Here is a 72,089-nt window from a genome sequence, read left to right on the forward strand (position 1 = left end):
TTAGCTCGTACTCTCATTAATCCAAACTTTGATAAGGATTTAATTCTATACACCTTAGGAGGTGAGTCAAATATTTTTGTTGTTTTGACTCAACTAAATGAAAAAAATGAAGAGCAGCCTATTGCTTTCTTTATTGAAGGACTCAAGGAATATGAAAATAAGTATAGTTATGTGGAAAAGTAGATCCTTGTGGTCATAAGATCCTTGAAGAAATTCAAACACCTGTTGTCTCATAACAAAATCCATTTGTTGGTCCCTCGTGCTAGTGTAAAGGATTTCTTGTTAAGAAAAGACATTAGTGAGAAAAAAGTTGGTTGGATCACCAAGGTAATGGAATATGATATGGATATTCAGATCACCAAACTGATAAGGGAAAAGGGATTGTGCAAACAAATGATCTCATCTCATGAGACTAATGAAGTTGTCCTGGTATTGGTGGAACAACAGGAGGCAAGAAATGTAATCCAAGGAGTTGGATAAATGATATGAAGACCTTCTTATCTAGGAATGGATATCCTCAAGGGAGGAACTGCAAGTTAGTGTAGTTTGTTTTGCACATTGTGATGTTGCTTCAGTGCTTTTCCATTACTGTTATGGTTTAGATAGTTAGATGCAGTTTCCATCTTGCATTTATTGTGCTCAAGTGTCTATACTTCAATTTGTGGATCTAGTACTTCTCGGTGTGGAGGAAATGTGTTTCCTTGCTTGCTAATGTGGTTCCTCATGCAAGATTGTACTCTCTTGTGTGAGAGTTTTCTATTTCACGTGGCTCCTTGCATTTCTTTGTGTGGATCATTGTACTTCCTCGTGCAATACTTGGCATCAGTATAGAGATTTTGGCAGTTGGACCAAGCATTCCTTCATGCGGGAAGGTAGTTCCTCGTGTGGTTTAGTGCACTTCCTTGCATGAAACTGTCAATTGTGTTTTCTTCCAAAGAAAAAAGGGGGTATCTCTACTATTTTTTGGAGAACGCAAATTGGTGTTTCAAGTACCCTTTAGGATTACTTAATTTTCTAGGCTTTGATAGACTGAAGATAATTCGTTTTATTGTCATCTTTGGCTTTCGTCTTTCTATTTGAATGTGTTAGTTTAGTAGTGGCATTTTGAGATTCATTGGATGTTAGGATTGTCAGTTAAGTCTTCTGTTGTGATCTTATTGATCCTTGTATGTTTATTGTCGTGTGCATCCATATTTATAAAATATATATATCTCTTGGCTTTTATTATTCCTTGTTCCAAGGATCTCTAGGTAGGTCATTACATAGTTAGGTGCATCCTGATAATAAGTAAGTTGGCCTTCTCTGAAGATCCAATCTCTGATTGAAAAGTCCCACACTTTTGATATTGTTTCCATGTTAAACGAGGTTGCTTGAGGATCATACCTTAAGCAAGGGTGCAGATTTTTTGTGTCAACAATTCGCTAAATTTGAACATGAGATTAAATTATCTACATAGAGAATCATGTAGAGTAAAATGCTTTATAGAGATTGATGATAACATCTAAGTGAAGATCTTGAGGAGATTTGGATGAACAAAATAAAAATATATTTTATCTTGGGAATGTTAGAAGAATCAAGATACATCTGACAAAGTAAAAATGTATTGTAGAAATTTTGAGACCAAGATGGATTCGAGAGGAAGATAAGGAAACCCTAATTTGGTCATGAAAAATTTACATAGATTAATAAAGGCAATAAAGGAGAGCACCCAAGTATGAGAGGGAAGTTAATGAGTTGATGGTGAATTGAACTGTGATCAAGGGTCAGATTACAAAGGGCTTGTAGGAGAAACTAGAGATAGAACACAAGACATCTGACAAGCTTTTAGGAGAAAGCATTTATAGGTCATTATTGTCTTAGAATACTAATACTTTTTTCAAGTTTTTGCAAAATCCCTTAACCATGTAGTTCCTAACATAACTTAAAGTTCTTGATTGGACTATTACAAATCATTTAACAAGGTGAACATTGTATAAGTGGGATAGAATATCTTAATAGTTTAGTTCCTAATAGGATTGTTGGATGCATCTAATAATGTATCAGTCACTTCTAACAAGGTGAGTTATTTAGGAGGTGACATTTATAGTTCTTAAATTAGGTATACCTTTTAACTATAGTGAAGACTTGTGGGGTGCCATCCCCACCACAATTTTCCCTTTTAACCAAGGGTTTGTGCAAGATCAAAAATCATGCACTTATGTGTGGATTCATGATTTAGTTTTGGTTAATGTGTTTACCATCTTTACATTTTAGTATAAGAAAGCCTACATTGCAACAATTAACAAGAAAATGAATGGTATTGGTTAATAGATTATAGTTCTGAGTATATGGTTAAAAGTTTGATTTGGTGAATTATTTGTGAGTATTGATTCAACCCCCCCTCAATACACACCTTTCCAACATGCTATTTTGTTAGCAAATCATGAGGCCAAAATGGAAGAAGAGATGGCCAAGATATGGAAGAGAGTTTTGGTATTATCAATGACAGGTATATGAGGAAACTAGATCATCAAATGTGGATGATACATTCACTGTAAATGTATTATTTGGAAATATAAAGGAGGAAGTGGACTTTACTATGGATCTAATAGATAATTTATAGAGTACATTAATGTCATATGTCATCAATCCTTGTCATGTGTTCTTGATAAGTCATCAATTTGTGTCAGTTAAACTCACATCATTTATCCTACCAATTCAATCATGATTTTGATCTATTTCAATATCATCACATTGATTTGCATTATCATTACAATCTTTCAAATACAATTATCCCTATATTTATTTCATCATTTTGGTCAATCAATTTACTAATTTTCTCTATAGTGATAGATAACCCATGGTTTATTCCCATGTCTTTAATCATTTAATTCATTTCATTTTATTAATTTTCCCTGTTTACTAAATCCTGCCAATTAATTAATATTTATTAATTAATTGTTCCATTTGCATGAAATTTGGAAATTTTCTATTTCCTTAATTCTAATTTCTCATTTTGAGGGGAATTATGAGATTTTGAATTTAAAAATTCAACTCTTACATTTTCCCCCAAAATGTGCTTCCACTTTCTATTTTCTAGCTTCCACTCTTACACCTTCTTCTTCCATTTTCTTACACTTTCCCTTCACCTTTCTTACATCTTTCTATGGACATTTTCTAACACATTGTCATATGTGTCATTTATGACACATTTTCCCATATTAACTTCTCTATCATGAGAAATTTCTAATTTTTGCAATTCAACTATTACACATTTCCAATTGCACACTTTCCTTTTGATTTTGCATTTTGGATATCAAAATTCTATAAATTTAGCCTTTATTCACTTGTTTTGGTTGACCATACTCCAAGTATTCTCATTATCATTTTTATCCTTTTTCTTTCATATCATAGGTGCATTTTGTCAAGACAAGCGCTACATCAACATCATTTTCAATGGAGAAGAAAGGAGAGCATAAGAGCTCAACTTTAAGGGGGTCTTTTAGTGTCTAACCTCTTTTATTTCAAATTGCTTTTATTTTTAGACTTGGATAGTTTGCATATTTTATGAGGCATTTTGGTTGACTCTTTTATGCTTACTCACTCTTCATCGAGGCCACATGCATCTTCCTCACCTACAAGAGGATATATATGCCAAAGGAACAATTACAAAAGAAATAATTGGTTTACCAAAAATAGACATCTCACACATGCGAGAGATGGGGGTTTGAATGGTGGGATCATAGCTATTTCCTCTGGGACAAGGGATAGGGACTTGATATGTCTTCTAGTGGAAGGGGGGGGGGTGGTTTGAATTGACCACCTCTTGTCTCTTCTTGATTCTCTCTAAAGAAATCTATTGAACATTGTGGGTTTTATGTTTAGGCTCCTAAGCCCCAAGTCAAGATTTTGGAGCTTAGGGAGGTTCTCATGTTCTTTAGGAATAGAATTGATAAATAGAGGGGCATAGGGCCATTAGAAAATTGATCTTTCAAACTATGTTATGAAGCTCAAATATCCTTAGCATTACTCATCCACTGAATGGGGGAAGCAATCTACTACTTATAACTCAAAATTTAAGGAGTTTTATCTCCACCTAGGGATGGCCTACCATTGGATTTTGAAGTTTTAATACTGGGAAGAGGAGTGGATCTTGGTTTAAGAAATGGGCATTCTTTCCCTTCCGGACCTTCCTTCCTACATGGGTAACGTGCATTAATTCCACCCAAGAAATTTATGAGGTAGAAAATGGAAGAGTCATCCAAGTTGAACTGGATGTTGTCAGGGATATCAATGTCAAGATTGATGAAGATTAAAATTGTAAAGTCTATTTTGGTGATAATAAAAGTTGATTGATCAATCCTGATAAGCCTTCCAATGGGGTTGAGCACTTAAGGGATAATATTCCACAAAAATGAAGGGAGATTGTAGATAAATAACCATCTATGGCTAGATAGAGCAAGGACCTCACAATGGCAATGTCGATAGACCAAGGTATGAATCAAAAATTCCAATAGCCTACCTTTTAATAACGTTTATCAACCATCAATTTATGAGAATTGGGATCGAAGAAGAAGATGACAAAAATACCCTTTTACAACATTTGACAAGAGGAGAAAGAAAAACCCAAAATTTGACCCTAAACTCTTTGCAACTAGTCATTGAGATAATTTCTAGATGAAAGCTTTTAAGTATCAAGAGTAGCAAAAAAATGGCACAACCAATAAGCCTATTATTTCCATGTTTAATTTCTATAGGAATTTAAGCATTAAGTTTAATAAGGAGGTTAAGAAGAGGAAAACCCTAACCTCGAACTTTGTCAGGCATTGGCTTTTCTTTGCATGTCGTCTTGTGTTTGATGAAATTGACACCACTAGGGATAATGCACTCACCTTGTACCACTTTCTTGAAGGAGTTGGGATTGGAGTTTCCCCATTTTTCTTCTCTATTAGAAAATCTCTCCACCATGGCAACCTTATCAACCACAAACGGATGTGAACCACCAACTAGGGCAATCAATGTTGTAGGAACTTTAGGGCTTGGTAAATTAGGGTTAGAGGGATGTGAAGAAGTGGGTTTGCAAGTAACATTGGAATTGCCTTGAAAACTCAGTGATGAGGAGGCCACAAATGCTCCTAAAACAAAGAAAACTTGATAAGTAGGCTCTATGTACAAAGAGGGAAGACCCTATGTGTCAAGTTGCAGATCCAAAAGTTTTAGTATTTTATGGTTTCTCATTTCAATTTGTATATTATGTCTTATGTTTTATTTGGATGGATTGTGATTTCTTTGTTTCTCATTAAGACTTCATAATTTGTTTGAAATGTATACCTTCTTATAGTTCATATTGACTATGTTTAATTACAAATATTCCTTGTTACCTTGTGTGTTCCTATATTACATATTTATAATGTGTTTTATACTACTTATGTTCTATGCTAAAGGTATCTAATATTCATTTACATATCATGCTTAACATGAGGTTCTTAAAACCTCCATGTTATGATTATGATATCATAAGTATGCTTATATGCTTAAGCATATGGATGATCCTTATTACACATATAGGTTATTATTGGAGCATTACTAAGTTAGGATGGAAACACTACTAAGGCATAAACATTACTAATTATTGTAGGGTAGCATTTTTATTGAACTCCTAGGTATTTTCATTTTCAACTTCTTGTATGTGAGGCTCTCCCTACCCTTCTTATCATTGATCAAAGTTCTCTAACTAACCTCTACACCTTTAAAAGGAGCCAACTTAATTTGATTAGATATGTCTTATGTTAATTTATCAAGATACTCAATTAGTTGTAGCAACACTCTTTAAGATAAAGTTGGTGTTACTAGGAGTAAACTCCATGTTAGCTCATTTAGTCTATTTAAACTAAATTTTGTTTCAAAAAAAGGTGACTTAAGTTGGTACCTCCTTTCTTAATAAAACATTTATCAAATTCAATCTTTTGTCAATCAATTTTTTTAAAATTTCATGATCATAATATTAATAACTCTAAAGCATCACATATATTTGAATTTGAACATTATTAAATTTGACATCAATATGGTAGCGCTAGACTCCAGGGACTCCAACTCAAATTTCATGGCTATAAACATATGCCTTGTCTTATCAATATTTATCACTCCTAATTCACATAGGCAACACACAAGCTCATTGCAGCTGGAAGTCTATGACAATGGACAAAGTCTCTTTGGACAGTTGCAACAACACTTTTACTAACATTTTGAAATGATTAGGACCAGTTTATTAGTCAGACAAATCTACTAAAATGTTCAAAATAATCAAGGAACATATTAAAAATTAAACCTAAATTTTGATATGCCATTATTACAACAAAGTTGCCTCTGCAATACTAAATTCATGTAAATAAATAACATGGATATTTCATGATTACAAATAAGTGTATTTTTTACATGGGATATTTCATGATTACGAAGAACTATCTAATTAGAGGTAGACAAAAGAAAGTTTTGTAACATTTTATTGTAAAAATTATCAAGTAGTGTTGCTTCATAAATGCAATCCATGTTAGATCGCAATGGTAAATTGTGAATCTTTTATTTTGGAAGTCTTGAATTGGAATTCATTCCAACTTAATAATTTATCTTACAATCTATCAAAAATTACTCTAAAATTAGATAACAAACAAACAAATCTCTTTGCAATTTCTTGGTGTTCATTTCCAATTGCCATTATTTGATGGTTCTAAAAATAAAGTGTGGTGCATTATACTCTTAAAAATCACATTTTCCTTCCACATACCTATGTTGCTTTCTTTGGAGCTTAAGAGTTTGCAAGAAAGCAGGTTTACACCTTTGTTTTCAATTAAATATAAAGATAGAGTCTATTTCCTCTATCTTATCAAATCCTTGGGAAGTTTGCAGATGAACATGTATAGCTTTTAGTTTTAATAGATTAATTGAATAATTAAACTAGAGCGGTAGGAAAGGGCATTCTACTTGAATTGTCCTTGGCTTAATTGTATGAAAAAGAAAATTGTTGTTCTTTCATTTCTTATAATGTTAGTACCTAGTTCATCATAAATTGTTTTATATTTTTTCTAATTTACAAAAAAAACTAATTCATATTAAAAATAAAATAGAAAAATAAATAAAATCCTTCATAAATCTTTGTAAATGTTTTATTATTATTTTTGCTAAAGTTTTTCTTTAAATAATTAGGAAATCTTTATGACAAGAGCAAATGATTTGCTATGGTCATTGCTGTTTATTTAGAGGGAAACATTAGCAAAATTTCTTGAAGACACAATAAAAGACCTTGATATTAAAATCCAAATAATTTTATAGCTACATTTCTAATAGGAAGCTTTGAAAAGAAATATCTAATTTAAAATAAAATAAAAAGTTGAAAAAAGTTCAATTTTAAAATAAACTCTCATCTTAGCATGGTTTCAACCCCTCAAACACAAACATAAACAGTTCCTTCTTTTTCAAATAGGAGTGGCACCTATTCTTGGTACCAGGACTGGAATTTGACGGTCACCCCTGCCTGTCATATGATTTTTTTATGACGGCAAAATTTTTTTTATGACTTTCATTCTACGTTTTGATAAAAAACTTGATTGTCAATTTTCATTTTAACTTTAAATATTCTATAAATTAGAAAATAATAATAGTAATTAGTAATATTTGCAAAACTCTCTATGAATAACTTGTAATTATAAATTAATACTATATACAATATCATAAAAGAAGCAGGTTTCTAAGTTCATGTATGTTACTTTAAGAGATTTTTAAATTTTATATTTTTAAAAATAAATTTTAAAGTTTATTATATTGTATTTCGATAAGATTATAACTTAATATAAATATGTATTCACCAAAATAGAAACATAACTAAACAAGCAAAAAAATAGAAACATCTATAATATAAAATAATATATATTTATCATACATATATATTATACAAATTATGAAATCACATTTATGTATAATATTAAATATAATACTAAATTACCTATAACAAATATTGATGATTTAGTAATAGATTTAGTTGTCATATTGATGGTTCTCTAAAAAATTAGCCTATCAAACCATACGGTCTTACAATTTTTTACCCTGTCATATACGATTAAAAAGTGCAAAAACAACCAATACAACCATCAAATTCCAGGCCTGCTTGGTACATCTATTTCTTATCAAATGGTGTTTTTTATTTGGTGCATGATTAATTGATTCTTATACAGTTTATGTCCAACAAATTAACTAGAAAATAGGAATTGTCATGATTGATTTTTAAAATTGTTTACAAAAAAACTTTAGCTTACTCCATTCACATTCGTCCATGAAGAACTAACAAAAACATTAGTTTCCTCTCTTGAGCAAATAAAATTTTGACACATATTTTCTTAAAAATGCATAATTACAAAAGAAGAATATCCCTAACATTGTCGTATTTGATTACTAAATTATTTTTATGAGCACTATAATTACAAAAGAAAACTATCCCTATCATTGTGGTATATGAATACGAATGCCTTGACTTTAATTGAACTCATCTATTTTCCCTCTTAAGAGTATGCATTTTTTTAAAAAAAAATTAATATGTCAACAGCCGGCCGTGCCTCTCAAGAAAAGAATATTTTGCCTTATTAAAATGGAATATTTAATAATATTCTTTATAGACTTCCAAGTCTCTTGAGAAAAGAATATTTTGCCTTATTAAAATAGAATATTTAATAATATTCTTTATAGACTTCCAAGTCTTCCGTCCAAATATTAAATTGTTTTAGACGATATTCATGGCGAGATTTTTGATGGGCCCGGTCAATGTCGTCATCTATGTCGAGAAGATTCCGGACTTCAAAAAAACTCCTCTTTCTTCGATGTTTTCCTTATTATGTGGGTTATTTTTGTCCGCTTGGCTTCAAATAGCTTTCGCCTTTAAATAAATGGTGATTTCCATCACAATATTGAATTCCGGTTATTTATCCTTTTTTAACTTTCATATAAATCAAGAATTTCTGTATAGGTTGTTTTTGCCTTTTAATTATGTGAGAATTGGTCTAGGGAGACATTATTTGATAGAATTTTGTTTTTATTATTATTTTAATAAGGATTTTATTAAGTGTACTTGAAAATTTTGTAGGATTGTGTTTCGAGATTTAAAGATTAGTACTATAGAAATATATGTGTCGGGCAAGAGTCTACAACACAATAGTAAATTATGTCTGTTATCTATTAGATCTTGGATTGTTAACAAATAATAATAATTAATCATATATGTCTTAAGTCACCTTAGCACGATCTAGAAGAGGGAAACCCAAAATCAAATAACCACAAGATCTGCATCATGACAATAATTTCCACCAACTAATTAAAAATAAAATTAATCTCTCCTATTAGTTCTCCCAAGATATTATGAGAAAATTTATGGACTTAATATTATTATACATTTGTACATTTTTGCAAGATCATGACCAACCAAGTTTGTTTTCTCTCCAAAAGTTCCTAACTCTAAATTTGACAAAATTTATATTAGATCTAGGGATTCAAGTGTCTTTTAATTGTGATGGTTAAGTCCTTTTATTCCAAAGTGTCTTCAATTTCCCATTTCTTGTAAAACAAATTGTAACACTTTATTAAAAAAATGTCTTTTTGGATAAATTTGTAGTCAATTTTAAGTGATTTGGTCTCTTATAAATACAATGGAACTATCTATTTCTTTCTCAGAGCCTCCATCTTTGGAGAATGTGAATGTCAGACTGACATAACACAAAAACTTGAGAATATGGATGTTGTGGTTTCCCCTCCCTCTATGGGTTGGGATCTTGTAGGTGATCTTTCTAGTATGGTATTGTATATTTCTCCAGATGGGCCTGATGTTGATGCTTTGGTTTGGGAGAAGGAGGCTTCTTTGGTGGAGGAAGGTTGGACAAAGGTTAAAGAAAAAATGCAAATGATCCCAATAGTCCTCTGATTGGCTTCTTCGATCACACTCTTTTGGGACTAAAGGGTCCTAAATGGTTTTATGAAGTTGTAATTTGGTGGCAGAAGTAAACTGTGTTATCTATGAGGCCACCCTAGTCACTTTTTTTGGTTGGTGACCTATTTCTCCTCTGGTCTATTGTATCTTTTGTTTGGGCTCCATTGAATTTTTTTGATGGGTAAAGGGTTTCAAGCACCCTTCAAAACCTATTTTACTTAATCAAAAACAAAAAAACCTTGAGAAGAAACTTGATCCTATTTGAAAATCTAAATATTGTATATTGGACTTGAATTGTCCTACTTCAGTGTCATACAAGATTCAACAATTAATTATCATCAACTTAAATCATCTTAAATTAAAAATAAAGTTATAGCTATATGAATTCACCAACATTTAGAAGACAACATTAAATTGTATATGTATATGTATATTTACATGAACATTTATAAACATTTATAGACACACACATAGACATAGATACATACATGTGAGCTTAAACACCATGGTGTGTGCTCACACACATACATGGCACAGGCATGTATATGTTATGCATAACACAAAATGATTAGTGTTAGAAAAATTTAGTGGTATGGAAGATTGAGTTTATATATAGCAATAGTTCCATCAAAAAGCCCTGACTTGAATAGTAAGAGACAAGTGACACCTAACAACTACAAGTCAACAAGTTGAATGAAATATAACTTGCATATGCTCTCGTCAATCAATGAGATGATGTGTACTTAAGTATATTTAAATTAAATAACTAGGTAAACTTAATATAAGATACAGATGGGATAATTAAACCAACCATGATTTTTATTGTTTTTATTTAAACAATATATAAATAAATACTTAAAACTATATGAACTTCTCAAGAATCTGTGGAAATCAATATGCTTACTACATCCATAAGAAATGATTGAGACCATCTTTGAATTACCAACTCTTTAGGTTAAATATTTTATTTTTAGTAGACATTTGATTTAATATTAGATATATCATTGAAATATATTAGCTTGTTTTAAAATAAAATATTTATTTGATTAGAAAATAAAATTATAAGATATTATGAAAATAAATAAATACTTACAAGCAATATTGAGTTCTCAAGAACCCATGGAAAGCAATATGCCTACTACATTCATAAGCAATGATATAGATGACCTTTTAATTGTCTAATTCTTTAAGTTTTTTTTTAATAAACATTGGATTCAATATTTGATATATCATAACAAAATACCAATTGCATTAGAATAAAAGATTTATTAAGCTGAGAGGCTTTCTATAGTGGCAACAATCTTCAATGTAAACATTTTCTATTTTGAAAAAAAATTGACATTCATTTTACATGTCAAAAAACAAAATAGAAATGTGCATTTTTTTATTGAATATGATTTTTTTTAAATCTGTACATGGTGAAATAAATCATTGTCTAAATTTGATTTGCTAATTTTTCAGTCTCATAAAACTTTATGTATTAATCTCAAGACATGTTCATTTGAATACATTATTTACTAAAGCTATATTAATTCTTTTGAAATTAGATACCTCTCGGCTTATTTTACAAAAAAATAAATAATTTTTTTAGGTATGCTAGTTTAATCACAAAACTATCTAATTAAATATGATGAAAATAAATACTTATAAACTATTTTGGCTTCTCAAGAACCCATGTAAAGCAATATGCTTACTACATTCATAAGCAATGATTTAGACCTCCTTTAATTGTCTATTCTTTAGAATTTTTTAAAAAATGAATATTTAATTTAATATTAGATATACCATTAAAAAAAAATACTAATGCTTCCATTAGAACACAAGGTATATTTGATTACAAAAAAAATTGACAAGATATGATGAAATATCACAGACCTTGTACAATCATAAACATTGAGTAAATAGAGAACTTTTTTGGAGAGACTATAAAAGAAAATAATGTGTGGAGTCTTACACACTTATGAAGAAACCAAGCTCTTTTTTTGGGGGGTGTGGAGAGGAGGGATCTAGAGATAGCTCATAAGTTGCCTTGTTTCAAAAGATGTACCCTCAAAATAAATCAATGAACATTCACTATCATGTTCTTGTACTTACACATACTAGTCCAAAAATTACTTTACTAATGCAAGACTAAATTCTATAACTATCTTTCTCTTACTTACAAATAATAGTATGACAATTACTTATTATACAAGAAGACACTAGTATAACAATTACTTATTATACAAGAAGACATAAAAAATAACTAGGACTTCACACCAAGGGCTTTCCGTGTAGGACCAACAAACAAGTCTTTAGATTTTATCATGCCAGGAAGGCAGCCACAAAATGTTCCAAAGGGAAATTGTCCCACCGCTGTATTTCTTCCCAAACTCACCATAGCCATAGGAGGACTTGCTTTGTAGGTCTTTAATTTGGTTTCCTTGGGGTTTCTAGAGAGCTTCTTTATATTCTCTGCAACAATTTGTGCATGTTTTTGGGCACAAAATCCTTGTTTAAGTTCCTGCATCAACACTTCAAATTATCAGTAGTATTTAACCTAAGAAAACATAATATATAAGTTACAATGATAGTGGCTATGCTTTTAGAGACCCAGCATATAAACTAATCACCAAATATCTCTCATCAACAACTATTAGGTCATCTTTAACTTGCTTCTAGATTTTGATTGCATAAGGAGATTCTACATTTTGGATCACATTTATGTATCTCCTTCCACTCTTGAAAATCTTAATTATTTATATCAATAAATTCAATGGGAATGTCAAAAAAATAGATATATGATCAAAAGTGAACCCATTTAGTTGTTGGCATTAGCAAATGTTGCATTTGTCTTATATCCAGAATTTGCCAGAGGTTGGATATGTTGATTCGGAATTAGGTTTTGTTGACCAAGAAAAATGAAAATGAAAATTTGATTCAATTCCGATTCCAATTGACAATTTCAATTCTACCTCTTGAACTGGAACTAACAAATCCTCATTTCGAACCAAAATGAGAATTCAAAACTTATTCCATTTCCAGTATGATGCATCTAAATTGAGAACTATTTTCTTTTCAAATTTGTTCCTACCAATTAGTTTTAATTTGCCTTAAACCTCATTATCAACAGAATTAGAACCAAGCATATTCTATAATGCTTACCTTGACATTGATGATATCCCCTGCAGCAAAAACATTAGTCTGCCCCTCCACACGCAGAGAGCTATCCACCTTGACAAAACCATGTTCGTCTACAGCGCCCGCAAATGTTGAATCCTTGAACCAAGATGTGCCCATTCTCTTGCCAATGCAAACAAAGTGGGAATCTGCATTGATGATCTTCTCACTGCTTGTAGTAAAGCTTGTTGTGGTCTCAGAAATGCTGTTCAAATCAATGCGTTCGTTGAGGTGCACTTCCACTCTCTTAGACTTGAGCCACGAGAGAGCCTTTCTTGATGCCTTTTCCCCCACAAATTCAAGAAGCCTGGAGCCAGCATGGATGAGGACCACTTTCTTCTCTGGAAAGTCTATCGCTATCTCTCCTGCCAGTTCCACTCCAGTTGGCCCCCCTCCAATTATCAGGACTGTTTTTGAATCCTTAATCTTCTTATTGTCTGCAAGAAAGATACATTCAAATTAGGCAACTGCTGCTTTTCTATGTAACAGCAAGTTCTTAATGAAAATTTAAATAAACTTAATATAAAGAAGCACATTCAAATCCACAATTCTCATTACCCACAATTTCTCATGACTGAAAACCCCCAATTTATAAATTCTAAACCTCAAATCCAGATCATATTTATCCATGAGATGTTTTGATTTAGGATGAGTACAAAACAGAATTCAAGAAAAGATACAATGACTGTAGAATGAACCATTCAAGCTCAAGACAGATGATTTTAGTGTTATAAATAAGGAAGATATTTTATGTAAACATACGAGGCTGGAAAAGACGAGAAAGAGGCAGGCTGGGTGATCAACTGCTAAAAAGAGATCAATAAAGCAAGCCATTTTTTGGATTCAAATTGTGTGTTTTGATGGCATCATGTTTCAGACCACACCATGTGATCTATCTTTTCACTTTTTCTAATCCTGAACTTTCTCATCCTGCTGATGGTTTACGTAGTAGTGTGATCCGTTATGTTGATGCTAAAAAACCGTATGTCCTTCTAAACCCTAAATCCAAATTATATTTGTCCATGAGATGTTTTGATTTGGCATGAGTGCAAAACAGAAATTTAGTGAAAATGTAAAGATAACCAGTTCAAGAAAAGATACAATGACTTTGGAATGAACCATTCAAGCTCAAGACAGATGGTTATAGAGTCATAAATAAGGAAGAGATTCTATGTAAACATAAGAGGCTGGAAAAGACAAGAAAGAGGCAGGCTGGGTTATCAACTGCTAATTATTGTTCGTCCAGTATAAAAAGAGATCAATAAAGCAAGTTTTTTTTGGATTCAATTGTGTGTATTTTTTAACATCAAAGTTTCAGATCACGCTGTGTGATCCATCTTTTTACTTTTTCTAATCCTACACTCTCTCATTCTGATGATGGATGTTGATGCTAAAAAATACACACAATCAAATCCAGAAAAAAATATGTTTTACAAATAGAGTGTAGAAGTCTGATAATATTAATTAAAAGATCAGTAGCTAAGGTGCCAAAGGTCCACTTTTTCCTATTTTCAGGATTGAAAAAGGCTTAGAAGTTGAACAATTCAAATCTAAAAAACTTCTCATTTTTTGGTAAATCATTTTGAAATTTTGCTTTTGGATGAAATTGAAGATTGATGATATGTTCGCATGAACCAAATTCCCTATATACTCAAGAACAAGACTAACCAAATGTTGTAATTTATATACCTTCTCCAGACTATTTTTTTGCAGAAGGTAATGTAGTTCAGCAATTCAAATCTCAAAATTTCTGATTTTTCTGTAAATCAAATTGAAAATTGATGATGGGTGAAACTAAGGATTGACAATATGTTCCTATAAATCTGATTTATAAATCTATTGGACTAACTGTTAACATTTCTCTTCAGAATTCATGATGTGGCTTAACCACTTAACGTGTTCTATAAATCATATGGTTGTATTGAATGTTAACAAGTCGATCTTTTGACATAATGGCAAAGATGACAGCTAACAGAATCAAATTCCCTGTATATACTCAAGAACGAGACTAATCAAATGTTGTAATTTATATTCCTATTTCAAATCGTTTGACTCTCTCTGCTTTTCAAAGGTTTGCAGAAAAACATTGTAGTTCAGCAATTCAAATCTAAGAAAATTTCATTTGCTGTAAATCAAATTGAAAATTGATGATGGGTGAAACTGAAGATTGATGATATATTAGCATGAATCAGATTTCCTATATAGATGCTCATGAATAGGACTAACCAATTGTTGTAATTTATATACCTGCTTCAAACTATCTGAATCTATCTGCCTTTTAAAAAAATAGAAAGCATCGTAGTTGACAAATTGAAATTAAAAAATTTCTCATTTGCTGTAAATTATATCGAAAATTTAACATTATCAGATTTCCACAATCTATTGAAATGTATGAATTATTTCTGAATTTGATTCTTAAATTCTCTCATTCTGATGACAGATCACAGAGTGTGATTCGAAATGTCGATGTTAAAAAAACATACACAATCAAATCCAGAAATAATTCATACAATTATATTGAAAATTGATGATGGGTGAATTGAAGACTGATGATATGTTCCCATAAGTCAAATTTCCTAAAAACACAAGTACAGTACTAACTAAATGTTGTAATTTATTTACCTTCCTTAAACTGGTTGAGCCTCTCTGCCTTTGTAGGAGGGCCATCATAAGCAGTTCCAGTGGCAAGCACCAGATAATCATACTTCACTTGTTCCCCTGACGAAGTGATGACAGCCTCCTCTGTAACACCTGTTACAGCAGATATGATAAGCTTCCCACTTTTCAAATACTCCTCATGTAGAAACACACTTCTTTCCCCGAAGCTTGGCTCCACCATGCATCTTAACTTCGCCCATGGGATCTCAAAATGATCTTTCCTGTTTGAGCAAAACCAAATCCATATGAATTGGCTTGATTTCATGTCTGCTACTAACAAAAACAAAAAAATTAAGGAAGACTTATAAGTTAATTTCAAAATAATCTTTCCTCTTTCATACACAGCAAAAATAAAACCTTATGAATTGCTTAATTCCATCTCTGCCATTAGCAAAGATGAAAAATTTAAGGGAGACATATAACATACGGATCAATGAGAGTGACATCAGCATAGCTTTCCAAGGCCTTAACAACATTGGCACCTGCTATTCCCCCTCCCACAACAACCACCCTCTTCTTGTGCATTGCTTCCATGATAGATATGTCTATATACTGTGTATGCTTCCTAGTGTGTTGATAGATATTCACTGTGTATACTGCAGGAAGATAATGGTGGAGGAAGAGAATGTTGGGTGTTAAAATAGCTGGAGTGAGCGGGGAATGCGTGTATTGGGGGTTCCTGACAGGTTGGCATGGTAGGCGTATAAAACCTAGTTGGTGTTCTAGATGGTCAGCGCCCCACTATACCTGCTTACAGTTATGGGTTGATGACGTAATCATGTAGGTCATTGAGATGGTCAATTTTAAGATAGCCGAGTCTAAAGCTACCTCGAGGGTATAAGGTTTCATTAAATTGTGTTCCCATTTATTTTCTACACCACTTAAAAAATTACAAATTAGCAGCATAATATAATGTGTTGTATTTTACTGTGGAGGTAGATTATGAAGATAATATTAGTGAAAAATTTTCATAAAATGTAAATTTGGATTTTCATGCGAATGTGGATTATGAAGATCATACTAGTGAAAAATTGTCATGAAATGCAAATTTGTGTTTTCATACGAACGTGTACTTATATGCTATTTTCTATGGAGGATACCCTGTCCACAAAATTGTGTGCTTCTTGACAAAGATCTTCAAAGAAAAATTGACAATGAAAAGAACTTAAAAATTGCTATCTATGTTGGTCTTGGTCCAATGGACTAATAGTCTCATGGAACTCAATAAAACACACTCATTCATTCTTTTTATAGTTTCATTCTTTTAACTAGTCTCAATTTTAGAATTGTATTAGTAGGACCAAACAAGCTTCCTATGCATTGTTGAGGATGTACTTTTGACTGTGTTTATTGATTAATTGAAAATTAGAATACAATATGTTTATTTTTTAATTAATTAACAAAAAAGGTCAAAGGTACATCTTGGATGTGCATAGATATTATTGATAATGGTTTTAAAACATGGAGATACTTGTGCTCTTGTCATGTAATCCTTATTTTATGGTTTAGTTGTTTGGTGAGTTATTAAGATTGATAGATGATATACTTATATGATAATTTTTTTAAAATGAATTAGATTGGTTCTAGATCAAGTTTGTCAAGTATAAGTTATTAGTTAGAATAATAATTTACACATTATCGCAATGAATTAAAAAATGAAGGAAGAATCTTTACAAGTAATGTTAATCTTTAATAAATTTCTTTAAAATAGACTTTGGAATTTCTTCAATATGATTATTGAACAATGTCTCAAGTCAAGATTAATCATCTAGACTTTTACTTTTAAACATGGTGGTCTTAATACCTTGATACACATAAATATCAATCAAAATGTTTTCATAAGCTTTAAGAGTTACATCAAATATTTATCAATTTAAATGAGTGAAAATTCAAGATGGAACCCAAAATTAGTACAGGATGGCAAATCTCTTTCCTTGTCATTTTATCACTAGACATGTTCTTAAGCTCCTCATAAACAAGATGAGCACTAATAGCAGTCAATCGATATTAGATTAAACCAATAAAGTAACACCCTTAGTTATGGATTTAGAGCATATTAGTTAGCATTTATGAATTATGGTAGAAGTCTACTCTCAAAATAAATTTAGAAAAGCTTATTAAAAATTTTCAATGTCATAACTACCTAAAAATGAGCTATAAGAAACAAGTTGAATCATGATGGATGTATGTGAGTGATCTCCTTAATTCTTAAAAACTCTCTTTATTCTTTCCTTTCTAAGAAAATGACACAATGTCAATTAAGAAAAAGAATTACAAATTGTTGTAAACTTTGAATTTCTTAAATGACTAATTGAATGAAACAAGATATGTCAAACTTAGAAATGTATTCCTTATTAGCACATAAGAACCACTTATCCATGGACAAGTTCCACATAGCATTAACACGTTGATAATATAAACATGAAGAAAAATCTCAATCATGTTACTATTATAGCCTTGTTTCATGTGCCACAATAAAATTGGAGATAGATTATATTAGAATTTTATAATAATAAGTGATCTTATTTTTTGTAACAAAGTTCCCTCCCATGAAGGGTGTCAATTAGAGAGATTAGATTTCCACAATCCATTAAAATTGTTGGTAATTGCTTCTAGATTAGATTGTGTTGAAATTTTTACCATCAATGTTTCGTATCACACTACATGATTGATCATTAGGATGAGAGAGCAAGAGCTGCAAAAAACACAGTGAGTTGCAGATTGTGACTGACTCCAAAGATATGAGGGACTACATGGAGAGAGAAAGCACACAAACCAAGGGAGGAAACCCTAAAGAACTTTAAAAATGAAAGTAAATAAATAAAAGGACAAAATGAAAAAACAATAAGAAGATTACAAAAATAAAAGCAAAAGTAAAATAATAAATAAAGACAAAAGAAGACCATGGAGAAGACCATGCAAACCACACAAACACGGAGCCCAAGATGCTATATGCACACACACGTATACACACACACACACACACACACACACACACACACACACACACACACACACATGTACTTATGTATGTATATATATAGATGCATATACATAAATATCTAACTGTGTGTGTGTGTGTGTGTGTGTGTGCGCGCGCGTGTGCGTGTGCGCATTTAAAACCCCAACAAATCCTAAGGAAAATTTAAAAAAATTAAAACATTAAAAATAATAAAATTACAATTCAAATTAAAAAATAATAAAATTAATAAATTAATAAAAGTAAAATAAATTATATATATGTATGTATGTATATATGTAATAAATGTATAAATATATAAATAAGTAATAAATAAATAATAACAACAATAATAAAATAAATAAATAAAATAAATAAAAAAGAAAGAACATGAAAGAAAACGCCAACACTCAAAAAACAACAAATTAACAAGAAAGGATGAAAGTGAGAGAAGAAACGAATGAAAAACCAACAACCCAGCCTAGGACCTAGACCTTAAATCAAAGGCACTATCCGAGAGGAGAAGCACAAACCACAAAGCACACAAACAACTAGAAAGGAACAAGAAGCATACATCAAACACAAAAGAGACACCACCATAGAGGAAGGAGCACAAACTGCCAAAGCCGAGGCTGGGGGATGCGGGAAGAGAAAGCCACAGAAATCAAACGAAGGAGGAGAGGCATAGAGGCAAGAGGGAAAGAGGGGGGGGGGAAGAAGATTAACCCTTAAGTCGATCTTGGGAGGCAAGCATAGGCTGCCATGCTAGGTTAAGGGTCTAACCATCATCACGATTAAGGTTGATGGGGCGGTTGTTGATTTCAATGGCTTCCTTGAGCTTTCTTTTAAAAAAATTGTCCTCTTTGGCAAGGATTTGTGTGTTTTCCAAGCAAATGTGATGCTTGGTTGAAAAGGAATGCTCAGCTAAGGCCGACTTGTAGACCTTATCATGTTTGATGTCGACACTGTGCTCTTTGTTTCGAGTGTGGAAAGAGCGGCCCGTTTCACTAATATAAGGCGTGCCACAGGAATAGGGCACTTTGTAAACTCTTGAGCTAGAATAAATATCTCTAGAGTCCTTGATAGGAGGGACCCCGTTCCTGAGCCTAGAGAGAGGTTTGAAAGCTACACGTGAACCTTTCTTCGACAAGATCTTGGAAATTTTTTGGGAGATGCCTTCCACAAAAGGGAGGGAGGCATTCAAAACACGAGGCGGGAGGGAAGGTTTGGGATTAGATAAAGACAAATGGAAGGACTCAACTTCCTTTCGGGCCCTCAAAATTTGCTTGTGAGAATAGCCACTGCGTCTAAAGACTTGACGAAGATGGTTAAGTTCTAGATTAAGGAAGTCGGTGTCACAAATTCTATGGGTTCTCAAAGCAAGGGTCTTAAGAATGCCAACTTTTTGGCTAGGATGGTGGTGGGAGGATGAATGGGTGTACAAATCTGTATGCGTACCCTTACAAAAAAACATGACGACCAAGGGATCCATCAAGTTTCCTGATGAGAAGGACGTCAAGGAAAGGAAACTAATTATTCAATTCAACATCATTGGTGAAGGAGATGCACTGAGCAATGTTGTTGATGTGTTGGTGGAATTCGTCTAATTTGTCCAATCCATGAGGCTAGCACACATTGGTGTCATCCACATATCGTTTCCACCACTTAGGTCTAAGGGGGAAAGATCGAAGGGCTAGCTCTTCGAAGTGTTCCATGTAAAGGTTGGCAATGACAGGGGGTAGAGGTGAGCCCATGGCTACTCCATCGACTTGCTTATAGATGATGCCTTGGAAGGATAAAAAAAGTGGATTTGAGGCACAACTCCACCAAGCTGGCGAGCTCCATATTGGTCTTACGCTTCACAATCTCAATGGAATCTAGGATTGGGACCTTAGTGAAGAGAGAGACCGCATCAAAGCTCACCAAGATATCATTACTTTAAAGATGTGCATTCTTGATGAATTGAACAAAGTGGGTGGAGTCCTTGACTAAGGAATCCAATGATGAATCACGTAGTGTGATTCGTTTGATGGCAAAAATTTCAACACAATCTAATCCAAAAGCAATTATGAATGATCGCATTTTTTATTTAGGGCTAAAACATGTTTTAAGGGGACCTGAAACCTTATAAAATTATTACAAAAGATATAGTAGTAAAGTCCCAAAATGGATTAGACCTAGACAAAACTAGCCTCCCCACAACCAAAAGTCAACAAACAACTATTCACACCCACACAAACCTAACCACTAGAACAAAAGAGACAGGCAAATAAAAAATCAAAAGATTGAAGACTTGATTTGCCCCGAGGGAAAGAAACCCTCATCCAATTAACACAACGAAAACACTAGGATTTTCCTTTACCTCCCTTTTTTGGGGAGCAAAGCTTCATGTTGAACAAAGGAGAGGATTTCTTATGATGTTTTTCGGTAACTAGGATCTACCCCTCCTCAACCAATGAAAATGCCTCTTGCAAATTCAGAATAAGACTATCTATTGTAGCAGATCCAGGAATCGAAACATGGATAGAGCTAGCAACTACAAATCTAGCATAAGGCAAAATAGCAACAGAATCAACACTATTAGAAACCCCAACACAAACAACCTCCACCAGCACAAGGGAACCCACAATAGCACCAGGGAAATCAAAGGAAACATTTGAAGATTGAAGGCCAATAGTGATAATAGGGCAACCAGGAGAAATTACCAGCATACCCTATAGGAACTTAACCAGTGCTAGTACCACCAAAAACAACATCCAAACTAGCCACCACACTACCCACAACAACACTACTAGCATCAGTGAAAGTAGGAATAGTAGGAACATGCGCAATAGTGGGGGAAACCTGTGCAACCTTCTTAGCAATAGTATAATGTTTAGAAGAAGCCTTTTTTTCATTGAGCCACTGAATGCCTAGTGTTGTAGCATTTTCTACATTTGAAGGGAATACCTTCATAGTCCAAAGTCCGAACCCAACTCCCATAAGGAAGCTCAACTTTAATTTTCTCAGGAAAACCATTAGAAATATCCACCTCAACAAGGATTCTCATGTAAGTGGAATGCAAGATATCTGATGAGTCTTCATCAACCATCAAGAACTCATCAATCGCTTCATCCATAACTTCCAATAGGGAATCAACCCAATGATGAAAAGGTAAGGAAGCCTAACCCAAATTGAAAACTTGGTAAAAGATTCAGTAGGAGGGGAGAAATCAAGGTGCCAAGATTTCACCATCAACAGGTGGTGTTGAGTTGACCGAGCAAAAGAAGGGCCACAATGTATCTTCTTTCAATCCTTAGTGTCATCAAACTTAGCTATAGAAAAAACCTTGGTCATGGGAAATGTTGGAGTTGATGAAAGCTAACTTCGAAGACGCCCAAGATCACCTGCATGTGAGAACCTGTCAAAGAGAAGCCAAGGAGAGGAAGAGCATGGAGCAAGGGTAAAACCCTAAATGAACACGAGAGACCACAAGATATTGAAACACAATGAAAATGTATTTACAATGAGAAGTGATAATGTGTTACAATGAGAGAGCTCGAATATAAAAAGCTCATGGAAGCTTGTAGAACAAGCTGGAAGGTGGTAGAAGATAAGGATGACAACTCAGCACATATCCACAAAAGGTGGAACATCTTAGAAGGGAACAAACTCCCGTGTTGTCAACAACTAACCACTACATGCATTAAATACAAAATATTAAATAAATGCATTTACCTAAGTAAGCTTAAGTAATAGAATAAATAATAAATAATTAATTATTTACTCTAACACCCCCCCTTAAGTGCAACTTAGGGAAATGTCTTAAGCTCACAAAACTAAGATGAATGCAGAATGGGTCCCGACAACGAGGCCATTTTAGGTACCCAAGTACAATGCAATAAAATGCAACCTCTAAAAATGGGGAAAGAGAAAAAACTACGTAGGAAAAACCCTCCCCCAAAAAGAGGTAACCTAGTGAAGAACTGAAGAAGTCTCCAACTAGGGGAATGTCCCCTAAAACAGGAACAATGAGTGATCATGAAGAAGCATCACTGAAGCATGAAGAAGCCGCAAATCTGTCAAATTGTTGATCTGAAGAACCTCCATGGAAAAAAAAGCACGAACCGAGCATGTCTATATGGTAGATGATCCATCTCACCGAAATGCATAGGTAGCCAGCCACTGCAATCACCTTGTACATAGGATCAACCACTGAATACATAGTTCACACTATCGAACCATCGAACCACGGATACATTAGAACAATAGCATAACCCCCCTCTTAATGCAGACGGGGTGTGATGACAGGCAACTAAGAAGGTGGGCCAAAGTCTCCTGCAAACGAACCAAGAAGGACGAGAGAGGAAAAGAGGTACAGACACCTATAAAGACACGGTCAAACTGACTCTGCGTGGGCTAATGTCGTGGAAGGGACACTCACTTGACAAATGGAGAATGCCTAAAACAACAAACAACTATCCCCCCCATGGTGCTTTATGAAAATAGTGTATATACAACTGACTCAAAACAACGTTCATGACTCCCAGAATGCAAAAGTGGCACTTTATCTCAGTGCGATACAAAAAAGTGCTCCAAAATGATAGCTACAATGATCAAAACTAAAAACAAGCTGCAACAAAACAAAGTACAGCCTAAAACAAAGGAAACCATGCCAGGAAAATGATCCTCGGGCCTAAAACACTCAAGATATCCACCATATAGCAAAAATGCCAAAACTATGATAGAAAGAGCATGGGCCAAAAATTGAAGAAAAGGACCACATTTCTGGAAAGGTGACAGAACCAACTTTCCAAAAATATAAAGTTTTCAAAAAAATGACATCGAACGCAAAAGATATGCTTGTCGGAGTAAAAAACACAACTACGGACTTCAACTGAAAAAACGAACAATGAAAAAACATCAAAACCTAAAAATATCTGCACCAATGTCTCCGTCTCGGAACCGGCTTTTCAATGCTTCTTTCAGATCGGAAAAATACGTCTGTATGCTCAAGTTATGGCCAAAAAACCAATAGTAGCTCTAAAACAGAACCTAAAGGAGAGGTGCAAGGAGGATGTTGATGCAAGGATGACATCATGCTGACGTCAGCAAGTCACGTCATTAAAATTGACGGCTTGCAAGCCATCGCCGCAAAAAGAAGAAGCCACGTGGCAGTGCCACATGGACGCCACGTGGCAGGTACGAGTGACATGGCAGGGTCCACGTGGCATCTTGCCACGTGTCACGCGCAGAATGTTTGACCAGGCAACTGTCGCTGCTGACCGGACTGCTGACTGGTGCTGCCAACCGTGCAAAAAGATGACAGAGCAGGCACGCAGGCGGAGCAGGGTGGCGGCAGGCCGAGCGGAGCACAGAGGCTGAGGTGGCTGTAGTGGTGGCTTCTTCCGGCAGAGCGGCACCACCGGGGTGGTCCGCGGGCGGTGGACGAGCCGCAACGGCTCTGCGGCAGCGCTGCTAGTGGCAGTGACCGGCGAGCTACGTGGCAGCGGCCGCTGGGTGGCGCGGCGGTGGCCGCCCAGCGGTGCGCACAAATTATATATATATATATATAATCGCCGAGATCATCCATATGACCGTACGGAAGGGCTGGCGGGCAAAAAAATTTTGCCTCCCGAAGCTCTGTCTCCAAAATCGAAAAGCTTTATATGAATCCTAACTGCAAACGGTCTTCTAGATCCAATGGTGATTGTCCGTTTGGCCCCAATGTGCTTCAAAAATTCACTGATCCCCTGAGTTGAAGAAAAAATGCACAAACAAACTAAGGTTTGTGACTTCAAATCACGGTTTCAAAATTCTTCAACGAAGCAGCAGCAGGAAGTCTCTGATACCATGTTGGAGTTGATGAAAGCCAACTCTGAAGACGCCCAAGATCACCTGCATGTGAGAACCTGTCAAAGAGAAGCCAAGGAGAGGAAGAGCATGGAGCAAGGGTAAAACCCTAAACGGACATGAGAGACCACAAGATATTGAAACACAATGAAAATGTATTTATAATGAGAAGTGATAATGTGTTACAATGAGAGAGCCCGAATATAAAGAGCTCGTGGAAGCTTGTAGAACAAGCTGGAAGGTGGTAGAAGATAAAGATGACAACTCAACACATATCCACAAAAGGTGGAACATGCTAGAAGGGAACAAACTCCCGTGTTGTCAACAACTAACCACTACATGCATTAAATACAAAATATTAAATAAATGCATTTACCTAAGTAAGCTTAAGTAATAGAATAAATAATTAATAATTAATTATTTACTCTAATAGAAAAAATATGGACCATACCTAATAAAATAGGCTCCCCCTCTCTGGAGATCCATGCATGCAAATCTTAAAGACTCACAATAGGCCCTAAAAAGAACAAATCACAACATGATCTAAAAGATTGTCGGAAACATCCACAATGTCTTTCACTATGTCCTCCTCCAAACAGAGCAAGAAGGGAGAACAGATAGGAAAGGGATCCATCACTTAGCGATGACCATGCCAATATGTATGGACATGACATGCAACCGATGCAAATATGTTGCACCATAGCCGGTGCCCCTCCTAAGCATGCATGCAAGATACCACCACTTTATTGAGCGTGCTTATGAAGAACTTGCTTTACATACTTCATGGTCAAATCTTAGGCAGCAAAGACTACAAAAGAAAGGTATAATCACAGTACACAATGGCTACATATCAGAAAGAGTGGATACAAGCATAGACTATGACAAGCCAAATGATCATAAATGTCAATCCTTTAGGTTTCCCCATGAGCAATCAAACCCTAGGTGAATATTTGTCAGAGTTGATAATTGATGTTCTTTGTGCTTGCTTAATAAGATATCAAAATAATTTTGCATTTGCTGTGGAACTACGTTCATCCAAAATCATATAACCATTTTTAAGATTTCAAAAGAAAAAAATTTAAAAAGGCGAGAAAGGACTGAACCACGTCATATTCATCAAGAAGCTCCTAATGTGGTCCGCCCTTGAAAGACCAAGTGAATTATCTTAGAACAGGTTTCATAAATGAAGGAATATTACTGCAGTCCTTGACTCCACTAATCAGTCTTAAAATTTTCATTTCCTAGGTGTCCTAAACTTCAGTTCTATTTTGTATACCATCCTCTTGTTAGTTCTACTTTATGTTGCATTATTGCAAGCATGAACAATTGTATTATGCACATGGTTTAGTAAATCGTTTAAGAGAACTATAAACACAGGTTAAGAAAAATGTTCAATTATGAAACTCATCATTCCTTTAACACTGATCATAAGCAGCTCCCATGTTTTTTAGGACACAACTCACAATAAAACAACTGGAGCTAAAAACCAAATGCATCAACAGGCAGTGCTTATCACGGCACAAAATATACTGCTTTATTGAAGATTGAGTTAAGTATCAACCATTAAGAAAAACAGGGTCAGAAATCCAGCCAGAAACAAATCCTAGACAAGGCTCCAATATGCAATTAAATACTACTGTAAATTACTAAATTACACATGGATAAATTTAAGGGGATGTTGTGCAATCCATCAATGTGAAAGTAAAAAATCTAGCATAGCTATGTCGTACAATAAATTGAGGGAGATACCTATAATCCACTATACTAAAGAGTAAATACCAAGCAATTCCACATAATTTCTGCCCAGAGTCCATTAAAATACTCATGAAATGAATATAATGCCCAAAATTTCACATCAGACATGATGGAAAGGTAGGATATACATCAGTTATTTGCTTCTGACTGCATCCTTAAAAGAATAAATGTCATACATGCCCCACAATCAAAAGGGCAGATGCAGAATTGCCTTAATTTTCTCAAACTTATATTACCTCATAAAGCACACTCCATAGAGCATACTTCAAAGTCCATGCCATGAACAGATACTCAGACATGGCACTCCTTGTGAATAGTTACAATTTGTGGTTGACTCTTCATGCAACATTCACTCTCATTCGTTTTCCTTCTAGTTCCTACACCAAGTAAAATGAACGATCAGATTCAATAACTCAAATCAAAACTTAGGAAAGCCATTTTTTAATATGTTTTTAGGAAAGCCATATTTTGTAAATAACAAAAGATTAGAAAATATCCTTTTCAACTAGATGAATCGCTCATATAAGGTATCCGGAAAATCATCTCTATCTCCCACACCTCTACCTCCCCCTCTTTCTTCTTTTTCCCACTCCCCTACTCTCTCTCAACCCATCAATCAATAGTAAGACACTCTCCCCACTTGACTAACTCCTAGCATACAACCTCTGGATTTTTCCATCTATAAAACTTGCAGTAAATTTTGAATTAGAAAGATGAAGAGATGTAAGGGCTGCAGATGGGCACAAGCGGATGCAGAGGGAAGAACGCTAGTGTATGAATTTGCCTGATCAACTAGATCGCTAATGGCAACTGTGTGAAACAGATGAATGCAAAATCAATTTGAATGCACCAATTAGCTGAAATTCCACCAAAATTTTGGTATGACAATACAATATTATTTGAAAATAATCCCTCAAGGTGCTGATATTGGAAACAATAGGCCAAAACTAGGAATTGGAAATCCAAAGGCCATCTATAACAGTCCTACATGAAAATCATTTTGCGGTGCCATGGATTTCAGAAAAAATCAGCTGTACCACAGATTTTCTCCAAAACTTGCATTGTGGCTTCAAATGGATCTTCAGGTCACAAGAAGGTCAAGCTTAGGATTGAACTCAATCGGAGGTAGGGGGAAACCTTTGCACAAAGCTAGATCAAATCATCAGAATGAAATTGGAATGATAGTTTATTACACAAAAAAGGATAACTAGGGAACTAGGTCCACTTTTCCATAAATACATAAGTTTGGCAGTAGTGCAACTTGCATCCATTTTCCTCAAAATTTGTGATCAAGCACAAGATAGTAATAAACAGACAGACAGTGCAGATATGGTGCTGATCATGTTATTGATAGTTATTATAATTTTTGAAAGACAACTCAAATTTACAAATAGTAACAAACAGACAAACAGTGCAGTTTTAGCACTGGCTAAGTTATTGAGTTATTGCCTTTTTTTAAGACAAAACTCAATTCAAAGATTTTTGACATTTGATTCTTATGTATGGTGAAGGATGGCTGGCATTGAAATGGCTAATGGGTTTGCAGCACTTATCAGCAACCTTGTAAAGTTAAATGCAGTGAAACATGTGAGGGGTCTCTTTGCTCTTATGTATTGTATCACTAATATGTGATTCAAGATTCAAATTCATTGATTAGTCCAAAAAACATAAACTTGATTCTTACAAGTGCAAGGTTAAGGACTTTGAAAGCTCACCGCATTACTGAATGAGGAAATAGCAGCCTCCATGTCAGCTTCTGATGGAAAAGAAACAAATCCATAGCCGCATGACTTTCTTGTTTGCGGTATGCAGATAACTTTTGCATCTAAAACATTCCCCTTCTCTGCAAATTTCTTTTTCAGGGTTTCACTGGTTACAGTCTTTGCCAGATTACCAACGTATATTTTATATGGGCTTTCAATGAATGGGACTTCTTCTGTCAACTGATTTAAAGTGGATATATCCAAGGGTTTCTCTGTAACATTTACCTTAATTTCACGTCCACCTATTTCCTGGATTTACAACATGCACAACTTTATGTCAACAAGAAGATACAGACTTAGCAATTTAGCTTTCTTGGCAACAGATCTAAGATGACTCACAGTTCCATTCAGCTTTTCAACAGCTGCTTGAGCATCCTCCACAGTGCTCATTGTCACGAAACCAAAACGCCGACTTCTCCTACTATACTTATCATACATAACCTGTGCACATGGAAAATACAAGAAGGCAAAAGTGAGTTTAATGATAATCCAGTATTTAATTTTATAATAAATGGAAATGCATCTTCCTAGCTACAACATTGTATCACTCTTAGAAAAAAGTTCATAGCAGCGAAGTTGTAATTACAACTAAACAATAAAGCAACACAAAATGAAAACTTGAGTTCCTTGAAACCATTGCAATGTTAACTTTTAGCCTATGTTTCATGGGGATGCATCCCCTCAGCCATCGACAAATTACTTGGAATTCTCTTTATCATGGTACTCTTATATTGGCTTCCACTGATTCCCACATCAGAAATGGATAGGAACCATCCCTCGGGTTGTCTCCCACAATATTTATTTTAGGAAAAAATTCTGGTATGCCTCAGAAATGGCAGGGGATGACTAGCTGTCTCCAAGACAGCCATGGGGACACCAAGATGTTCCCCAAACATGCCAGAAATGGCAAGCCATCCCTATAGGCCAGCCTGCAAAGAGTCTAGTTTTATAAGTTTTTAAAGACCACAAAAAAAAAGGAGTATAACTGTTATACAAATCCAGACTGATCTACATAAATATGTACAACTGCATTACATGTGTTATAATTCACTGCCATTTGTTTTACTGATAATGGTTTTACTCATAGTTGTTATTTACAAATAAGCAAAGCTGCATGGATACGGATACGGATATAAATACCAATATGGTATTGGGTACGGAGACGGCCATTTTTAAAGACCACCAATATGGATACGGCCAGACACAACATTAATAAATAAAACATACACATATATTTAACATAGTTTAGGAGATTTTTATTACTTCAAAAGCAATATTGACACATAAATATTTATAAGTTAATTTAACACTGCACAATATGTAAACATAGTAGAGTTGAATTAGAAGATAACCCAAAAAGTGGGTCGCTGAAATAGAAAACATTTTATTTGTCTTTCTCATTTGGTGCAGGTTTTGTTTAAACCTTTTTTTTTAAATTGCTTTAATAAAGTTTTTTTTAAATCAAACTTGGGAAGATTTACGTCAAATCTTTAAAAAAATCAAATCCCATAGTATTTGGCATGGTTGGAAAATCAAACTTTTTTATGCAGACATGTGTACAATATTTGACATGTATTCAAGCAATATCGGATACATTTCCAAATTGGATATAGGGATACGAGCGCCCAAGGAAGGATAGAGGAGTTTACGGCAACTCTGCAAAAAGGTAATCACTTCCCAAAGCAACAATACTAGGGACTTTAAAAGTGTTCTTGAAAATTACTGTTATCATTAAAAGATTCTAAAAGCTATATTTCATGTGTTTTTGGGACAGGGATGGCAGGGGATGACAATTACGAAATAGGGAAATTCATATTTATCAATCGATGAGCTTAAAGAGCTTTCTAATGAATGGTTCATAAGGCACAACACTTGCTGAAGGTTTTGCAAATGGGTTTGCAAGTTGAGTGGGTTTAAATATGGAGAAAATCCGTAATCAAGCGCACTTGAGCTGGAGTAGTACTAGGACAGGTGACCTCCCAAGAAGTCTTGGTGCTTCACCTCTGTGAGCATCACTTAGATGCAATGAGTGCTAAGTGTTCCTTCCATTCTCATGAGAGATTGGTTCATGTGAATCACTACTTGTGAAACATGGGTCAAGAGTTTTGACTCAAAAAACTACACAATTGAATCCTAAGAGCAATATCACAATGGCTTTATTTCCCCCCTACATGCATTTGAAGAAATGTCTACAGAGAATATTCATTAAATTATGAATATGATATTGGTAACGGAGCCCAAATGAATGAAGAAAGAAAAGAATGAAAATTCACATCATTCATACCCATGCTAATGTCGCTATTTCCCTTTAAATGAAAAGTAACGTGAAATTTATGAGATAAAAAATGTTCAGCGACATTTTTACATTTTGTAACAACATTGCTGATCACTTTCTTTGTCATTTTATTCAGTTGCACACTTTTCAATTTCTAACTGGTCTCGTCATTTTGTGGTTGTAACTCGTAGCCTCATGTTTTATAACTTTTATATAAAATATACTCATTAACAACAAGAGCGATGAAAGTTTGTAAATTTGTATGACAATTGAGATGTGAATTCTTAATTCAGCTCTAGTGTTATGTTACATGGATCTCCAGGGCATTCAATAATTGCAATTTCCTATCAGTTTTAAATTTCCCCATGTTGATACATAGTAGCTTCAGTCAGATACAAGGATGATTGCTTGTATTGATTATATAAATATGTGCATTCATGAATGTATGCCAATTCACTATGTAAATTGACATACATATACACATACAGTTCTTGTGCTCAATAAGAATTATCAATCCTAATAACTTGGAGACAAAACAATCATTCTTGCATTCAATTGAAATTCTGTGCATCAGATTAAGTATACTGAAATCTGTAGCAGCAGATTATAGTATTACTCACCTTCTCTTGGCATAGAATGAGTAATGATCTTATACATGCATAGAATCAATCAAGTAATGATTGAGTATACTAATATTGAAACATGATTTGGATCGAGCAAATGATCTATTCACCTTTATGCAGATCGGCGATTTTTCCAAGATTAAAATTGGTTAAGTGTTAACTAACCCGATCAGGGTTATGTTAAATGTTCTTTGTTTCAATGAAGAGCCATGCCATGAGCAGACATGGCTCCACATTGTGAAGACATGTCCCCTCATGACATGTCTCTTGGAGACTATACTTATACCAATAAAGAAAGACCAAGAGAGACATCGCAAATCAATAAATGCTCTCTCATTTGGAGTTCAGCACTTGCAGACTTATCGATCAATTATATTCTCAGATCTAAACTTCTATTCCATTGCTATTTAAATACTGATTCCTTCAAGAACATAAGTCTGTTCATAACCTGCAACAAATCAAAGAAATTAGTATATTACAATCTGCAAATTGCTAGACATCTACCAAGTTGATAAGTTTAATTACATTACATGGTATTAGAGCCTTGTTAAGAAAGATCCAAAATTTAATTTGAAATATCAAATTACTCACCTCGATATTGCAGTCGCATTCAATTCTTCAAAATGTCAAACATGATCAGATTTGAGGATTGTCTTGAAGGTGCAAATAACTTCACATAATGGAAGTTAAGAATTATGATAATACTAAAAGAAAATAAGTACAAGAAGCTAAACCTGAGCATGAACCAGAAAAATCCCAATGGATTCAGAATAACGAAAAAGCCATAAAATTAATAGTAGATGCAGTTAGGGACCAGATAGTACCTATATTGGCCAAATAGGAGACTTCATACCTTATGTTCAACTCCCTTGAAAGCACATTTGAAATAAACAACACTAGTAGAATGCTTGCATTGAAGAGGCAAATCAATCACATAAGCATGAACAAAGGAGAATCCATCAATGCATACTTCATGAGAATAACTGAGCTCAGGGATCTACTATCAGTTGTTGGATATGAAATTGATAGCAAAGAGTTGACTCTAATAGCCTTAGGTGGCCTACCAAGTTCATGGGAGTCATTCATTCAAGGAATAAGTGCAAGATGAAAACTTCCAAAATTTGATCAGTTGAGATTTGAGTGCCTACAAGAAGAAGCTAGACAGATGTCAAAAAAGAAACAAACAAAAATCTATAGATGAGGATATTCATATCTTAAATACAAATTCTCATAAGAAAGGTAAGAAGAAGAATTTCAAAAGAAAACAGAACTTTCATGGAAAGGGCTCATTCAAGTAGAGGAAAGATGTTTCTCAAGTTCAATGTTTCAAATGTGATCAATATGGACACTATGCTGTCAAGTTCCATGACAGGACAAATAAACAAGCATCTTTTGCTAAGGTTGGAAAAACAAATACAGAAGATGATTCTGAGAAGTTTGTATTCTACTCCGCACTATCAAATCACGTATCAAACAAATTTAACACTTTGGTGGTTAATAGTGGATCATCAAGGCACATCACAAAATTCAAAGAACACCTAGACACTATGGTGTAAGAAATTGATGAAGAAGTAACCATAGGGGATGATTCTGCACATCTAGTAAAAGGGGTGGGAACTTGTACCATCAAATTGGAATCAGGTATCTCTATTCAATTGACTGATGTACTATTTGTACCCAGAATTAAGAGAAATCTAGTATCTGTATCTATCCTAGAAAACAACAAATATAGGGTCACCTTCATGGATGGGAAGGTTTTGGCATGGTCAAAGAATTCTACATATAAGAAAGCTAAAATCATAGGTGTATAAGGCAAGGATACCTATACAAACTTTGCACTGAGACAAAACAAGCCCTCATCCATGAGACTTTTGACTCCAATGAGATCTGGCATCGAAGGTTAGGGCATATTCACTTTTGCGCCCTAACCTCCATGGAAAAATTAGTAACAAGATTGCCCAAAGTAAATAAAACTCATAGTAGGATATGCAAGGGGTGTGCCTTAGGGAAAAACACTAAGGGAACTTTTCATAATAGTTTAAGTAGAACCAAAAATATATTAGAATTAGACCACTTTGACTTATGTGGACCCATGTTTGCCCCTTCCATGGGAGGGTTCCTATATTATGTAATTGTTGTGGATGACTTCTCTAGAGAAAGACCTAGATCTATTTCCTTAAGTATAAAGAGTCAGAAGAGATCCTTAAAAGGTTCAAAGAGTTCAAAGCCCTAACAAAAAACTCTTCTAGAAAGAAAATTAAACAATAGAAAAGAATACACTTCAAAAAAATTTAAAGAATTTGGTGTTAATGTTGGAAAAGAGAGAGTTTATTGTACCCTATAATCCTCAACAAAACCGGGTAGCCAATCAATGATCTATGATCAAAACAAAGATACCTCATTTTCGGGTAAGAGCATCTAGAGTAGTTGTTTACATTCAAAACATATGTCCCCACTCACATCTTAATATCAAAACTCCTAAAGAGGCTTTTACGAGTACAAAACTTGACATAAGCAACCTAAGAATATTTGGTCATCCTATTTGGTCATCCTATTTATATCCATCTGCCAAAAGAGAAAAGGTCAAAATTAGAGCCTTCTGGAAATAAAGGAATTTTTGTAGGCTATAGTGAAACCTCAAAAGCCTATAGGATATACATACTAGGGCAAAGACAAATATAATTGAGTAGAGATGTCATCCTTGAGGAAGATGTTGCCTTCAAAAGGGCAAAGAGCTATAATGAGTTAGAAATTCAGGATTCATCTAAAGATATGGAGGACACCACTCATGAGTTTCAGAGGAAGTACCCAGAAGAAACCACAAATGATATCCAAACTGCTCCTAAGAATCACAGGGAGTATCAAGAGGAAAATCAAAAGAATAACAAGAAAAGACCATTTTGGGCTAGAAAGATGATTAAAAAAGCTGAAAACTTTGCAACACCCAAAAGAACCTTCAGAGAAAGTAAGAGGCCTAACAGATTCTCAAGCTATGTGACCTTAATGAGAAGAATCATTAACTCAAAACCTACTAGTGTAACAGAAACTCTCAAACATCTAGTATGGAAAAATGCCATAACAGAAGAGTATCAATCAATTTTTAAAAATGATGTGAGAGATATGATACCTAGACCTAAAGAGAAATATGTTGTCTCTTCCAAATGGCTCTTCAAAATCAAACATGCTGCAGATGGCAGTATAGAGAAACACAAATCGCGTTTTGTTGCCAGAGGGTTCTCTGAAAAGGAAGGTATTGATTGCAAGGAGACATTTGCACTAATTTCCCTATTACTTCTGTTATAGCAGTCATAGCTATTGCAGCAGCAAAGGGCTAGAAGATATACCAAATGGATGTGAAAACTACATTCTTGATTTGGACTATCAAGAAGAATTTTATTTAAAACAACCTGAAGGTTTTGTGTTTCTTGATGCAGCTTCACAAGTACGCAAACTGAAGAAAGCCCTATACGGACTTAAACAGGCTCCCTGAGCCTAGTATGAAAGGATTGACAGCTATCTTATGGGACTAGGGTTTACAAAGAATGATGTAGACCCAAATCTCTATTTTAAAATTATTAAAGACGATATGTTAATACTAATCCTATATGTTGATGACCTGCTAATTACAGAAGATCGCCTTATTTTTCAATGTAACAAGGACTTGGCCTCAGAATTCAACATGGACTTGGGCATTTTACACTACTTCCTTGGTTTGGAAGTCTAGCAAAAATCTGATGTTATTTTTTTGAATCAAGGAAAATACACTATTGACATTCTAATGTTAAATTGTAGACTGATGTCTACACCCATGGAAACCAACTTTACATAAGTTAAAAGAGGCTGCAACAAAATCTAGATTTGTAGATCCCACTCTTTATAGATAGAGAATTGGATCACTAATGTACATGGTTAACACTCGACTAGATTTTTGCTATGCACTAAATGACTTGAGCCAGTTCATGTGCGAACCACGAAAGATACACCTTGTTCTTGCAAAACATATATTGAGGTACCTTCAAGGTACTATTGGATATCGTCTCAAATATGGAAAAGTTGACCTAGATCTACATGGATACTCTAATTCAGATTGGGCTGGAAGTGCGACTAATTAGAAAAGCAGGATGTTGTTTCAATTTGGGATCAACCATGATTTCTTGGATAAGTAGGCAACAGTCTTCAGTAGCACAAATTTCAAAAGAAACCAAATACATTGCAGCCTCTATGGGGCTAGAGAAGCAGTATGTCTTTGAAAGTTGAGTGTGGGACTATTTGATGAGCCCTTGAAACCTACTATTATCAATTGCAATAATCAGAGTTGTATTAAGCTCTCAATGAATCCAATTTTCCATGATTGATCTAAGCATATAGAGATTCCTTATGACTATGTGAGAGATATGGTAGAAAGGAATGTGATCCAGTTGGAGTATATTAGTACAAGCGATCAAACAACAAACATTATCACCAAGCCTCTCTCTAGAGTTGAAGTTGAACACTTCAAGAAAGAAACTTGGTATGGTTGAAATGTAAGTTATTGAGACCAAGTCTCAAAATTGTTTTTGTACTAATATATATATATATATATATATTAGTACTACAGGACTCGGGGAGTCCTTGCTAGACTCGGCGAGTCCTTGCTAGACTCGGCGAGTCCCGAGGCAAGCCAAGCAAAACGAGGCCAATGGCCTCTTGCCTCGGACTTGGCCAAGTCTTGGCCGAGTCTTGGCTGACTCGTTGAGTTTTGTCAACCTGACTCGGTTGGTGGGCAGCCTCTAGAAATGACCCAAAAAAAAATTTAAATTTTTTATTTTTTTGGTATGTTAAGCATGAGTAAGACCTACAAAGGTTACTCTATCACTTACAAACACAAAGAACAGAGAAAGAAGAGTTGAGGGAAGAGTATAGAGGTTTTGGGATCTGACAGTGAGGATTGCAGTGGAGGAGGCTAGAGCACGAGGAGACCCAGTGCAAGACCTTGAGGCCGAGAGTGATGAATTCAACTCTGATTATGAGGATTATGAGGATGAGGATGATTGTGATGAGCATGTCACTGAGGTTCAACCGCAGACACAAGGAGAGAGGATGGCTCCGAAGTCTTCCATAACCCATCTTAGGTGTACTCGTAGGAAGACATAGACTACTATGAGCCTTTCTTTTGATATATGATTTGAACTTTTGATTCCATGGATTGCATACTCCATGGATATTGTAGACATTTGACAATTACACTATGTTTCAGATTTCTATTATGTTATTCAGTTTAACTTTAACTAGTTTTTTTCAAAAATTTGAATTTATACTTACGTGATCTATGAAAAATTGTATATGTGTGCAAAGTAGCTTCTATTTATCTCAATTATTGTGTATTTGATGTTCATTGGCTAAATGATGCATGAAAAAAACTTAAAATCCTTAAAAATCTTTGGATTTCATGAGTTTTTTAAATTTGTGGAATCCTTGGCTAGTCTGGCTACAAATACCAAGTCCGAGACCAATCTGGGCATAACCGAGTCTGAGGCTGGTAATACTGATATATATATATATATATATATATATATATATACACACTCTTTTGTCATATGTGTGACTCTATGACTTTATGGGCCTCCTGTGTACATAATTACATGGTGACAATCTTTCAGAAAATATACACTTGTATTCAACATTGTAAGGTGATGACTTTACAATGTTCACTATCATCATGAGTATCATGTGACTTGATATTCGTAGACATGTCATGATAGTTTGCATCTCTTGGACATTTTGATAAATATCATGAGACTTAATATCAGTTGTAGATCATTATGTTCTTTATGAGATAATCATGTTGGATATTATGTGATGTAATATCTGTGAATATGCCATGACATGTTATGGTAGACATCATGAGACTTGATGTCAGTGCACATAACATAACTAAGATATAAGAAGAATGTCATGTGACTTGATGTTCTTTATATCCTTTGATATCACGAGTTAAGCGATATCTCCATTGATTTATACTTCATTATCTTCCCTAGGTAGGAAGGGAGTGTTAATAAGATACAAGGATGATTGCTTGTATTGATTACATACATATGTGCATGTATGTATGTATGTATGTCAGTTCACTATTTACATACATACAAAGTTCTTGTGCTCAATAAGAATAGTCATTTCAAATACCTTGGAGAGAAAACAACCGTTCTTGCATTCAATCAAAACTCTATGCATTAGATTAAGTATACTGAAATCTGTAACAGCAGATTATAATATTATTCACCTTCTCTTGGCATAGACCGAGTAATGATCTTATACATGCATAGAATCAATCAAGTAATGATTAAGTATACTAATATTGAAACATGATTTGGATCGAGCAAATGATCTATTCACCTTTATGCACATCGGCAATTTGCAAGACTAAAATTGGTTAAGTGTTAAATAACCCAATCAGGGTTATGTTAAATGTTTTTTGCTTAAATGAAGAGCCATGCCATGAGCGGACATGGCTTCACATTGTGGAGACATGTCCCCTTGTGGCATGTCTCTTGGAGACTACACTTATACCAATACTGAAAAACCAAGAGAGACATTGCAAATCAATAAATGTTCTCTCATTTGAAGTTCGGCACTTGCAGACTTAGAGATCAATTATATTCTCAGATCTAAACTTACATTCCATTGCTATTAAAATACCGATTCCTTCAAGAACATAAGTCTGATCATAACCTGCACAAAATTAAAAGAAAATAGTGTATTACAATCTGCAAATTGCTAGACTTCTATAATCTATTTTGTAATTGCCATCCCCTGTGATCCCTTGTCCCAGAAACTACATGGAATATAGCATTTAGAATCTTTTCAATGATACTCAACTGTAATTTTCAAGAACACTTTTTGAATCCCAAGAAAAGTTACTTTAGGAAGGGATCACTGATTTCTAAATAACAACTAAGAGTAAATCTTTTGAGTATCCCCCATATCTGCCTATAAATAGAGAACCAGAGATGCACTAAGAAGCCTTCACCCACAGAAAAGGGTTTATGGCAGCAAGTGATGAGCGAAGTAGTTTGGGAGATGGCACGCATTGCAAGGGTTTGCTTCAGGACTGGACAAACTTGGCAGAAGCTCTTGTCACCAAACACAAGAAATCTTTGTCCACTGACAGGAAGGGTGCTTCCCTTCACCACTCAGGTGGGCAGAAAAAGCCCAACCTAAATACAGAGATGCTTAGGGCTTCCAAGGAGTTTTCCATCCTGTCTCCTCAGTCTGATCCTGTCAACATTCAAGCTTCGGCCCCCTTTTGCTAATGGATGCAGGAATCGGATCAATCTTTTTCATCTTTGCAGTGCATTTTGTCGTATGCAGGTACTCAGGGATTGCCCTAATGTACTGCACAATCCTCCTTCCAGCCTCACAGACTCTGGTCTTCCCAAAATCCTGACAGTATTGCAAACTTGCTCGATAGGGGATTCTATGGTGCAGTTGGATAATGAACCTGCCACTTTCCACATTTCAGATTCAAGCATTGATTTTTTTTTGCCTGCCTATTTCAAGTGCCATTTCCTTCTCATTCGCTACATGTGTCAGTGACTGCAGATTGACCAATTTATCAAGTGGATGAAGGTTACCTCGTGCAAAATGTCTATTCCCAATTTTGAATTTTTCCTGCTCCACTATGCCTCTGTTGAAGATTGTGTTTTTGTGACACAGAATGGCCCTTGATTCTTTGGAAAGTCGGACCTTATTATCACCTCTTGATATCCTTTTTTGATCCTCCAGCCATTGTTGTATCTACTGCTCCCATGTGGATCATATTATATAATATTATTTTGATCATGCGGCATCCGGTGCTCATTAAGGATATGATTGAGCAGATTGGCTCCGTTGTTATGCTGGATTCAGATTCGATGGCTCCACTTTGCAGATACACTAGGGTTTATGCCATCATCAACATCTCAAAGCTGGTGCAACATTCCGTTCTTATGATTTATTCATTCCTCAAATGGCACTTGGACCCAATTCTTAATTTATGAAGGCCTTCCTTTCAGATATTTTTGTTGCAACATGCTTGGCCATACGGTGGCTGGGTTCTCTTCCTCCAAGTCTGATGCTCCAAGGAGGTTCAGTCTCAAAAAGTGGGTCAGAAAGAGAAGAGATCCTGATGCTTACTTTATTTGGCAAAATCATGACAAATCTTTTGTTATTCCAACCTTGCTACCGTAGCTTCCAATAGGGTTACCCCTACTGTGGAGCCTACCCCTATCCAAACCATCCATGTCCTGGTTGGTGGCTGATTTTTCAGTTTCTGTGTTGCAGTAGCTTTGTTTCTGTTTTGAGTGCTCTTTAGCTCGAGTTCTTCTTTGGTTTCATCAACTTGATTAGTCTATTTGCACTCCCATTTGTGGGTATGAAGCAGTCTTAGTCTTTATTTGTTATTATGTTGGGAATGGGCCAAATTTGACAATTTGCCTATTCCAAAAAACCTTTTAACTACATCATCTTTTGTTGTCAAAATTAGAAGGCTGTTCACAGGTATTTTAATTCCATAAACTTGAGTTATGAAAATCTTGATTACTTGAAGAATATGAGATAATTACAACAGGTAGAAAAGATGAGTTAACTACCCTACAATTCATCATGTCTCTACTCTTGGCAGCTCTTGTACTTGTGACCTCTTTCTATGCACACAACAGGCATTAGGTCCATCTGCATGGAACCAACAGAATATCCTTATGATGATGATTTTTTTTCTCTTAGCATGCATAATAAGATTGGGTGAGAACTGAGGATCTTCACAGGTTTTTATCTAGGGTTGGCTCTCCATCAGTTCCACCAGGCAGGCAGGCACACAACTGGCATTATGTTCGTTCCCTTGGGCTTAAACCACTAGGATGTCGTTAATGTTGGTGGGATAGAAGCTCCATTGATTATGCAGACCTAATAAGTTTCATCAAGAACTAGGGATCCTCACATGTCCTTGCCTTAAGGCAACACCAACACTTTCCACTAATTCACGTATCCTGAAGGGTCATGTCAGTACACTCCGACTTAACTTTGCTATGCCAAATGCAACTCACAGTTGTGACTCCTAAGTCCTAAAGACTAGGTCTTTTTCTTAAGCCACCTTGGGCATTTGCTGGTCCGGGAAATAAGAAGACCATGTGCTCTGACTTATGACTCTTCTACTCAGACTCCATGTGTAGGATAATTCAAAAAGGTCAAATTTCAAATAATCTCCAGTAGGCTAGAAACCTGTCTCATCAACTCCAGCCCAGAAGAAAACAGATATGTGGACAAGCTGAATTATTCAGGAGATGTCCAGACAAATGGCAAGCAATGTGCAGTGATACTATTTCTTCCCAAAAATTATCGAGTGATATCTTTAAATGCAGAATCTTGAATAATTGGAGTGGAGAGTTTAGTTTTTCATGGCATTGTTTTGTTGTAAATAGCTCCCAATTTTGTAGTGCAGCATCGTCTGGTATAATCCCCATAACTCCCTTCATGGTGTCATTCTCAAAGTTTGAATGGGACTTATTTCCAAAATGCTTTATACACCCACATATGCTCCAAAATTATGATAGAACAAGCATTTGTTTTGAACCTACTGTTTACAGAATCGGTAAGAAAAGATAAACATCAAAATGTAATAAAAGAAATTCTCCACATAGAGGAATCATTACAAAAATAATGTCAAGGGGCAAAATTCATTTAGTAAACTTGGTGTTGATTCACAAAGGAATCAAAACAGAAAGAATGAGAGTGATCATCTTTTTTTAATCCATACATGCTCATTTTTTATTGATATCTCGAAATTATCATTTTGTCAAATCACAAATTCAATTCAATATTGACGGGACAAATGCCATTGTATTGAAAGCTCGCTGATTTAATGACAAACAACCTATAAAATAGAAAAAAAGAAGCCTTTTGAACATTGAACATGGTGATCTGGAATTCAAACCCTTTCTAAGGTATTGACAGCCCTTAACTAATATGAACTACCCAGATTTGGTTCAATACTTGTTTTAAGATTTGATATGGTTTGTCGATGACCTTTTATAAAACTGCATATGTTGATTTCCTGCTGGGAATCTAATCTATCATTTACAGGCATAGTGAAAAAAAAATTGAAGAGGAAGATACCTCTGCTTTTTCAACAGTGCCACATTCGGCAAAGATTTTAGCAAGCTCCTCATTGGTACAGGTCCTAGGGATATTGCCCACATAGAGTTTCCTTTCAAACTCTTGTTTCTGCTTGCCAGATACTGAGGCCTCCTGAACTTGAACTTGTGCTGTGATTCTGAGGACCTTCTTATGATGCAATGTAGATAAAGGACGAAAATGAGATGTACTTGGGATTGAAGTAAATGAGAGACGAGAAGCGAAAATAAATTTGGGAGTTGAAAATTGCTTAGGCATATGGGTGTGAGCAGAAGCGTCAGGGGTTATGGATAAGAATGCAGCTGCCATCGTTCATTCGATAGAGGCTCTGGAAATTGGCAAATGCTTTTTAATCCACTACATCAGAAACTACGTGATAAGTAGGTCGATTTCCTTAAAATTAGTTCGATTGCATTGGGAACGAACTAAAGTGGAGAACGAAATTGAGAGACCGAACAATTACCATATTAATTCGCTGAGGATATAGATTTGTACTTCTACGAGTGTGTAGAGGTGTCAAGGTAATGAAATTTATTTCCATAGGTACAAAACATAGTTTATTGATTTTTTGTTGTTGTTGGTTACACTACTATAAGTATTCGTAGTATTCGTAAAACTTAATGATTTAGTAATTATGCAAAATTTAAAAATATCAAATCGTCAAATTTTTTTTTTTAGTTTTTAAATTTTTTTCCTTTTATATAATAGATTTTTAGTTAGTTTTTAACTATCATATGTGTGAATTTATTAATTTAAAAAAGATGCATTAAATTTTTAGGATGTTTCATAAGAATGCATGTAATATAAGATATTATAATAATCTTAAATTTTCATTTGAGGAAATGTTTTGAAGACAAGAAAGCCAATGAAGAAACAATGTAGATTTTCTTCAAACTATTATCAAACTCATTTGGTCATCAATCATTGATAATGGGGTATGCAGACCTAGAGGGTTGGTTTGAGAACATTTGCAATTATCATTTTACATTGTTGAATCATTTCTAATACAAATTACTTGTACCCTTGTCTTCCTACCTTTCAACTTCTTTGGAGCTTTGTTGAATCATTTTTAATACAAAATGCTTGGACCCTTCTCTTTCTACCTCTTAACTTCGTTGGAGCTTTGTTGAATCATTTCCAATAAAAATTGTTTGTACCCTTGTCTTCCTACATCTCAATTTCGTTAGAGTTTTCCATCTATTGGAATTGAAAAAAAACCCAAATTACCCATTCTCCATGAGGGGTTCATCCTACTTATTATCAACTAGAAGAAAACGTTGACCCCTTAGAACTACTCTATACAAAATTGAAAACCAAATAAAAAATCCAAGATTATTGAAACCTTTGATGAGGAATCCCATTCTAAATGGTTGAAGGATTCTATCAAGAATTGGGTCGACAAAAAGAAATTTGAGAATTGTGTAGAGTTTGTAAAAGAGGAAGAGCTCTTTTGTTTCATAAAAACAAAGGGAGCTAAGTTATCTAAAGTTGCCTCATTGAGGCCTAAGAAAAATGGGGAAGATGTAGATGTAGCCCCATAGCAAGAGGATAAAGCAGGAGGGCTTTATTGGCTAAGCAATACCATATCATGTGTGTTATGTTGGGGGGTTTAATATCTCCAAAACTTGAAACAATAAATTGCACGCATATTAAGGACATAGGGCTTATATAATTTTGACAGCATAATATGAATATTATTAGACATTTTTTATCTGGAAAATGCCAAAAGCACATTAGATGTAGAAAAAAATTAACTTGAGTTCATTTGAAAAACTAATAATAATTATAGTGGGAAATGGAAGAAAACACTAATGATCTTATTGATTCTCAACAATGCAAAGAAGGGAGCAATGATTAGGAGTTCCATCAAACTGACAAAGAGAGTACAAGAAGTCATCCATCATATAGTGGATCTTATTTGTGGGAAGGGAAGATATGATAAGCATAGCAACTTATAGCATGAAGATTTCATCCTTACCCTATACTAGATCTACTTTAGATGAGGGTTCAATTCAATAGAGATCCCTCACATGGGTAGGGAGGTAGGGCATTGAGTCCTTCTTAGATTGGTTCTATACAAGTATTTAGATAAGTCTTATCACCTCCTTTGAACTATTACTCTCATTTAATTATTTTAACATATTAATGTTAACCATGGATAGAAACAATTAGTCAACTAGGATGAAGAGCACCTTATTGATTGTCATACTGATGTGTTAAACCACTATTTTCTTTCCACGACCTTCTTAAATCTTTAAAAAGATAGTCATTCAAGAGGTTTTTCATTGACACTTTAAGATAATAAAAAACTTTTGTGTGCATACACCCATGGTAGTTGTTGGATACAATTATCTAATTGTGTGTTGTCTTTGATGTTACACAAATGTCATATTAGTTGGCAGATAGTTCTTACCAAGCTCACTTGGTTAGCAAGGCAATTTTCCTTGTCTACTAAGCATTCTTGGAAATTACTCTATGTAGACAGTGTCTACCAAGCTCACTCGGGCGTCGAAGGAAATTGTGGCTGAAAGCAGTGTTAACCGAGTTCTCATGGTTAACGAAGGAAAGTTAGTTAGAAGTTAGTGTTCATCGAGTTCACTCAATTGCCAAAGGATTTTGCAAATTTCGCAGTGTTAACCAAGCTTCTATTGGTCAACACAAGAAATCATTTCAGGATCAGTGTTTACCGAGCAGGGTTGGCCAATGAAGGATTTTGTTAATTTGAGAAATGAAGTTTAATTATTTGAAGTATTGATTCTAGCCGATTGTGGTAATATTCATTGGTCATTGTAAGTTGTAATTGAACTGACTTGATAATTTGTATAGTATAAATATAAGGTCAAGTTGAGATTCTAAAGTGTATGAGTGAGTATGCAAGTGTATGAGTGAATATGCAAGTTTATTGATTGTTTGAAGAAGAAAGTGTGAGCGAATTTGAAGGATCAGATATCCTTGAGGAGCAGCAAAGTTATATTTGATCAGGAAGGATCTAGTGTGAAGAAGAATAAAGATCTATAATCAGCAATTCAGTTGCATCTCATTCAGGTCATTTCATTGTTACTTTCTTACCATTGTAGTAGTGATTCCAAAATCTCTTAGTAGAGTTGTTTTAATAGCCAGTTGTAAATCCTCTAACAAGGTGACAGTTCCATTGAATTATTCTAAAGACCTTGTGCAAGGCCACTCCTAATAGGGTGATTAAATCCTTTAACAAGGTCACACCTAACAGTGTGTTTTGTAACCTTTAACCTAGGTTGGCTCCTAATAGGGCTCACTTCAGAAGAGTGAAAATCAATAGCTAGTTACTTGGTGGTTTTTCCCATATTGGGTTTCCACGTTAAATCTGGTGTCTCATGTGTTCATGTTATTTCTTTTGTGCTTGCATGTTAATCACTGTGAATGTTTAACATCTGTTAAAGTATAACATACACTGCATCTACTGAGTTACAACATTTTTTGTATGTTTACTGAGTGACAACAATATATAGTTTTATCAGACATCTAAGGGATCTGTGGATTTCTTTTTGTGGTAACTGATTCACCCCCCTCGCCCCCCCACCCCACCTCCCCCCCCCCTTTAGTTACTCCATCTACATTTCCAACAATTGGTATCAGAGCTTTTGGTGCTTGCAAGAAGGGTTTCAAAGACCTAAGCTACATATCAAGATGTCTTACAAGAGAGAAATTCCAAGGCTTAATAGAGATAAATTTTTAGCATGGCAAGGTCTCATGAGACTTCATATGGCTTCCATTGGTGATTCAAATTGAGATACGTTGATGAAGAATACACAACTCCTTCTGGTACATTATTTGTTGGTGACATTGATGAGAAAAAGACTCATAACACCATGATGATAGACATTGCATCTGCTCTAAGCTATGAGGAATTTGATGATATCAATGACTGCAAAATTGCCTTTGAAATGTGGAACAAGCTAAAAGACATCTATGGTGGTGATGACAATGTGGGGAGAGCCAAAGCAGAAAGCCTCAAAGGACAATTTGATCATATGAGAATGAGAGAGGATGAAAACATTGCCAAATATGTTGAAAGGATTAAAGCAAGTGTTAGGGCAATCAAAGCTTCTAGAGGAAAGATCAAGGAAGAAACTATTGTAAGTAAAGTTCTCAGAACATTGCTACCCATTTATGCAATTAGAGTATCTGCAATTCAAGAAAGAAGATGTGAGACAAATCATAAGATAACTTTGGATACCTTGGTAGGAAGATTGACAGCCTTTGAGCTAGATGACTATGAAAAATATGTTCTAGCTTCCAAGAATATTGAATCTGCATTTGAGGCTAAGCTTTCACTTAAGGAAAAAGGCAAGAAAATAAAGGACACTCAGTTAGAAAGTGAAAAAGAATCAGAGGAAAGTTCTGATAGTGGTCTTGAATTTGTTGAAGCTCTACTTACAAGGAAATATTCTAGAGATAGAGGAAAATACAAAGGTAAATTTCCCCTAATCTATTTTTCATGTGAAGAAATTGGTCATATTGCAGCCAGGTGCCCAAACAAAGCTAGCAAGGATGAGAAGAAAGGTCACAAGTGTAATGGCAAGAAGGATTTCAAATCACTCAAAGACAAAGGTAAGAAACCATGTTTTATGGCTAAGGATTTTGATAATAGTGAAGATGAAATAGTTTACATTGCTATGAAAAGATGGATCTAATGATGATGAAGAAGATAAGATGGCACTTATCTCTCATGTGAGCAAAAATGATACATGGATCATAGACAGTGGATGTTCACATCATATGACTTGTGACAAAACAAAGTTTGAACACTTTGAAGATTATGATGGTGGTAGTGTAAGATTTGGAAACAATGAACTTTGTTGCATAAAAGGGAGAGGTTGAATCTCATTAACCAAAGAACTTGTATGTGATAATGCCTACTGGGTTGAAGGACTAAAACACAATCTATTGAGTGTGGCACACCTAATCAACATTGGATTCAAGGTGGAATTCATGCATGGCAAGGCAAGACTATTGGATGACAAAGGAAAATTGATTGGATTAGGCAAACAGACAAAAGGTAACTTGTTTTATCTTGATCTTGGTGAGTGCTAATGTTTTATTGCTCAAGTTGAAGAAAGTTGGTTATGGCACATAAGGTTATGTCATGTAAATTTTGATAACATGGTGAAAATAAGTAAATTCAGGAAAGTAAGAGGCATTCCTAGTTTGAAGAAACCTAATGTTGGTCTACGCAAGAATTGTCAGATTGGCAAAATGAGAAAGACTAGATTTAAAAGTAAAAACTATCAGTTTGAAGATATTTTGGAAATTGTGCATACTAATTTGTGTGGACATATTAGAATTGAGAGCTATAGTGGAGAAAAGTTCTTCATTCTTTTTGTTGATGACTACTCTAGAATGATGACTATTATGTATCTAAGAGAGAAGTAAGAAGCATTTGAGAAATTCAAATGGTATTTCGCAAGAGTAGAGAAGGAAATAGGAAAAAGACTAAAATGCTTAAGGCCAGATAGAGGTGGTGAATTTATCTCCAATGAATTCAATAACTTTTGCATTAAAAGATGAATCAAAAGATAGGTATCAACCCATAAAACTCCTGAGCAGAATGGAATAGCTGAAAGGAGGAATAGATCTATCATGGATTGTGCAAGGACTTTAATGATTAAAAAGAACATTGCTATCAAATACTAGAAGGAAGCTATTAGCACTATAGTTCATACCTTAAACTAAGTACAATTGAAGAAGGACTCATTTAAAACTCCCTATGAGTTATGGTATGGCTATAAACCTAATGTAAGTTACCTAAAAGTATTTGGAAGTAAATGTTATATCTTGAAAGAATCTAGAAAAGGCAAATTTGATGTGAGAGGTGATGAAGGAATATTTTTAGGATATTCTTGCAAGAGTAAGGCATATATATGTTTGAATTTGTCTACTCATAAAATCATAGAAAGTGCACATGTGAAAGTTGATGAGTTTGTAGAAAGGACTAAAGAAGAAAGCAAAAAGGAACCAAAAGGTTATAGGAGATTTGTTTGCATTGAACCTGATACATTGCTAGACACATCTATCAATTAGGAGACTCCTACTCTCGAGTCTTCCTCAATCACTGAGTTGCAAGAAGTTCAACCAGAGTCTCAAGGACCCGGGTCACATTTTGAAGCTATCGAGCCAATGCCTACCGAGTTTGAGCAACCAAAACCTGAAGTTGAAGTTCAAGAGGATGACAATGCAATTCATGTTATCTACCAAAAATGCACCCTGTTAAGTTTGCAGAAAAACTTAACCTTTTGGAGAAACATTGAAACATTCCAAGGTTGTGGGTAAACTATGGTTGGAATGAATCTCTGAATTCTAGGTTGGCTTCCTATCTGGTAAATCACTTTGTACTGCCTGAAAATGATTCTTTTTAAGGAGGAAAAGGGAAGAAGGATAATAGAAAATAAAATTTCAAATCCTAAGGGTGATACACCAAAATATAAAGATGAGAAACGATACTGTTAAGGCACAATGAAACTTTACTAAAGACCAGTTCAACGTAGGCACAATATTGATATCAAAATACCCAAATAGAACATGAGGAAGATTGACCCCAATTCAATTGCTAATAGGAATAAGAAACATTCACAATTAGCAACTAATATGAAAATTTAGATCACAACTCACAACCTATATGGGTAGCAAATACTCTTTTGTAGATGCTAAAAATGTGACATTAACTTGAAGGATTCAGGAATGAATCACAAAAAGAACTAACATCAAAAACAGAAAGAACTCACATGCAACAAAAGAACCCAATAATGGTTTCCAAACTGTTCTTTATTCCAGCTTCAAAGGAAACAACATAATAACACTTCTCAAAACTGAGTTACAGGCAATCTGCAAGTGACCACCATGAAGGACCTCAAGAAATCACTTCAAAAATCTGTCTCTGCATAAAACTAGAACCCACTTACAATTAGTTGAAAACTCATACTTATGCACATTTTACCCAATTGCATTTAGAAAGTCATAAATGCTGGGTCAGATTCAACCCCAAAGGCCAAACTTGAGACCTTGAAAAGACCTGAAAAATGGATACAAAATAGCCCAAAAGGCATGGTCTGATAATATCATCAACTACCCCTCATAACTGCAGTCACATCTCTTGGCAAGCCTCCAAAAGTCTCAAGAATACAATAACTCCTCTTGCCTCCAATTCCCATAAACTCATGACTCAATATTTAGTTATAATGATCTGCGAAATAATTTCTCTTAACCCTTTAAAAGAAAAATAAATAGTTATTTCTTTGCACAATAATAGTTATTAAATAATTTATATTTTGTAACAAAATATAAGGCATTTAATATTTATTAAATAGTAATTTATTGTAATATAGTTTGTTCTTTTTTTTTAATAAGTATTAATCATTTTATATAAAATATTGAGTGATATCATTTAATCACTCAATATTTTATTAAAATAATTGGTATTTACTAAAATAATAAGAATGAATTACACTATAATAAATTATTATATTTACAAAGAAAAGTATTTAATAAATCTTTTAAAAAGAATCAAAACATTATCATTGCAAATAAAAATAACCTAAGTATTGAGCAAAGGTGAAAAGTTATGTTAAAACATAAGACCCAAAAATGGGTGCCAAGCTTGCAAAGAAAAATGACTACATACATGCATGGACCCGAAATTCTATCAAATGCAACTTAGGATTTGATAAAAAGGAAGTCAAGGGTGAAATTGGTCATTTCGAATGCATGAGAGAGCAAAGATAAAACATGGCAGGGCTATTTGGAAACCCTAGCCACCATGAAGCTTAGACCTGCTATTTTCTTGCTAGGAGTTGTGCTTTTGCTATATATCTTGTTGCTTTTGGAGGACGATTGACATATCTCAAATCCTGGCATGCAAAAAAAAAAAACCCTCTTGAAGCCACCGACTGGTTATTTGGCGTTGTTCAAGACGAAATTTGCTTTTTCCTGTGGGTCTTCTGTCTTCTTCACTGGGCATTTGAATCTTTGCTTTATCTCTGCTATATTTAAACACCAGACACCCAACTCGTGGCATAAAAAACACTTCAGTAAGTATTGTTTGCTTTGCCATTGCTTAAAAATTGAAAACATTTTCTACATTTTCCTTTTTTATGGAGATTTCCCATTGCTTGTTGTCGGGTTTCTTAGGATATATGCTGAATTGAAGGATGTTGCTAAGTGTCTTATGCATCTGTTGGTTATAAAAGAAGTCACCTTTTCTATTGAGGATCCTCTTGCTGAAAACGAGTCTGGACTTACTAACCACCTTTTTCCCAAACATTTAATTACAACAACCTACTCTTTTTCCTCATCTCTGTCATATCTTGCTTCATGCATTGCATCCGAATGAGCATCTCTTTTGCATTTGGTACAAGATCAAGATCCACATTTTTGATTTAAATCTCATGCTATAGATTTTTTGGCCGCCATTAGAGAGCTCGTTGTTACACTCGCAGGCTTCAATGTTTAATAGTAATAAAACTTTGAAACCCTTGATGCCTTTTCTGGTCTCCAAAATTTGCTTCCTGACTCTACACGTTTTGCCTCTGCTGGTTCCAAGTTGATTATGATTATATGGTGGAAGCTTTAGCTTTATCCTCTGGAAAGCCGATTTATTTAATTGGCACTCCATTGATTGTTTTTCATTTTGAATTTCAGACCTATGATTTTATAAATCTAGAATGCACACTGTAATATCAAAAGAGGTATAATTGGCTTTGCTATAACATATTAGAATAGATATATGCTCTTGAAATTTGTTCGAATTCTGTTGGCCTCTTGCTAAGAGAGTAACACATTTGATACCTATGCATATGTTCCTCTAAAATTCGCATACTGATACTAAAAATTTTGTGAACTGATACAGTTTGGAATTATGTTGAAACATATTTCTTCTTGTTACTGTAGTAAGACCAGCACCTTCCTTTGTTCTGATGAATCAATCTGCAGTCCTTGCTTCCCAACTCCTCTGTTAAAATTTTCTTGTCATTCATTTTGAGAAAAGGAAGCACGTCTTCCAATTATAGTCTTTGTTTACAGTTATAAACTGGCTCTTTTCTTTTCATTAAAATAATTTGTGGTTGCATTAAGACCGTAGACAAATCTATCATTATGTCGATCTTTTATACTCTCATCTGCATTTGGATGAATTCTTTGCTTCGCTGGCATCATTTATTTGTTGTTCATCCCACCCTACCTCTGCATTTTTTCCTTGCCAATGGATATGCTTCAACATTTGTCATCTTACACAAAGGTTTTGTTGATGTCAAAATGAACTTTGGAACTTGAATTTTCCATTCTCCTGTTGCACATGTTCATAAGTAACTTGATAGATTATAGATGCTTCCAAATGGATTTATTGCTTGAGTTTTTTTTTGGAGCATCTTTTAGGGTCATTGCACCATATAGAGTCTTAATCCATATTTTTTGGAAATCCAAGGCTTCTTAATACAGATTTTTTAGTCTGTTCGTCTTTTCTATTCTGTTGCATGTCTTATGAGGTTCGAGCATGGGCTTGTGACACTCACAAACTACCCTCTGTGACCCTATATTTGATTTCCTTTTTTTTTTTCAATCCATCATATGAATAACACTTGGCCAATGCACTGTATCTTGTTTTAAACAGTAATATTTAAATCATTCCTTGTAGGTACGCTACAACAATATGTAAATTTATGATAGCATCTCTAGCCTAAAATTCTTGTGATATTTTTACAACTCTGTAGCACTGCTTCTCCTTTCTGAATTTCTGATTTCTTTCCTGCTATTATTCATCTCTGTTGTTTTTATATGTATTCATAATAGGAAATATATAGCATGTGTGGGTACATAGTTGGTAATAACTAGTCATTGCTTAGATCATTAAGATCTAACCCTATTTTTTCCCATGCAGGGGGAGGAATATCACAAAGCCATCAGATCAAGAGCTGGACTAGGAGTGGCAACAATGGACACATAACCAGTCAAAGGCTGAAAGGCAATGACTGGTTACCCCTGACTCTACTTCCTTGTGTTGTATTTTTCTTATTTTCAATATATGTAGAAGTAGTAGTCAGACTCATAGCTTGTGTGAGATTTCCATTTTGAGCATTTTCATATTCATTTCACTTTATGTAAGTATCAGTTGTATTTCAAGGAATGAAAATACAAGGACATTTATACTCTTTTGGTACACAATGAATAACATCTATGCACTATTGATTACTTGCCCTCAATTCAAATTTTTTTATAAGTGTGCAAAATTTAGTAACAATCTTGGCGACATCTGCTATATGTCTGCCTACTAGACATCAAAACCAGTAGCCTTACTAATCAGTCCATTGGGCAATAGAGTCAATTCGGGTATATGAGAATAGGTGATTGTTGCTTTTAGCTCAGTGTTATTGGTATTGCTTGCAATGGTGGAGAAGGAATTCTTCATCATTGTAAGTTATGTTTGTGACACTGAGCTAAAAGGAATGATTGTGTATTCTCATATAGCTGAACCACAAAAAATGACATAGGTAGGCAAATTAGAGTAGTGCTGGGTTTATGTAGGTTTTGTAGCTTGGTATCCATGTTTAGATGTGTGCATTTGGATTTGTACATGGAAAATTTAATGATTGTCAGACTTGGGGATATTATGCACATGCATATATGTAAGCATGGGTATGTGGTTATGGCATTTGCATGGATGTGGCACTATTTTGCTCTGCCTAGCTATGCAGCAACTTGGAAACTCTTTATTGAAAGCAGGAACACACTAAACTAAAACAAGCATGTGCTGGAAGAACACTTAGGGAAAATCTCAAACAACTAAACTATTATATACAAGGATAGATCCTACCTCAGAAACAATTCTTGAGGTGAATCCCATTCATTGGGATTCGCTCCATGTTGCCATCCAACCTTGACAGTTGAAAAGCGTTATGTTGTTTACGTTCTGAGATAATATAAGGCTCGCTCCAAAAGTTGTCAAACTTTGAATGTTTGCCCGGCTTTCTTTTCAGCACATCCCACTTTAGTACAACATCTCCCTCTTTGAAAACCTTAGGAGTAGACTTCCTATCAAATGTTCTTTTAGTTTGTAGTTGTTGATACTCCAAAGTTTGCATAGCCTTTCTTCCAACTTCATCCAGCTCCATTAATTCAACATACTTGACTGCCATAGGGTCCTCCTCATCCAACATTTGTAACTGATGCATAATATCAAGAGCTGGGAGCTCAATTGATAAGGGTAACCTCGCTTCTTTTCCATATACCAGCATATATGGATAATTACTAATTGACCGCTTAGGAGTTACACGGTTTGCCCATAATGCAGTCTTTAAATCAGAGTGCCAAGCTCTCTGATTTTCTTCCATTATCCTCTTAAGGATCCTTATTAAGTTCTTATTTGTAATTTCTACCAAACCATTCCCCTGGGGGTAGTAGTTTGAAGATGTACTCAAGTAGATACCATGCTTGACAACCCAATCCGTTATTTTAAAACCAACAAATGCCAGCGCATTGTCAGATATTATAGATTCTGGGATACCAATCTGGTAACTATATCCTTGTAAAAACTTAGAACAACAGATTCATTTGAGTGCCTTAAGGCAACTACCTCTGTCCACCTTGTAAAGTAATATGTTGCTATAAGCACCCACTTGTGACTAGCACTAGATGGCGGATTAATAGGTCCTATGAAATCAAGACCCCACTTCATGAAAGGCTGGCTTACTTGGACTGGTTGTAAAGGCATGGCTGAGAGTTTCTCCTTGCCTGCAAAGGGTGCACACTTCACACACTTTTTTGACCAGGCATAACAGTCTTTAAACAATTCTGGCCAATAATAACCAGCACGCATGATTTTCCATGCAGTTGTTCTTGGGGCAAAATGACCTCCCAAATCTCCATCGTGAAACTCTTTTAAGATTCTTTCCACTTGATCAGAGTGAATGCACTGTAATAACATCCCATTGACATCTTTCCTAAACAAAACCTCATTCAGTAAAACATAAGGAATAGAATGCAAACATAAATACCTCCTCTTAGCCTTGTCTAAATCCTACAGGCATTCACTAGTTTGTAGAAAATGTGTCATTTGCTGCACCCAATCAATGACATAATCTAAAAAAGTTTGTTCATCATCCTGAATAACTAGAACAACAACATGCTCAACTCCTTCTTTGCTACTTACAGCATCAGCCAACTGCTCACATAACCCTTTTCCCCTAATTAGTTTGGTGACCTTAATCTCCATATCGTATTCCATCACCTTAGTCACCCAACCAGCTCTCTTATCATTTAAATCCTTACTTAAAAGGAATTCCTTGATGCTTGGATGAGTGACCATTAAGACGATCTTATTATTTGACAACATGTGCTTAAACTTTTTTAAACTTCTTATAACAACAAGCACATGATTTTCTACAAATGAATACCTGAGCTCGTAGTCCTTAAGACCTTGACTAAAGAATGCCACCGGCTATTCTAGACCTTCATCATTGTGTTGCACTAACATTTTTGAGATAGAGTCGATATCCACATAGGCATATAAGACAGAATCCTTAGAAAAATTAGGATTTACAAGTGTAGGCGCTGCTGCAAGTGCCTCCTTGATCAGCTCGAAACTCCTCTTCCCCTCTTTAGTCCAGTGAAAAGGTATATTTTTTCGCAACATGGTTGTCAGTGGGCTCAACAAGTCTGCTATATCTGGAATAAACCTTCTAACAAAGTTTATTCGGCCAATAAAACTTTGTAATCCTTTCTTGTGTGCTAGCAAAGGAAGAGCCAAGATTTTTGTTATCCTTTCAGGATCTATGGTGATACCCTGCTTAGACACCACATAACCAAGCGATCTACCTTCATGAACTGCAAAAACACATTTCTTGAGATTAAGAGATATCCCAAACTCTCTACACCTTTCAAAAATTGTCTTAAGTGCTTTAGATGATCTTCTGCTTCCCTAGAAAAAATAGTGATGTCATCTAGGTAAACCAAAACAATCTTGTACATTAGCTTATCAAAAGCCATATCCATGGCTTTTTGAAAGGTTGCCCCAGCATTGGACAAACCAAAGGGCATCTTTTTGTACACCATGGTACCCCACTTGGTGGTAAAAGCTATCTTAAACTAGTCTTCTACCCTTACTAAAATTTGATTATAACCTGAATATCTATCTAGCAAGGAAAACCTTTCTGATCCTGAGACCACTTGAAGGATCTGCTCCATAGAAGGGAAATGATGTCGGTCTTTCAACGAAGCTCTATTCAAGTCTTGAAAATTGACACACAGCCTTATTTCACCACTCTTCTTCCTTATAGGCACAAGGTTTGAGACCCAAGAAGTATGCTTAATAGGGAAAATAATTCTACTTTCAATCAGCTTATTCAATTCTTTTTGCATAAGCAGCTCTAGCTTTGGATTCAAAGGCCTATGTTTCTGCCTTACTGGTTTAGCATCTGGTTGAAGTTCAATAGTGTGTTGAGCAAGTTAGGGATTAAACCCCTTCAAATCACCATATTCCCATACAAAGACATCATTGAATTCTTGAAAAAGTTGGATAAATGCATGCTTCTCTTCTGTTGTGCACACCTTACCTAGCTTTAACAACTTTCCTTTGAATACCTCAACTTCTTCATAATGTTCCTATTGAACTTGCATGCTAGCCTTTGATTTTCTAGTCTCATCATCAGTGTTAAAAATGGATTCAAGGGTGACGAAACCCTTTGGCATCTTATTGTTTTTTAGCTGAATAATCTGACCAACATACTGATGCTACAAATTCCTCTGATTAGCTTGAGAAAACTTGGCTTCCTCTCTTAGAAAATTGACTATTTACTATTCGCTATCAAAAACTTGCCAATGTGTATTATTATCAGGTACAACGGGTCTGGTAATGACCTTGATGTGTTGGCTAGTTCTTTCATTGCTAATTTCTTTTGGAATATCAAATTCAACACCAATGGCAGCCAGTCTATCAACATGCTTAGTATAATCTCTGGGTATGGAAATGAGATTGAAGGCATCAAAACCCTCAAGAAGATCCCATACTCTATGTTTGTAAGATTTAAGTAGCTCATTCTTGGTAACATTTTGGTTTCTCACTTGATTAACGATCAGCTCGCTATCCCCATAGACCTTCAAACAGCTGACACCCATCCTTCTTGCCCATTCTAATCCATGGATCAAGGCCTCATATTCGACTGTGTTATTTGAACAATTGAAATAGAAGCGAAAAGCCAAAAAATATGTCTCATTTCTTGGGGAGATCAACATGCAACCTCCACCAGCTCCAATCTTGTTCCTTGCACCATCAAAAAATAGCTCCCAAACTTCATTATCTTGCTGTCCAATCTTCTTTTTTGCACTTTTATCCAGATTGGGAATGAAGGAATCGGCCTCTTGTATTAAATACATGCCCAAACTAGCATGTCCTAGATTTCCACATGGATTTTCAACTTGATTTCGGAAGGCCCATTCATTAAGGAGAATATCTGGTATCTCCTCGGTTTGAGTGTTACCCTCTCAAACCTCAGGTCGTTCCTCTTGCTCACTCATGAGAAAATTGGCATTTATGGGGTTTGGAGAATTAGGCTCAATATGAGCTTTGGCTATAGGTTCTGATCTTATAGTAACCTTGGTGCCATACCTGCTTCTAAACAACATGTGAGACCAATCAGATGACAAATAACCTCCAATTTTGGCAGTGAAATCCCTTGATAAACATATAGCAAAATAAGGAGGTAACTCTATGACAAAAATAACTTGTGGGATTGAAAAATTTGGGCAAGCTTGCAAGGTTAAATCGAGATTCTTAATGACCCCTATGGTATTAACAAAAATCTCGTCTAGTTGTACCACTCCCTTTTCAAGCAAATCATATTTGATACCCAACTTGTCGGCAATCTGTTTGGGCATCACCGAGCTACTCGCCCCTAAATCAATCATGCAATTGTGGAAAAAGTGCTTTCCTATAATCAGAGATATGTAAACGGATGGGGGTTTGATTGCTAGGGGTTGCTGCTCATTCTAGATAATAACATTAGTCATTACAAATTTAACTTCTTCACTTTCAAATTTACTAGAAAGACTTAAACCTGATAAAGCTGATTACAGAAGGTCCTTCTGACCTGGAACCCCCAAAAAATCCCACATGGAAATAGATACATTTTCCTTTTTCATATGATCCAAAATATTAAAAGAAGTCATACCAACCTTAGTTTGGGCTTTTGTAGCAGTAACGTCAACGTTAACACTAGATGGTTGTATTGGGACTGTAGGCCTTCCATTACCAGCTAAAGTTGGACACTTTGGAAAATTCTTCATATTCTTAGCACTAGACGAGCTTGCAGCTTGTGGACAACTTTCTATTGCTCTCTTCTTGCCTCTAGTATTGTCTGCAACAGAGAGAACAACCTAATTTATGCCACAAAAATCATCATCCTGGCAATTCAATAGAGTTGTCTCTGGTGGTCTGCCCTCATGCTACTGTAAGGTGGCTTCATCATGACCATTATCTTGTGAATTTGGAAAACTTTGAACCATCAAGGCTTGATTTATGACCCCATTCGTGCAAGTACTTTGATTATGCTACTGGTTACATAGAAAGCACCACTCATAATCCTAAACTAGGTTGTTTTGAGTAGGAACCAACTCATTTGAGGTGCTAGTAGCATTGGGGTTATAAGGTTGATAAGGTCTTGTATTAAGATTTGGTCTTTGGCCTTGGTTGTTTGGCTGATAAGGAAGTCTATTGCCCTGATTTTGCTGATATTGGGATTGATAAGAGGGCTGGTAAGGCCTATATCCTTGACTTTGCTACTTTTTTATATTCACAATTTCATTACCAAAAGTCTGCAAAAGACCCTTAATCTCTTGTAAATCCGCAGATTGAGCTGGAAGGGCACTACCCTGCAAATTGGGTTGCGTATTGGGTGCTGGCAATGCTGGCACTGCTGGAATAACAGCTAAGGGGGTTGCTTGCAAAGGTATCATTGACTGAACTACAGGTGCTATTGGAAAAATTGGCATAGGTGGCCTTGGGGCAATCTTTCCATCCTGTATAAGGTTGTTTTCTGCTCTCACAGCTACATCACAAGCATCCGAAAGTGTAACGGCTTGCATAGATTGTATCATAACTGCTATATCACTATTAAAAGCCCTTAAGTAATATAAAAAAGCATGTTCAGTTGAGGGCCTTACCGTTTGTGGAATTCTTTCCCATGTCCTTTGGAAACGAAAATTAAAGTTTGTTACTTGCTCATGAGGGGCCCTTTTGATAGTTGATAGTTGCTCTACCAAGGATAGGTGGTTGGATTTGTCCTCAAAAAACTTGCAAAGTTCAATGCCAAGTTGATCCCAGTCAGCAATAGAACCCACCGGTAGCCATCTAAACCACTATAATTCTTTACCTTTAAATCACGCAGCCAATAACCTAACATCAACATTATCTTCTATAACATGGTGCAAGGCACACATATTAGCCACATCTTTTATATGCTCGACTGGGGTGGTTTGATCGTCACCTATAAAATATGGTAAGCTTTTTAATGCGGCTACAGGAATGACATCATGTTGAGCTAGATTCAAAGGGCTGCCCTGATTAAATGAGATGAAGGGCTGGTTCATTTGTAATGCCATGGGAACCTGTGAAAAATGGCCTTCTGGTGTAGTGAGAATTGGAACAACAGGACACAATCTAACTGCAGCAAGAGTAGACTTAGCTCTTCTTGTATAAACCACTATCTTTTTGGGCTTTTCAGTTACTCTTCCTCTTCTTCTAGGTGGAGATAACTGCAAATATTCAAAATATGAAGAGCTACTTCTCATTTGCACTCTTTTCATATGTTGTAATACACTGGTTCTACCTTTGCAAAGTTCAGAGTTGCCAAGTGTGTAATTTTGAGACCTTTGTTAGGATGGAAATACTACTGTACACACTAACAACAACAAAAATATTGCAAAAGATGACTAGAAAATCAGTCACTTGTCCCACCGGGCATGCCAAAAATTGTTATCTACCAAAAGTACACCCTGTTAAGTTTGCAGAAAAACTTAACCTTTTGGAGAAACATGGAAACATTCCAAGGTTGTGGGTAAACTATGGCTAGAATGAATCTCCGGATTCTAGGCCAGCTTCCTATCTGGTAAATCACTTTGTACTACTTGAAAATGATTCTTTTTAAGGAGGAAAAGGGAAGAAGGATAATAGAAAATAAAATTCTATATCCTAAGGGTGATACACCAAAATATAAAGATGAGAAATGGTACTGTTAAGGCACAATGAAACTTTACTAAAGACCAGTTCGACATAGGCACAATATTGATATCAGAATACTCAAATAGAACATGAGGAAGATTGACCCCAATTCAATTGCTAATTGGAATAAGAAAAATTCACAATTAGCAACTAATATGGAAGTTTAGATCATAACTCACAACATATATGGGTAGCAAATACACTTTTGTAGATGCTAAAAATGTGACATTGACTTGAAGGATTCAGGAATGAATCACAAAAAGAACTAACATAAAAAATAGAAAGAACTCACATGCAACAAAAGAACCCAATAATGGCTTTCAAACTGTTCTTTATTCCAGCTTCAAAGGAAACAACATAATAACACTTCTCAAAACTGAGTTACAAGCAATTTGCAAGTGACCACCATGAAGGACCTCAAGAAATCACTTCAAAAATTTGTCTTTGCATAAAACTAGAACCCCCTTACAATGAGTTGAAAACTCATACTTATGCACATTTTACCCAACTGCATTTAGAAAGTCATAAATGCTGGGTCGGATTCAACCCCAAAGGCCAAACTTGAGACCTTGAAAAGACCTCAAAAAGGGATACAAAATAGCCCAAAAGGCATGGTCTAATAATATCATCAACTACCCCTCATAACTGCAGTCACATCTCCTGGCAAGCCTCCAAAAGTCTCAAGAATATAATAACTCCTAATATTTAGTCGTAATGATTTCCAAAATAACTATTCTTAACCCTTTAAAAGAAAAATAAATACTTATTTCTTTGCACAATAATAGTTATTAAATGATTTATATTTTGTAACAAAATATAAGGCATTTAATATTTATTAAATAGTAATTTATTGTAATATAGTTTGTTCTTTTGTTTTAATAAGTATTAATCATTTTATATAAAATATCGAGTGATATCATTTAATCACTCAATATTTTATTAGAATAATTAGTATTTACTAAAATAATAAGAATAAATTACACTATAATAAATTATTATCTTTACAAAGAAAAGTATTTGATAAATCTTTTAAAAAGAATCAAAACATTATCATTGCAAATAAAAATAACCTAAGTATTGAGCAAAGGTGAAAAGTTATGTTAAAACATAAGACCCAAAAATGGGTGCTAAGCTTGCAAAGAAAAACAACTCCATACATGCATGGACCCAAAATTCTATCAAATGCAACTTAGGATTTGATAAAAAGGAAGTCAAGGGTGAAATTGATCATTTCGAATGCATGAGAGAGCAAAGATAAAACATGGCAGGGCTATTTGGAAGCCCTAGCCGCCATGAAGCTTAGACCTGCGATTTTCTCACTAGGAGTTGTGCTTTTGCTGTATATCTTGCTACTTTTGGAGGATGCCTGACATATCTTAGATCCTGGCATGCAAAAAATAAAAAATCCTCATGAAGCCACTGACTGGTTATTTGGTGTTGTTGAAGACGAAATCTACTTTTTCATGTGGGTCTTCTGTCTTCTTCACTGGGCATTTGAACCTTTGCTTTATCTCTGCTGTATTTAAACACTAGACACCCAACTTGTGGCATAAAAAACACTTCAATAAGTATTATTTTCTTTGCCATTGCTTAAAAATTGAAAACGTTTTTTACATTTTCCTTTTTTATGGAGATTTCCCATTGGTTGCTGTCGGGTTTCTTAGGATATATGTTGAATTGAAGGATGTTGCTAAGTGTCTTATGCATCTATTGGTTATAAAAGAAGTCGCTTTTGCTATTGAGGACGCTCTTGCTGAAAACAAGTCTGGACTTACTAACCACCTTTTTCCCAAACATTTAATTACGACAGCCCAATCTTTTTCCTTATCTCTGTCATATCCCACTTCATGCATTGCATTCGAATGAGCATCTCTTCTGCATTTGGTACAAGATCAAGATCCACATTTCTAATTTAAATCTCATGCTATAGATTTGCTGGCCACCATTAGAGAGCTCACTGTTACACTTGTAGGCTTCAATGTTTGAAAGTAATAAAACTTTGAAACCCTTGATGCCTTTGCTGGTCTCCAAAATTTGCTTCCTGACTCTGCATGTTCAGCCTCTGCTGGTTCCAAGCTGATTATGAGTATATGGTGGAAGCTTCAACGTTATCCTCTGGAAAGCAAATTTAATTGGCACTCCATTGATTGTTTGTCATTTTGAATTTTAGACCTGTGATTTTATAAATCTAGAACACACACTATAATATCAAAAAAGATATAATTGGCTCTGCTATAACATATCAGAATAGATATATGCTCTTGAAATGTGTTCGGATTCTACTAGCCTCTTGTTGAGATAGTAACACATCTGATACTTGTGCATATGTTCCTCTAAAATCTACATATTGATACTAAATTTTTTGTCTATTGATACAGTTTGGAATTACGTTGAAACATATTTCTTCTTGTTACTGTAGTAAGACCAACACCTTCCCTTGTTCTGATGAATCAAGCTGCAGTCCCTACTTCCCAACTCCTCTGTTAAAATTTTCTTGTCATTGCATTTTGAGAAAAGGAAGCACGTCTTCCAGTTATGGTCTTTTTTTACAGTTATAAACTGGCTCTTTTCTTTTCATTAAAATAATTTGTGGTTGCATTAAGACTGTAGAAAAATTTGTCATTATGTCGATCTTTTATACTCTCATATGCATTTGGATGAATTCTTTGCTTCATTGGCATCATTTATTTTCTGTTCATCCCACCCTACCTCTGCATTTTTTCCTTGCCAATGGATATGCTTCAGCATTCGTCATCTTACACAAAGGTTTTACTGATGTCAAAATGAACTTTGGAACTTGAATTTTCCATTCACCTGTTGCACATGTTCAAAAGTAACTTGATAGATTGTAGATGCTTCCAAATGGATTTATTGCTTGAGTTTTTTGTTTGGAGCATATTTTAGGGTCATTGCACCATATAGAGTCTTAATCCATATTTTTCAAAAATCCAAAGCTTCTTGATACAGATTTGTTAGTCTGTTCATCTTTTCTATTCTGTTGCATGTCTTATGAGGTTCAAGCACGGGCTCATGACACTCACAAACTACCCTCTGTGACCTTGTATTTGATTTCCTTTTTTTTTTTTTTCAATCCATCATATGAATAACACTTGGCTTATGCACTGTATCTTGTTTTAAACAACAATATTTAAACCATTCCTTGTAGGTACGCTGCAACAATATGTAAATTTATGACAAAATCTCTAGCCTAAAATTCTTGTGATATTTTTACAACTCTGTAGCATCACTTCTCCTTTTTGAATTTTTGATTTCTTTCCTATTGCTATTCAGCTCTATTGTTTCTATATGTATTCAGAATAGGAAATATATAGCATGTGTGGGTACATAGTTGGTAATAACCAATCATTGCTTAGATCATTAAGATCTAACCCCATTTTTTCCCATGGAGGGGGAGGAACATCGCAGAGCCATTATATTGAGAGCTGGACCAGGAGTGGCAACAATGGACGCATAACCAGTCAAAGGCTGAAAGACAATGACTGGTTACCCCTGACTCTACTTCCTTGTGCTGTATTTTTCTTATTTTCAATATATGTAGAAGTAGTAGTCAGACTCACAACTTGTGTGAGATTTCCATTTCGAGCGTTTTCATATTCATTTCACTTTATGTAAATATCAGTTTTATTTCAAGGAATGAAAATACAAGGACATTTATACTCTTTTGGTACACAATGAATAACATTTATGCACTATTGATATCTTGCCCTCAATTCAAATTTTTTTATAAGTGTGCAAAATTTAGTAACAATTCATTCAAAAGGAAAAGAACCTATATATGGTCAAGGATGTTAGAAGGCATCATGCACCGGATCAGATTATTGGAGATAAATTAGAAGGTACTATGAGAAGAAGTAAGCTAAAAGGTACATGTCTACTTGCTGATTTTGAACCTAGAAATGTCAAAGATGCATTGGAAAATGAAAGTTGGATTGAGGCTATGAATGAAGAGATAGAGAAAATAGAAAAGAACAAAACCTGGATTCTTGTACCTAGGCCTAAAGATAAAATTGTGATTGGAACAAAATGGGTATTCATGAATAAGTTGAATGAAGATGGTAAGGTATCAAGAAATAGAGCTAGATTGGTGTGTAAAGGATATTCTCAAGAAGAAGGAATTGATTCTGGTGAGGCTTTTGCTCCTATTGCAAGATTGAAAGGTGTCAGTACCTTACTTGCATATGCAACACATAAAGGATTTAAGGTATATCAGATAGATGTTAAATCTACATTTCTCAATGGTATTCTTGATGAAGAAGTCTACATTGAACAACTTGAAGGTTTTGTTGATCTAGAAAAAAGGGACATGGTCTGTAAATTACACAAAGCATTGTATGGTCTAAAACAAGCTCCTAGAGCATGGATTGAGAGATTGCATAACTACCTTATTCAGATTGGTTTCTAGAGAACTAATGATACCATTAGTTTGTACATCAAGGAAGGACTAGATAACAAGATTATTTTGGCAGAAATATTTGTGGATGATACTTTATTTATAGGGAATGATGATCTATGCAAAGAATTTTCAGAGAAAATGAGCAAAGAATTTGAAATGTATATGTTTGGTGAGATTAAGTTCTTTGTTGGTCTTTAGATTCAACATAACAAGAATGGTATCTACATCACTCAGTCTAAGTATATCAAGGAGATAGTTGAGAAGTTTGGTATGGAAGATTCAAAACTAGTTAGAACCCCAATGTGTACTGGACTAAAGCTTGCCTAAGATGATGAATCAAAAGAGGTAGATCAGACCTTATACAGATCAATGATTGGAAAATTACAGTATGTAGTTCATACAAGGCTTGATATTGCTCTTGCAGTTGGTATAGTAGCAAGATTCTCGACAAAACCTAGAGAAAATCATATGATGGCAATCAAAAGGATCTTGAGATACTTAAGAGGTACTGAAGATTATGGCTTATGGTATAAAATTGGAGGAAATCTAGACTTAAAAGTGTTTATTGATGCTGATTGGGTAGGAAATATTGATGACAAAAAGTGTACAAGTGGTGGAGCATTCTTTCGCAGAAAAAGGTTGGTATCTTGGACAAGAAAAAAGGAAAATTGCACATCCCAATCTACAACAAAAGCAGAATATGTTGCAGTAGTAGTGAACTATTCTAATATTGTTTGGTTTAAATAGTTGTTCGAAGGAATGAAGGTTGAGATCAAAGAACCAGTCATCATGTTTTGTGATAATACAAGTGCAATTAACATATCAAAGAATCCAATGATGCACTCCAAAACCAAGGAAATTGCTATAAAATACCACTTTTTCAGAGAATTGGTACAGGATAAAGAAATTAGATTGGAATATGTCCATACAAAAGAACAGATTGTAGACATATTTACCAAGCCATTACCTAAGGATGCATTCTTGTATCTAAGAGGTAAGTTAGGGGTCATTCCCTTATATGAAGATCACTAAATAAAGTTTTAGTGATGCATCAACAGGAACCAAGTTGAAGATCTATGAGTTGATGAAGCATAGTCAAGAAATCATTGCATATGAATTAGTACTCAAGGTACATTGATACTTATTTGGTATGTGTTGTCTTTGGCATGTGTTATCAAAGAGGGAGAGTTTACTGTCACATCTTTCTAAAATTTGTTTGAGAGAGAGTTTACTATCATATTTGTTTGGAGAAGAAGTTGTGTAATTCCTTCACAGAGTGAGATTACTGCATCAGAGAAGCTTGTGGCATAAAATCTAAGAGAGAGAAAAATTTTGTCAGAGAAAGACTTGTTTTCAAATTTCATTATGCTATGACATGTTGTGTTGCCATCAATGCCAAAGAGGAAGATTGTTGGATACAATTGTCTAATTGTGTGTTGTCTTTGATGTTACACAAATGTCATATCAGTTGGCAGACAGTGCTTACTGAGCTCACTTGGTCAGCAAGACAATTTTTCTTGTTTATTGAGCATTCCTAAAAATTACTCTATGTAGATAGTGACTACTGAGCTCACTCAAGTGTCAAAGGAAATTATGGCTAAAAGTAGTGTTAACCAAGTTCTCATGGTTAACAAAGGAAAGTTAGTCAGAAGTTAGTGTTCACCGAGTTCACTCAATTGCCAAAGGATTTTGCAAAGTTCAAAGTGTTAACCAAGCTTTTGTTGGTCAACACAAGAAATCATTTTAGGATCAGTGTTTACCAAGCAGGGTCAGCCAATGAAGGATTTTGTTAATTTGAGAAATAAAGTTTAATTATTTGAAGTATTGATTCTAGCTGACTGTGGTAATATTCATTGGTCATTGTAAGTTGTAATTGAGCCGACTTGATAATTTGTATGGTATAAATATAAGGTCAAGTTGAGATTCTAAAGTGTATGAGTGAGTATGCAAGTGTATTGATTGTTTGAAGAAGAAAGTGTGAGCAAATTTGAAGGATGGTCAGATATCCTTGAGGAGCAGCAAAGTTATATTCGATCAGGAAGGATCTAGTGTGAAGTAGAACAGAGATTTGTAATCAACAATTTAGTTGCATCTCATTCAAGTCATTTCATTGTTACTTTCTTACCATTGTAGTAGTGATTCCAAAATCTTTTAGTAGAGTTGGTTTAACAGCCAGTTGTAAATCCTCTAACAAGGTGACAGTTCCATTAAATTGTTCTAAAGACCTATTGGTGTAAATAAGTATTTACTTATTACACTTACTTAAGTTTTACTTAGGTTAATGGATTATTTAATTATTTTGCATTATTTTATTATTATTTTAGGTGAGACACTTAGGAGTTTGTGTACTCTCATTGAGTTATGCAACTCTAATTATGCACATGGTGTCTACAACACAGGAGTATGCATCATTCACTGATTTTTCATGATGACAACACAGTTATCCGTACTCCTCATTTAGCACATGTTGTCTACACCACTGATTTGCATGCTACACCATTGTAGGCTTATCCTCACATCATCGTACTTAATCTCGTGCTTAATGGAGGATAACCCATATATGGTGGACATGTGCCTGGTTGTATGACATATCATGGTGCTGACTTCTATGCATTCTAGAAGCTCTCCTGAGGCCTTTATATTCAGGCACTCCTAGTGTACTTTGAATCCAGTTATTGAATGAATATCGTCATTCTGATCATACTCTGTCTATTTTGGTCTACTGTGTGCTTGTGTTGAGTTCTTTAGTTCTTCGATGAATTCTTGCCTAAGCCAAATTCTTACAAGACCTTTTGCAAGGCCACTCCTAATAGGGTGATTAAAACTTCTAAAAAGGTCACACCTAACAGTATATTTTGTAACCTTTAACCAAATTGGCTCCTAATAGGGCTCACTTTAGAAGAGTAAAAATCAGTAGCTAGTTACTTGGTGGTTTTTTCCATATTGGGTTTCCACGTTAAATCTATTGTGTCATGTGTTCATGTTATTTCTTTTATGCTTGCATGTTAATCACTGTGAATCTTTAAGATCTGTTAAAGTATAACATACACTGCATCTACTGAGTTACGCTATTTTCTATATGTTTTCCGAGTGACAATAGTATATAGTTTTATCAGACATCTAAGGGATCTATGGATTTGTTTTTGTGGTAACTGATTCACCCCCCCTCTCAGTTACTCCATCTACATTTCCAACTGGTAGCATCATGGTTTTATGAATTTTAATGCATCATACATCTACATAAATTTCCTTGGTGATTGCATTTATGAAGTATTGATTATGTTGCTTCTTGCTTTGTGGATTTTCTTCATCTTCCTAGTGGTTTAATTGGAAAAATGATTTAGCAATAGATTATGAATATGCTAAACTATTGGATGATGAAGAAAAGAAGTTGAAAACAATGGGGATTCTCAAATCACCTCAATCCAAAGCATTGGTGGCCAATGAGGGTTCTCAAAATTTAGCTACACAATCTTCAAATAAAGGAAAGGGTAAGAAGAAATGGAAGAGCAAATCTGAGGATGCAAAAAGACAACACCACAATCCTATCAACAAGGAAAGTTCTCGAATTCCAACAAGAAAGGGGACAACAATAAGAAGAAGAAGAAGTGTGCTTATTGCGAGAAAATGGGTCATGAAGAGCATGAGTGTTATCTCAAAAAGATTGATGAATTGACCAACATCATGAAGAAACATAATGTTTCATTTCCTAATGCTTACAAGGACAAAGGATCATCTTCAGATTCATAGGGCAAAGGGCAAGCATTCATGGCAAATATAAACTCTTCAAAGGAATGGATATTTGACTCCGGTGCCTCATATCATATGGGTTCTTAAAAGGAGGATTTTTCTTCATTGAATCACTCAAAGGTACCACACATCTTCATGGGGAATGATAGCAAAATGGAAGTTGAACTAAAAGGAAACATGGAAATGGAAAATGGAGAGTTTCAAGAGGTTCTCTATGTTCCAAACCTAAGGTCAAATCTCTTATCAATCTACCAAGTCACTCACTTTGGAGATGGACATAGAGTTGAGTTCCTTCCTGACTCAGTTCAAGTGCATAGTCTTAAAGATGATTCCTTGGTTGTAGTGGGGAAAGTGAATGATCACAAGAGGTTGTACTCTTTCTCTCATTTTGTGCCCAAGAATTCTTCAAAGGCCTTGTTAACTCAATCCAATTCAAACATGCAATTATGGCATGAGCGATATGGTCATCTTGACTATCGCTATCTTCAACAACTTTACACATACCACATGGTGAAAGGTCTACCTCAAATCAACTTTTCTAAAGGTGAATGTTCAACAGATTCAGTGGAGATGCATCCAAAGGGGAAGTTACAAAGAGGGAAGTCTTCAAGAGCAACAGGTGTTCTTCAGATGGTTCACGTGGTATTAGTAGGTCCTTTTGCATTCAGCCAGGGTCGCTACATACTTATCTTAGTTGATGACTTTTCAAGGTTCACTTGGGTCTACTTTCTGCATAACAAGAATGAAGTGTTGGAAAGTTTCTAGACTTCAAGGTTCATGTAGAATGGAAATCTAGGAAAGCCATCAAAGTACTCCGCATGGACAATGGAAATATGGATGTGAATAGAAGACCTAGGGACTTTTGCAGACATGAGGGAATTGATCTTTAGACTCCTTCAACATTCAGTTTGCATAAGACAGATGTTGTAGCTTTGAGGATTAGAACTCTTAAGTCTATGGCAAGTTGCATGATTCATGCCAAGTCTCTCGATCCATCATTAGAAGTCGAAGCAACCTCGAGTGCCACTCATAATCTTAATCATTCTCCTCATCCAGCCTTAGATGGAAAAACTCCTTTTGAGGCATGATGTGGTAGAAAACCTATTGTGACACACTTCAGAGTCTTTGGTTGTCCTGCATGGGCAAAGAGATCTTCTAGGGGATGCAAGGCACAATCATCTCGACCTTGTACCTTCATTGGTTATGAAGATGGTGTTAAGGCATATAGACTTCTAGATCCTGAGACTCATCAGATTTTTGTGGAGAAGGAATTTTGAGGAAAGTTCACCTAGCTTGTCCTCTACTCCTCTTCGCAGATCATACGCTGTGGATACAGATAGTGATTCCAGTGATAGTGCTTCAACAGATTCAAACACGTGGGGTTCTGTCGACAGATACAGTGAGAGGTCACTTCATCAGTTCAGTCCGCATGCATACATAGCCACAGTCATAGGTCTAGAATAGTAGGGTACTTCTAGTCTTCCAGATATAGGTTTAGTGGCAGATTTGGGGGACAGTATTGATGCTTTGCCTCTTCTTCTTGATGTAGATTTACCTTCTTTAGTTGTCATGAGGGTTTTAGACTCTCTTGTTCATTCTCTACATGATCAATCCTTCCAGGTTGAAGTGATTGTGGATACTTATGATCAACAGTTGCAACAGGGTTCTTCATCAGTTGCAAAGATAGACAATTCTTTGGGACAGGTTCTTCAACCAGTTGAGTAGGTTTCAGAGACATCACTTATTCATGGGATTCTTTCCACACACAGCAGAAGCATCTCATTTGTACCCTTGGCATTGTTTCTTCCTAAGGGGAGGAACACCATTCTGTAGTCTTGGATCAGCTTCTTCATCAAAGCAGTCGATGTTTGGCATTCTTCTTTGGGGGGGGAGCCCATCCTGTCTCTCTTCCTCTTCTCATCATTCTCTTATGTATATAATGGATGTATGTTATAATGGGGGGGTCTTGATTACTCCATCCATCGATGCATCCTCCTTTATCTCTCTTTTTGGGGGAGGGTTTTTCCCATGAGGTTTTCCCTCTTTCCCTGCTTTATGGGAGATTGCATATCATTATGTACATGGGTACCTAACATGGCCTAGTAGCCGAGACCCATATTGCATTTCATCCTAGATTTTGTAAGCTTAAGGGCATTCCCCTAAGTGGCACTTAATAGGGGGTGTTGGTGTAAATAAGTATTTACTTATTACACTTAAGTTTTACCTAGGTTAATGCATTATTTTATTATTATTTTAGGTGAGACACTTAGGAGTTTGTGTACTCTCATTGAGTTATGCAACTCTAATTATGCACACGGTGTCTACAAAACAAGAGTATGCATCATTCACTGAGTTGTCATGATGACAACACAGTTATCCGCACTCCTCATTTAGCACATGTTGTCTACACCATTGATTTGCGTGCTACACCATTGTAGGCTTATCCTCACATCATCACACTTAATCTTGTGCTTAATGGAGGATAGCCCATATCTGATGGACATGTGCCTGGTTGTATGACATATCATGGTGCTGACTTCTATGCATTCTAGAAGCTCTCTTGAGGCCTTTATATTCAGGCACTCCTAGTGTACTCTTAATCTAGTTATTGAATGAATATCATCATTCTGATCATACTCTGTCTATTTTGGTCTACTGTGTGCTTGTGTTGAGTTCTTTAGTTCTTGGGTGAATTATGGCCTAAGCCAAATTCTTACAAGACCTTTTGCAAGGCCACTCCTAATAGGGTGATTAAAACTTCTAACAAGGTCACACCTAACAGTGTGTTTTGTAACCTTTAACTAGGTTGGCTCCGAGTAAAAATTAGTAGCTAGTTACTTGGTGGTTTTTTCCATATTGGATTTCCATGTTAAATCTATTGTGTCATGTGTTCATGTTATTTCTTTTATGCTTGCATGTTAAATACTGTGAATGTTTAAGATCTGTTAAAGTATAACATACACTGCATCTACCGAGTTACACTATTTTCTATGTTTACCGAGTGACAATAGTATATAGTTTTATCAGACATCTAAGGGATCTGTGGATTTGTTTTTGTGGTAACTGATTCACCCCCCCCTCTTAGTTACTCCATCTACATTTCCAACTAGTAGCATCATGATTTTATGAATTTTAATGCATCATACATCTACATAATTTTCCTTGGTGATTGCATTTATGAAGTATTGATTATGTTGCTTCTTGCTTTGTGGATTTTCTTCATCTTCCTAGTGGTTTAATTGGAAAAATGATTTAGCAATAGATTATGTCTTTTTAGGTTTCAATTTTAGGAATTTACTTACACTCTTGTTAACCTAAGCCTTTGTGACTTCTTTGAAAAATTGATTAAATTAGGAACTCATTCTAGGAGATAGATTAAATTGTATTGATAAATCTACATATCATCATAAAAGATAAAATACAAAAAAATGGGTATCATTATTATTGCTATAAACCCTATAAACCAATACTAACCAACAAAGGCCTCCTTGTGAACAAACACATTAGTCTTCAATTAGGTTATCTAGGTGGTTGACACAAATCCTAAGGATCCTTGGGGTAATTATATTATTCTTTCAAGAGAGGGATTTACATCAAATTTGTATTGTTTTCATTGTGTAGTAATAATGCTCAACTTAAGTGGTGCTAGAAGGATGGCCCTTAAACAATAAGGCTATAAAATAGTGAATCTTCCTCCTCTAGAAAGTTTGAGTAGGTACTTAGATAATCATCAAAAAAGGGAGAGTTCCTTGAACTTGATCATTTTTGTAATACCCACAATGATAAAGGGATTTGCAAAGGAAGTTCCTCATCATTTCCACTTTTCTTCTAAGGATCAAAATTTTAGCATATTCAGAATTCATCTTCACAACATTCACCTATCATTGTTATAAACCCTTCATCTTGTCAACATGCATCTCCACATCCAATGACCTTTTTTGCTAATACCCAAAGTTCACAGTTGAACTTGACTGACCAACTAACTGAACGACGAAAGAATTCTAAAAAATTTTGCACTCACTTTTTGTATGGAGAATCATGAACAATAGAAGATCATATGTATTCCTTCAAATAAATCTATAATCACCAGGAGATTGCATACCAAGATGTCATTTTCCACCTATTTCCATACACATTGTGTGAGTTTAGATATAATTTGTATCTAAACTACCACATGAATCTATCTCTAATTGGGCAAATTTTGAGACTAAATTCCTAAATCAATTAAGGCTATATGTGGATCCCATGAAATTACACCATCAATTCATTACTAAACGGAAGGATCCTACAAAGACTTTCTCTACGTTTAACCATAATTTCCATAAGATGCATTAGAAGATTGAGACTCCTTATATTCTTCATGAGGAAACTACTATTAAGGTTTACTTTAAGGCCTTATATCCTCTTACTTTGATTTTCTTGAAAATGATTCCACCTACAAGTTAATGCCTTGTGAAAGGTTTACGACAAATCCATCACATTTGCTACTCAAATAGATCCCCAAGGTAGAGGAAATGTTGGTACATTACTTACCCCAGTTAGCCTTCAACAATCAAATCAATTTTCAATAATTAATTAGCCTTTGATGATTTATACAGCTTTGTTGAATATCATCCCTATTCCTCAACACATTACCCCACCACTGGTGATTACTTATCCCACTAATGAATCTCATAAAAAATAAATAAATAAAATTTGAGAAGCAAATTATGTCACCAACTAAACTTGATAACAACTTGGTTTCTAAACTCAATATCATGAAAATTACTTTATCTCATTTACCTAAAAATCTCACATGGATGAAGTTGAATTCATACAAAAACCAAGGCAGTTGTCAAATATAGACTGCTACCCCAAAAAACCCAAAAATTAGAACCAAAAGCATGATTCCTACAACAACAAAAATAATTCATAAGATTAAAAAAATAGAGTACCATAAAAAATTAGACTCAGAACACTAGATCTAATAATGGAAGCATATATCCAATGATAATGCTAATGCTTATGATTCTATTAATGCAAATTTTGTAGGTATGACACACGAAGGACAAAATGAAAATGGGTAAAGAAATAATAATAATTCAAATCAGTGTCCATAAAATCCAAAAGAAACTCCCATACAATTTCATACTATGCTTTTGAAATCATATGGTACATCAATAGGAGAAGAGAGTTCTAAAAATTATCAAGAGGAATTTGTGTTTCTAGTTTAGGGAGAGAATGAACTTGAATATTTAAAGATACATATATTATGTAATGATAACTAGAATACATACAATTTGAGAAGTACAAGACAATGTCTTACAGATGGTATCCTTCTAAGATTACTCCCCATTCATCTTGATCCCTAGGCCAAACATAGTCTAGTGTCTCCTAAGGCTCCATCAAATGTTACCCTAACCTTTCAAAATACCCTAACAATATTGATAAATCTATCCTAGACTTGTGAAAAGTACAATGTAGTTGGAGAACTAAAAGAGACTAAGGCAGATATGATCTCAATGTTCGATATGCTAAGAGATGTTCCAATCAGAGGGAATATTTTTTGAAATATTTGGATCACTCTGAGC

General features: G+C 35.0%; 2 protein-coding genes across 2 annotated transcripts; both read right to left on the minus strand.

Annotated features, from left to right (window-relative positions):
* Positions 1-11,733: 11,733 nt before the first annotated feature.
* Positions 11,734-16,435, minus strand: LOC149564061 (uncharacterized). The gene is made up of 4 exons (XM_089827155.1): positions 16,191-16,435; positions 15,728-15,984; positions 13,091-13,542; positions 11,734-12,449 (listed from the first exon to the last, which is right to left on the minus strand). Exons 1-4 carry the CDS (start codon positions 16,295-16,297, stop codon positions 12,192-12,194), a joined length of 1,074 nt encoding a protein of 357 aa, XP_089683281.1. The 5' UTR covers positions 16,298-16,435; the 3' UTR covers positions 11,734-12,191.
* A 9,905-nt stretch (positions 16,436-26,340) lies between these two features.
* LOC149564062 (small ribosomal subunit protein cS22-like) lies at positions 26,341-41,629 on the minus strand. The gene is made up of 4 exons (XM_089827156.1): positions 41,099-41,629; positions 28,412-28,513; positions 28,025-28,321; positions 26,341-26,686 (listed from the first exon to the last, which is right to left on the minus strand). The coding sequence occupies exons 1-4, from the start codon at positions 41,423-41,425 to the stop codon at positions 26,648-26,650; spliced, it is 765 nt and encodes a 254-aa protein (XP_089683282.1). The 5' UTR covers positions 41,426-41,629; the 3' UTR covers positions 26,341-26,647.
* Positions 41,630-72,089: the final 30,460 nt, after the last annotated feature.

This window comes from Cupressus sempervirens, chromosome 4 (genome assembly GCF_028749045.1).
Source record: "Cupressus sempervirens isolate cs-2001-9-10 chromosome 4, ASM2874904v1, whole genome shotgun sequence".
Lineage (NCBI taxonomy): Eukaryota > Viridiplantae > Streptophyta > Pinopsida > Cupressales > Cupressaceae > Cupressus > Cupressus sempervirens.

Excerpts from the sequence above, each read along its gene's own strand:
- LOC149564061 (XM_089827155.1), bottom strand. The coding sequence starts at position 16,297 with ATGGAAGCAATGCACAAGAAGAGGGTGGTTGTTGTGGGAGGGGGAATA. Across the intron at positions 13,543-15,727 it reads GCTCAACCAGTTTAAGGAAG|ACAATAAGAAGATTAAGGAT; the intron begins GTAAATAAATTA and ends TCTTTCTTGCAG. Across the intron at positions 12,450-13,090 it reads GGGATATCATCAATGTCAAG|GAACTTAAACAAGGATTTTG; the intron begins GTAAGCATTATA and ends GTGTTGATGCAG.
- LOC149564062 (XM_089827156.1), bottom strand. The coding sequence starts at position 41,425 with ATGGCAGCTGCATTCTTATCCATAACCCCTGACGCTTCTGCTCACACC. Across the intron at positions 28,322-28,411 it reads TTGAAAAGCTGAATGGAACT|GAAATAGGTGGACGTGAAAT; the intron begins GTGAGTCATCTT and ends TTGTAAATCCAG. Across the intron at positions 26,687-28,024 it reads TTTCCTCATTCAGTAATGCG|GAACTAGAAGGAAAACGAAT; the intron begins GTGAGCTTTCAA and ends TACTTGGTGTAG.